This window comes from Bubalus bubalis, chromosome 5 (assembly GCF_019923935.1).
Source record: "Bubalus bubalis isolate 160015118507 breed Murrah chromosome 5, NDDB_SH_1, whole genome shotgun sequence".
In the NCBI taxonomy this organism is placed as follows: domain Eukaryota; kingdom Metazoa; phylum Chordata; class Mammalia; order Artiodactyla; family Bovidae; genus Bubalus; species Bubalus bubalis.
In genome coordinates this window covers 117,201,792-117,272,897 of record NC_059161.1, presented here as the reverse complement: position 1 = coordinate 117,272,897, position 71,106 = coordinate 117,201,792, and the positions used below count along the sequence as shown (strand labels likewise).

The 71,106-nt window shown below is 50.9% G+C and overlaps 1 protein-coding gene across 2 annotated transcripts; it reads right to left on the bottom strand.

Moving 5' to 3' along the window:
* Window positions 1-30,753: 30,753 nt before the first annotated feature.
* Window positions 30,754-55,936, bottom strand: ADAMTS15 (ADAM metallopeptidase with thrombospondin type 1 motif 15). 2 transcript variants are annotated; one of them, XR_003109622.3, is made up of 9 exons: window positions 54,364-55,936; window positions 42,235-42,367; window positions 41,863-42,030; window positions 41,382-41,665; window positions 37,927-38,104; window positions 36,266-36,447; window positions 35,984-36,159; window positions 31,277-34,197; window positions 30,754-31,167 (listed from the first exon to the last, which is right to left on the bottom strand). XR_003109622.3 is itself a non-coding variant. In XM_006061687.4 (8 exons), exons 1-8 carry the CDS (start codon window positions 55,318-55,320, stop codon window positions 33,456-33,458), a joined length of 2,820 nt encoding a protein of 939 aa, XP_006061749.1. In that variant the 5' UTR covers window positions 55,321-55,936; the 3' UTR covers window positions 30,754-33,455. The 2 variants fall into 2 exon arrangements, 1 of the variants encoding a protein (XP_006061749.1); XM_006061687.4 differs by having other exon boundaries at window positions 30,754-34,197.
* Window positions 55,937-71,106: the final 15,170 nt, after the last annotated feature.

The following is a 71,106-nucleotide window of genomic DNA, read 5'->3' as shown; positions in this document are numbered from 1 at the left end:
ATCATGGAGAGGGACTTCATGAGTTCATAAAACACTCAGGCAGGAAAAGGATGAATGGGACGCATTTCAGGAGGAAAAAGAAGCCTCAATGAGGCTAGCATGGGGATGAGGGAAAAGTGGTCAGAGGATGCTGAGATGAGTCCCAGAGCTGCCTTTGGGGGTTGCTGAGAATAAATACCAGCATCCCCAAGAGTGCTTCCAAGTGATGACTTAGTGTCAGGCAACTGTCAATTTACATAAAGGATTTATATAAAGAATGTCTTCCTATTTCTAATCATCCTGTGAGGCAGGTGGTGTCATCCTGGTTTTACAGAGGAGGAAGGTAGGTCCAGTAGTCATATATGGATGTGAGAGTTGGACCATAAAGAAGGCTGAGTGCCAAAGAACTGATGCTTTTAAACTGTGGTGCTGGAGAAGACTCTTGAGAGTCTCTTTGACAGCAAGGAGATCAAACCAGTCAATCCTAAAGGAAATCAACCCTGAATTGGAAGGACTGCTGCTGAAGCTGAAACTCCAATACTTTGGCCACCTGATGTGAAGAGCCAGGTCACTGGAAAAGACCCTGATGCTGGGAAAGGTTGAAGGCAGGAGGAGAAGATGGCAACAGAGGATGAGATGGGAGGATGGCATGCCCAATTCAGTGAACATAAACTTGGGCAAACTGTGGGAACTGATGATGAACAGGGAAGCCTGCCACGCTGCAGTCCATGGGGTGGCAGAGAGTCGGACACGACTTGGCAACTGAACACCAAGCTTAGCTCAGAGAGCTGAAGTCACCTGCCGAAGGCCCCATTCCTGCCCCCTTCCTCCCCCCAAACAAAACCTGAGCTTTCTCTTCCCAATTCCCTGTGTTATTTGGGCCCAAACATCATAGTTTCCACAGCAGCCAGAGGAATACTCTCATGAAGGCAAATTTAATGCTAAGATTCATCCTAATTGTTTTCCCACGGTCAAATTTGCCTAAGCTACTCCTTTCTCCATCCATCTCATTCACTCATTCATGTAGTAAACCCATGACCTGAAGGAAATACATGTTAAAAGTCTTGGATTTCAGCTAACTATTGACTTAAGTTACGGTCCTCAAAGAAAGTGTCAGATGGAGCCAAAACTAAATTAAGCCAATGGACTTGAGGTACGAGAAGGAGATGAAGACAGAAGTGCAGCCCCAGACCGCGGCTGGGCAATACCACGAACACAGGTGAGCCAAAGTGTGGCTGCAGCGGGCACTGAGCCACAGTGGCGGTGTTTCCCAGACCCATGGGGGTGGGGTGGGGCTGGGGGAGGGGGGAGGTGTCAGAAGAACAGGAACACCTGGCAGGAATTTTCCTGGAATTCCCGGAAGCAGTGGGGCCCTGGGATGGGGACACTTAGTCTGCTTTTCTCCTGTTTCAAAACCAGGCCTTGGTGTGCAGCCTGTTCCCTCCGTCCCTCAACCTTGGTGACTGAGAGGCAGGGCGGAGGAGGTGGGGGCCACAGGGAATCCAAGCAGCCCCCCTCCTCTGCCCTCAGCTCCACCCTCCTCACCTGCAAGAGCAATTCAAGGCTGAGCTAAAGGCCAAGAGACCTTACCATCTATCTGGCCTTCAAACCAGCGTCCTCCTGAGATGGCAAGGAGGCATCGTTAATAATTATGCAGGACGACGGCTGTAACTGGAGCTGGGGGAAGTGGCTATGTGGTCCCCCTGGTTACAGGGCTGCCGGCAAAGTCTATGCATGGCTGGCTTTGAAGAATGTACCTTTTAAGGAAAATCAGTTGATTCCGCATATAACAGAGACGTTCTCCCAGGGACATTGTGGGAGCCCCTAAATGTGTAAGGTTTACCGTCAGAGAAAGCAGGTAGACGAAGGCGGGAGTTAAGCTCGCTGCCTGCTCACTGAGAAACTCAGAAACATATCACGGCCATGGTCCTATTGACAGCTGGGTCACACTGGAGCCATCTCCCAGAACCCCCTCCCCTGGACGGTTCTGGGTTAGAATCAGCCCAAAGTGGGACTTCAGGAGCTTTGGAGGCAGAAATGGAGCAGAGACTCCATCAAGCCTGTCGCAGAGGTGCCTGAGTGCTCAACTCTTCCCCTGAATCCTGGTTCTGTCTCCATCAGGGGCCTGGCCATCAGATACTTGGCTTCCAGTGGACTTGCCCACACCTCCTGCTTCATGGGGCCATTTCAGCAACTGGGCTTCTCCAACTGGCTACACTTTCAGCTCTTCTTGGTGCCTCTCATGCCATGCAAGAAGCCACTCCTGTGCAAAATCTCTTCTCCCATAACTCCCAAAATGGTGGATCTGCTTCTCTGCTTAAACCCTGACTGACACATAGAGCAGACTTTTTAAATATCTGGACAGGTGGCAGTTTACATGCCAAGGCACACTTGCCTCTTGTTATTCCCGCAAATAGTGGTGACTCTAAGGCTAGCCTCAGAGGAGTGCTCACACGATGGGGCTTCAAGGAGAGGAAACCAGTCCAGGCTCAGGAGCACGGGTTCCTGGAACCAAAACCAGTTCTGCCAACTCATCACTACCACGGGTGAGTGGACAACCTTCCTGAGTCTCAGTTTTATCCTCTGTAGTTCCTGTTGTTCGGCAACACTCAGCTGCACAAAAGGGCCAATACATAACTGGACATCACTGCCCCCTCCTCTGAACCCACCGCCCCTGTGACTCTCCATGCCAGCCACCAACCCCACATCCAAGGGGCAGCAGCTGGGAAAGGAAGACCCACCAAAGCCAACAGGCAAGGGCGGAGCGGGTGGAGGAGGCATCAGAAGGAGCCAGAAAGGAGATGGGCAGGGGGAAGCGTGTGCAGGAGAGAGGCAGCCCCACACGGCCCTTCCCAGGCTGCCTGCCAGGAAGCATCCAAAGATGGAGTTTGGAGCAGAGGGTCACATTTTGAGATGTCCATTTCATTCGGGGCCAGCCTCAGTGCGCCACTATGGTTTCAGGGGGCTAACCCACTGCCCACCACCCCCCGTGCCTGCTCCTTCAGCCTGACAGGTGGCCTGTCTGCCCAGGTTCCTACAGATCCCTACGGGATTCCATCAGCCCCAGCCTGCACCCTGAATTTCCCTAAACATGAACCAAGACCACGTGGGTCACCTGAGAGCTGGGGCTCTGAATGGACTTGCATGCATGGAGACTCCTTAAGCCCCGAGGACGATGCTGGATCTCAGGTTCTGAGCAGGTGCCATTCATCCTGGGGGAAGGTGGGCAGGGGACGGGGACAAGGCATCCAAAGGCAGAGGCCTGCAGGAGTCAAGCTGGAGAGGCCATGTTGGGTCCCTCGGCCTCCCTAGAGGACAGTCCTTCCACTAGGTGGACTGCAACGTGGACTCTTCGCAGTACACTCTCTGGGTGGACCACGCTTCTCAACAGACACCCAGACAGGTTGGGGGAGGCCAACCCTGTGCCCACAGATCAAACTCATCAGGCTCTCTACTCCGATTCTGACTCTGGGTTCTGAGACGCATCTGCGGCTGATTAAATCAACAACTGCGATTTGCCTCGGGACCCTTGAGAGATCTCCACTCCAGAACAACACGGTGTTTGGCAGACTGAGTCCCTATACTCTCTGCTTTGAACTCAACACCTCAAAGTTTTCCCACCCAAATTTATCTTCCGTCAACATGGAGTCAAGCAAATCAAGACTCCACTCAGCCCTGGTTCCCTTGTAACCCTCCCAGAGAGGTAACTGGTTAAGACCAGTGGTTCATGGGGCTCCCAGACCAACAGCATCACATCACCCGGGAACTTGTGTGAAAGGCAAGTTATTGGCTCCCACCCCAGACCTGCTGTTTCAGAAATTCTGGGAGTGGGCCCACCACTCTGTAGTTTAAGAATCACTGGTCTATTTGATAGTTCACCTTCTCTGTTTGACTTACTTCACTCACTATGACATTCTCTAAATCCATCCATGTTGCTGCAAATATGACATCCCTTATATCTAATCTAAAAGAATCTAAAAAGAAATTATACAAATGAATTTACATACAAAACAGAGAGACTCACAGACTTTGAGAACAAGCTTATGGTGACCCAGGGGAAGACTAAGGGGGAAGGATAGTTAGAGAGTTTGGGATGACATGCACACACTGCCACATTTAAAAAGGATGACCAACAAGAACTGACTGTAGAGCGCAGGGAACTGCTCGATGTTATGTTGCATGGATGAGAGGGCGGTTTTGGGGAGAATGGGTACATGTGTATATACGGCTGAGTCCCTTTGCTGTCCACCTGAAACTATCATGACATTGTTCATTGGCTATTCCCCAACACAAAATTGAAAGTTTTTTTTTAAAAAAAGAACCACTTGCCTAGACATGATTTTGTCTCCTCTAATCAGAGGGAGAATAGAAGGGCGGGTACTGGAGGCAAGAGGGCTGGGCAGAGCCCTGGGACCCTGCTGCAGTCTGGGGCACTGGATGAAGGAAAGGAGAAGCCCAGCTTGCTTTCTGATGAGCGAGGAGGGAGCATGGCTTTCCCCCAGCAGCAGAAGCTCGGGCATCGGTCCCTCTGTGAGCCTAATCCATCCCCAGAAGAGCCTGACCATATGTCCCTGCAAACACAGCTTGCTCTACTGTGGAGCAGATGTTCCCACGAGCTGAACTGCTTGACTAGAGTTAATGGGCAGCCATAAATCATCAGCTGGAGCCACGCGGAGGCTGCAGGGGAGATGAGGCCACTTGGCCTGAGCTCCAGCATGAGAACTAGGTGTGGCCAGTGTGCAGGACAGCAGCCAAGCAGGGGAAGGATGGCAGAGCTGGTCCCTGTGCCTGCTCAGAGCTCAGGCTGCAGTCACTCACATTACTGGGGAGACCCTGAGTGGGGAGCACAGAACCCAACTGGCCAGGGTCCTACTCAGCTGGTCACCCAGCTGCCTACCCCAGGGATCAGGAAGGGCACTTTACACCCCCACTTCCCTCCTCTCCTTGCCAAGATTCTTACGGAGGTTTTTCCCCAGGAGGTCATGAGCCCAGGAGTAGGAGAGGTGGGCAAGGAAGGGAGTCCAGACAGGAAAAGGTCCTAGGAAACTCTGGGACACCAGCAGCCTGGAGGGCAGCTTTCTCCATCACCTCCCCTTTGTCCTCCGAACTGCAGCCTCCCCCAGCTCTGAGCTGAACCTGACGCTGGATACACCACTGACTTCCAGCCTGAGGCTCCCCCTGCCCAAGCCTGGGGCAGCAGGGCCAGTGCAGAGCCCCGGCCACAGTCCACTCATCAGTTCAGCACTGAAGACCAGTGCCATCAGCTGGGACTGGTTCTCCAAAACTACGGGGAGGAGGGTAAACTTGATGGGGTAACCATGCCCAGCCATTTGTCAGGAGGGCACAGAGGGAAGAAATCAGCCAGGACTTAGCAGATAGGGAATGTAACTCAAATTAAAAAGATTTAAATTCTGGGCCAATTAAATGTATGAAAGGGTCCTGAAATTAAAGTTTCAGCAGAAGAATCCATATAATAAAGATTGGTACCACCAGGAGTGTGAGACAACTCCTCTGTGTGCAATTTCCAGGACAAACTGCACCCCTGTGGGCTGCTTGGGCAGATCAGTGATTTGGAAGGAGGACCGAGAGTTGTGGGAAAGATGCCGGAAGAGACTTCTGCTGGGAGGGGTGTGGCTGAGCTACAAGTCTCACCCTTTCGTTACTTGGGTGAACTTATAACCCCAAAGCTAGTGAGAAGTGGCTGCTAGGAGATTCCTCAGAAAACCTACACTGTGTTTCCTGCCAGCACTGTAAAGGTAAGGGCTTCCCAGGTGGTGCTAGGGGGAAAGAACCTGCCGGCCAATGCAGGAGGTGGAAGAGATGCAGGTTTGATCCCTGGGTTGGGAAGATCCCCTGGAGGAAGGCACGGCAACCCACTCCAGTATCCTTGCCTAGAGAATCCCATGGACAGAGGTGGGATCACCTGGCAAGAATACTGAAGCCGGTTGCCGTGCCTTCCTCCAGGGGATCTCCCCAACCCAGAAATTGAACCCCAGACTCACACATCACAAGCAGATTCTTTACTGTCTGAGCCACCAGGGAAGCCCACTTGGAGAACATAAAGAGACATGGTGCGGGGTCACTTCTGAGAAAGTGAAAATTGGGGTGTACCCACATGTCTGTTTACATGTGGCTATATTTCCCTGAAACCTACAACTTCTATCTCTTTGATGCCCAACCTTCCCCTTCCCCTGTGGCTGCTTCCTCAGAAGAAGCAGGTCCCATGCAGGAAAGAGGGTTAAAATGGGCGTTCAGCTCCGGCCAGAGACAGAGATGTGATGCGTGAAGGGTGTTCGTTTTTTTTATTCACCACATACTTTGCAGTCATGACTGCACTTTAAAGAGAATATCAGGTTGGTGGAGTTGGTTAAGATCCAAGAGAAATGTTAGCTGTTTGTTTTTAAACCAGGCCTCCTGAGCGACAACCCCAGCAAGGTTTTGACAGGGAAAACCTCCTCTTACAGACATGGGGACAAGCCAGAGGCTTCCTTAGGCTGAGAAAGACTTTCTTTTTTAGTTTAGAGACTCAGGGGTACAAACAAAGCTAGGTACTAGTTAAATAACTGGTCGAACTTTTAAAACAAATGCAAGTTCCTACGAGGAAGTCGACTCTTTATAAAGTTTAGAGACTGTAAAAGAAAAGGGAGAAACATCCCTGAGATCCTGGGCCCAACCCTTGAGTCTCTAAGAATTGTCCCCAGTACCCTCCTGGGTCAGTGGGAGTCCTAAAAGGCACCAATGACCACAGCAGTAAGATTCTGGCCAAACAGACATATAACTCCTTTGGTCAACAGCCATCAACAGCCAGCAGCCTGCCAGGAGACCTCACCAACAGCACAGAGGTCAGCATCTCAGGAGAAGCTTTGAAATCAGGTGCTGCAGATTCAGAGCCCAGCCCTAAACTCACCACCTGAGCAACTTTTGGTAAACGACTTACCAGGCCCAGCTTCCTGATCTGTGTGTGTGTGTGTGTGTGTGAATGTCACTCAGTCATGTCTGGCTCTGCGACATCGAATATAGTCCATGGAATTCTCCAGGACAGAACACTGGAGTGGATAGCCTTTCCCTTCTCCAGGGGATCTTCCTAACCCAGGGATCGAACTCAGATCTCCTGCATTGCAGGCGGATTCCTTACCAGCTAAGCCACAATGTAAAGCCAGTGTCCAAATGAAGGGTGATCATAAGGGTTAAATGAGATATATGTAAAGCAGCTTGCACGTTTCCCAGCTGTTAAATCTTAATACATGTGTGTGTGTGTGTGCCTGCATACTCAGTTGAGTCTGACTCTTTGTGACCCCACAGACTGTAGCCCACCAGGCTCCTCTGTCTATAGAATTTTCCAGGTAAGAGTACTGGAGTGGGTTGCCATTTCCTACTCCAGGGGATCTTCCTAACCTAGGGATCAAACCTGTGTCTCTTTCATCTCCTGCATTGGCAGGCAGACTCTTGTGTTAAATACATTTTTAGTATACATTTTAAATACATTCAGAGTATTAAAAAGTTAAATTTAAAAATTGTAAAAGCTGCTCTTCCCCAGAATCCCAGCCCCCAATTTAGACTATTTGTGATAACTTTTGTGAGGTTCAAAGAAAGAGCTGAACCTCCATTTCTGGGAAGATGGAGTAGACATATTTTCCCTATTCTATCCACTATATACAACTAAAAGCCCTTGATAGAATACACAAAACAAACACAAGAAGACTCTGAAAGGTGGGAAGGAAAAGGCAGAATGGTGAGGGACCTCAGGACCTGACGACAACACAGCAGTCGGTTCTCTGGGCTTATTTTTTGCCTCATATGCAGCAGACATGGAGCTGCTGCTGCTAAGTCGCTTCAGTCGTGTCCAACTCTGCAACTCCATAGACGGCAGCCCACCAGGCTCCCCCGTCCCTGGGATTCTCCAGGCAAGAACACCAGAGTGGGTTGCCATTTCCTTCTCCAGTGCATGAAAGTGAAAAGTGAAAGTGAAGTCGCTCAGTTGTGTCCAACTCTTAGCGACCCCATGGACTGCAGCCTACCAGGCTCCTCCGCTCATGGGATTTTCCAGGCAAGAGTACTGGAGTGGGTTAGACATGGAGCAGAAGATGGCAAATAAGCCAAAAGACCAACTCCCAGCAAAACTCTTCTCTCTTTGGCTGAAGAACAAGGAAAAGGGAGCCTAGCAAGACAGAAAACTTGTAGACAATGAGCACTCTGCTCCAGCCATCTGCAAAAGGGCTGTGATACAGAGGGCTGGGTGGGAGGCTACCCTGCATCTTCTCCTTCATGCTGCAACAAGACTCCCCCAGTGTCACTGCCTGGTACTGTTACAGGAGGTCAGGCAGGAAGCTGGGAGCTTCATGCCTGCTAGGCTATGAGATCACCTTCCCTCGGGGTACAGGTGGAAACCAATGGAGACCTGGACTTCAGGTTCATGGGGAAATAACAAGATGACCCCCACCTTGCAGAATCTGTGTCAGGAGACAGGTCTCACTGTCACTCAGCAGTAATGAACTCGACACACGACCCCTTTCCTGACGTCAGTGAAGCCACGTGGGGAGCAGAACAAGGCACTCCTCCCCTTGCCGGTCAGGACATTTTAGTGAAGGCCTAGCAAGGAGCCAGAAACATATCCCCCCACCTGCTGCCCAGCAGTAATGAGGAGCCCCCTCAGGTGTCACTGGATGTCCAGTGAGGGATTCAGAATTCTACTGTCACCTGGCAGCAGCAGGTGGCCTTCCCCTGCAATCCTAAATGTACGTGTACCAAACAACAAAGCTGCAAAATATTGAAGCAAAAACTGATGGAACTGAGAGGAAAAAACAAACAGACCCACAGCTATGGTTGAGGACGTCAGTGCTCCATGTGCTCAGTCACCCAGTCGTGTCTGACTCTTTGTGACGCCACAGAATGTAGCCTGCCAGCCTCCTCTGTCCATGGGATTTCCCAGGCAAGAATACTGGAGTGGGTTTACCCCCATTCAACAATTAAAAGAAAAATTAGACAGAAAATTAGCAAGGGTATCAGTTCAGTTCAGTCGCTCAGTTGTGTCCAGCTCTTTGCGACCCCATGAATCGCAGCACGCCAGGCCGCCCTGTCCATCACCAACTCCTGGAGTTCACCCAAACTCATGTCCATCGAGTCAGTGATGCCATCCAGCCATCTCATCCTCTGTCGTCCCCTTCTCCTCCTGCCCCCAATCCCTCCCAGCATCAGAGTCTTTTCCAATGAGTCAACTCTTTGCATGAGGTGGCCAAAGTATTGGAGTTTCAGCTTTAGCATCAGTCCTTCCAAAGAACACCGAGGACTGATCTCCTTTAGAATGGACTGGTTGGATCTCCTTGCAAGGTATACGGTGAAGATCGCTCAGTCATGTCCGACTCTTTGCGACCCCATGGACTGTAGCCTACCAGGCTCCTCTGTCCATGGGATTTTCCAGGCAACGGTACTGGAGTGGATTGCCATTTCCTTCTCCAGGGAACTTCCCGACCCAGGGATTGAACCCAGGTCTCCCATATTGTAGACAGACGCTTAGCTATCTGAGCCACCAGGGTAGCCACCTATACCTTGCAAGGTATAGAAACACTCAAAACCATCACCATTGTCAACCAGCAGAATCTCTTTGGTATTTACGGAACACTCCACCCAATGACAGCAGAATACATAGTCTTTTCAAGTTCCCTCAGAACATATACCAAAATAAGCCATATCCTGGGCCATAAAACAAGCCTCAACAAATTTAAAAGAACTGAAATCATATAGTGTGTTCTCCAACCACAATGGAGTCAAAGTAGAAATCAGTAACAGAAAGATAACAAGGAAATAGACAACAGACTTCTAAATAATCCATCGATCAAAGAAGAAGTCTCAAGAGAAATCAGAAAAGACGTTGAACTGGATGAAAATGATAATACAACATATAAAAATTTGTAGAACACAAATAAAGCTGTACTTCAGCAGAAATTCAGAGAATGAAATGATACATTAGAAACCCGTGTGAGTCAAATCTATCATCTGGGCTCCCACTGCAATAACCTAGAGGGGAAAAGAACAAAATAAACCCAAAGAAAGTGGAGGGGAGGAAACAAAGCCTGTACACACATGTTTATAGCAGGGTTTCCACTTCAGTGCAGTTGCTGAAACACACTGCAGCACAGCCATACCGTGGAATGTAACTCATAACAAGGAGGAACAAACCACTGATGAGCGGTTCCAGCAGCTAAGGAGGGGGTGGACCTTCCCTGGTGGCTCAGCAGTAAAGAATCTGCTTCCCAACACAGGAGATGCAGGTTTGATCCCTGAGTTGGGAAGATCCCCTGAATACTGAAGAAAATGGCAACCTCCAGTATTCTTTCCTGGGAAATCCCATGGACAGAGGAGCCTGGCAGCCGACAGTTCAGTTTAGTTCAGTTAAGTCACTCAGTCATGTCTGACTCTTTGAGACCCCATGGACTGCAGCAAGCCAGGCTTCCTTGTCCATCACCAACTCCCGGAGTTTACTCAGACTCATGTCCACTGAGTCGGTGATGCCATCCAACCATCTCATCCTCTGTCTATCCCTTCTCCTCCCGCCTTCAAAAGACCAGCCTCAGGGTCTTTTCAAATGAGTCAGCTCTACACATCAAGTGGCCAAAGTATTGGAACTTCAGCATCAACATCAGTCCTTCCAATGAATATTCAGGACTGATTTCATTTAGGATGGACTGGTTGGATCTCCTTGCTGTCCAAAGAACTCTCAAGAGTCCTCTCCAACACCACAGTTCAAAAGCATCAATTCTTCTGCGCTCAGCTTTCTTTATAGTCCAACTCTCACATCCATACATGACTCCTGGAAAAACCATAGCCTTGACTAGATGGACCTTTGCTGGCAAAGTAATGTCTCTGCTTTTTAATATGCTGTCTAGGTTGGTCATAACTTTTCTTCCAAGGTGTAAGAGTCTTTTAATTTACAGTATGAAAAGGCAAAAAGACGCCTACAGTTCATGGGGTCGCAAAGAGTTGGACACGATTTTTTGACTATACAACAACAAAAGAGGGGGTGAGAGTGAGATGAAACCACATAAAAGGCCAGCATGAAGATGCTCAGTGATGCTGGACACGCTCTGTATCATGGTCAGTATCCTGGCTGTGATATTAGAGTTTTGCGGGATGTTGTCATTGGGGAAACTAGATAAAGGGCACATGAGCTTTCTCTGTATGATTTCTTATAACTACCTGAAATCTACATCTATCTCAAAATAAAAATATAGTGAAAGGAGAGCTGGAGAGATCCAGAAATGGCTTCTAGAGGATCCTAAAGTCATGGTGGCAGGGGATGCTAAACCCCAGCTGTCCAAGCCACCTTGTCTTGCCTTGTCCAAAGAACCGAGTGAAGCCAGTTCTACCTCAGGACTGCAAGGGGCATTGAGGGTCAGGCTGAAGGAAGGGTGTACATACAATTTTTGCTTTCAAAGGAACCAGACAAAGAATAAGTTCTATATCAGACTACAGCAAGGGCAGACATCCAAGGGGAAAAGACACCCATGCTCAAAAGTTCCTAATTCAAGTTCAGCCCTGAAGGATGAGTACAGGTTGGAGACATAGGCTGACACTCTGATAGCCATGGATACAAAGAGCAGCTCCTTGTGACATGTCCTGCCTTGTACCAGCTGTCCCTGAGCCCTAGCTGGTTCCTCAGCACCTCCTTAAATGATCTGAGATGCTTGGTGGCCTCCATGCATTGCCACTTTTTATCCTAAGTTAGCTCAAGATAAAAAAAAAATCACTGCCCCCAAATACTGAGGCTTGGAGTCTGGCAATTTAAATACCATGAATTAAATAGCTGGTACCTAAGGACAAATTCAATCCCTCCTTCAGTTGCCATAAAGCCACAGGACCTGCTTCAACAGAGAGACAGAAGGGTGGATTACAACAGTAATAATGACTTCCACCTGGGTGGCATGGGGACCCTGCCTTCCCCTCTCTGCACAGATTTCATCCTCTGTTACGTGGAGGGCATAGAGAGATAGGAGGGTCTATGTCTATGCCTCCCCTTCCCTTCGAGAATCAACTGAAATGCCAACCACCCACACAAAGTCTCCCCTCGATCATCTTCAAATACCTTCTCCCTCCTCCCAACCCTTAAAAACTTTATCTAAAATACTCCCTTTTAAATTAATTTTTATTGGAGTACAACTGCTTTACAATGTTGTGTTAATTTCTACAGTACAGCAAAGTGAACCAGGCATGCATGTCCATACATCCACTCCCTTTTGGATTTCCTTTCCATGTAGGTCACCACAGAGCACTGAGCAGAGTTCCTGAGCTGTACAGTGTGTTCTCATTGATTATCTATTTTATACATAGTCTCAATAGTGTATATGGGTCAATCCCAATCTCCCAATTCCTCCCACCCTCCCTCCCCACTTGGTGTCCATATATTTGTTCTCTACCTCTGTGTCACTATTCCAGCTTTGCAAATAAGATCACCTCTACCATTTTTGCACACTTCTTATCTTGTGTTAGAAGAACATGTCTGATATTCCCTACTAAAGTGGAAATTCCCTGAGGACATGTGTTTGTTTTGCCTTTATTTATAGAGTGCCCAGTATGACACAGATTAAGTGGGCAGTGAGTATTTGCTGAAAGAAAAAACCAAGGACAAATTGAGATCATTTGTTCCAGATGAGGAAGTTCTTCTAAAAGTATAAAATTAAAAAAAATTATAAAGTGTAAAGGCATGGCATGTATCTAAGGTCTGGTCGTTCTCCCCTCCTACTTCCCATGGGATCCAAGCCTATTACTTTAACCTCTTTGGCATCTCACAGACAAGGCTCTGTGGACAGGGATCATAGGGAAGGTGAGGTTGCTTCGTTTGCTTTTGTTTTTAATTTCTACCACTCCTAATTTCAAAGGAATGAAATTGAAGGTTGGGTACAATAAAACCCTAAGCCCCGGGTATATAAAGATAAAATTGGGACATTCGAAATGTATTGAGGAAATGAGGGAGATAAACTGACTGCTACCTTGGGTGAAATCACTAAGATTGGGCTGTAAATTGAGTGCTAAGCTTCCTGGTAGCCAAGGCAAAAAGGCAAAGTGGTAGTGTTCTTAGTTCTCATTGTCATAAAAAAGGATCCTACCAGATATCGGGCAAGATAAACCCTTTCCGGGAGCTGCCTTTGGCAGGAATGATGGTGTCCTTCCCTTTAAGAGGCTGAAGAAAAACGTTGCAGGCAACATCCTCAACCGCCCCCTCCCCAAGTCAGCAATGCCAAGGACCAGCCTCTCACCCTGGGAGGCCCTGCTTCTGGGTGAGCATCAGAAAGGGCCGCAGTAAAGAGTAGGCCCCCAGCCAACCCACCAGCCCCAAGCAGCTGCAAGATTGGCCAGTCACGTCATTATTTAATGCTGTCTGACGGGGTGTAGGAAAATGCCTGCCTGAAACAACTATTTTGCATTTGGCATGAGGTTCGGCTGTCCTCTCTGACAATAAATTGCCATTGGATTAAGTTCTCTACTAAAATATATCGTGTCTCCTGAGTGTAAAAAATAAGCTATGATAATAAACCATGATAATCACTGTGTCAGGAGAGCATGTGCCAAGTTCATTTTAAAAGTCATCAATTGCTTGCAAGTTAAAGAGAAGAGGTTGCAAAGAGACAGGTGAGAACTGGGGCGGCGGCTAGGGGTTGGAGGTGGTGGGAGCAGACAGAGCTCAGGAAACAACAGCAGCCAAAAGTCAGGGCTCTTTGAATCTTGGTGACAGGTCACCTGGCCTTTCATTGTTCTATTCGCTCTGCTTTTGTGTGTTTGAAAATACCCACATTTAAAAAGAAAACAACTTTAAACCTAAAAGCATTGCAATTTATACTGCAAGATTCTGGCCATGAAAAGTGGTTTGAACCCTGTAAAGCCCTCCCTGGGTTATCCACTATTCACTCCCTGCCACTGCTGCGACTCAGCTCCAGGACACCCCAAGTGGCTTTCCCAAGTTCACACGCCGGCCTGGCCCCAGTCCTGGCTGAGGACACCCGGGGACCCACTGGACTCTGAGTGCTCCAAAAGGCATCTCAAACAATGAACTGTCTGTTCCCAGTCCAGTGGTGGCCTGGGAGAGCTGGTCTCTGCTCCTTCGATGGCTGCAGTAAGAAACTTTAACCATCAGTGGAGGCGGAGGAACACGGGGAACCCTGAGCCTCCCTGGAGTGGGAGAGGGAAAACGTGGCCTTGGCCCCCGAACTGGCAGCCCTGGGATGGGAAGAAGGAAAGAGAAGGAGCAGGAATCAGAGGAGGGCAGGGATAACTCTTCTGTCCCGCCAAGGCCTCTCTGTCTGCAAGCTCCTGACCTAGAAACTAGAGTCAAGAGGGGTGATCCAGCAAAGAGGAGCCCAGAGCAGAGGAGGGGTCCCCGCAGAGGGATGGGACGGGCTGATACCTGGAAACCAGGAGGTCCTCAGAGGTGGGTGAACTCCGTGCAGCCTCGCCTCCCAGAGCCGGATGCAGAGAGACTGGGGGTGCGCGGCCGGCCCGAGCCTGGGGCCTCTGACACAATCTGATGCCATCAGTGCGGGGAAGAGGCACATGGGCAAGCAGCGGGGAACAAAGAGAGGAGCTCCGGGCTGACCCCTCTGTACTCCCTAGCAGCCCCCCTGCTCCGGCAGCAGCCAGCTCGCTCCTGCTCTGTTTGAAGAGAGCAGAAGGGGACCGTGCTTTGATTTTTCCTAAAACAAACATTGGGCTGAGGAAGGAGATAAGCTGCGCCCAGGCTGGCTCGGGCTCCAGGGTGTGCGGGAAGTCACACTTCATATTTCCACCACGCAGGCCCCGGGGAGCCCCCCACCCGTCCCTTCTCCTTCATGAAGGGTAGGAGGGAGGCTCTGCTGTGATCCGGGGACAGTGTCGGCTGAGGCATATTTCACTGCCAGCTGGACCCACGGGATCCAACAAGGACAGAGGGACCTTGGTGCCTGCCCCCTCCCGACCCCGGGGGTTTGGAAAAGTGACCTTGTGGGGAGGGGGATGTTTCCCTAGGAATCTGCCTGAGTCACACCTCCTGTGAGAGGCAGGGACCCGACCCCGCCTCCCCTCCCCACAGGCCTCGAGGCCCCATCTGCACCCCTTGAGCTCAGGGCGGCAAGAAGTCCTCCAGCCAGGCACTCAGGGTTCCAAGTGCTTCTCACAGGTCATCTCACCTGGTCCCCTCTGCCAACCTCCCAGGCAGGTACTGCTGTCACCTCCAGGTACAGATAAGGAGCCAGGTCACCCATAGTTCAGGGACGACCCACCTTGAACCTGACCCTTGGCTCTGGGACCCAAGGGAAAGCTGGTTTCCCTAAGGTCCCGCACTCCAGGGCGGCTCAGCTGAGCTTCCCTGTTGCCCAGAGACTGGGGTTCCACCAGCACTTGGCACTGCCTTCAGCCCTTCTTCCTCCGCTGGCTCCCCGGGCTTCTTCCTGCAGCCCCTTGTCCAGCCTCTCCCAGCTCCCCTTATGCATGAATGCCCAAATACTCAGAGCCCCAAAGCCTATGTGTATATACGCATATACACAATCGTACCTATACACACACACCACACACACATATACATACTGTCTCTCCCACTGAAAAGCCAATTCCACACAACTTCTCTCAAAAGAAAGGAAGACATGAACTGCTCCCCTTTTCTAGGCAAATAAAAATTCTTTTTATTTTTCAGTCACATGGGCCTTGATAAGCCAGTCCCTTAGGGTTACATGGAGGATTCGAAAGGAGCCGACGTGGGTGGGCACACGGGGAGCCCAGGGGGCAGGATGGATGCCTAACCCCGCTCGCTGGGAGATGAAGAGCCCGGGCCTGTTAATGAGCCCAAGAGGGCGAAGCCCCGGTGCCAGATGTCACTCCTGAGCAGCGATCAGATCAGGCAGTGCAACTGACCAAGGGCCAGCAGACAGGAGACCACTAACAGAACCGTGCTCCAAGGTTCAGGGTGAGCGAGGAACAAGAGTCTGCAGGAAGCTCTCAGAATGCCTCCATGCCTTGTGGAGGAAGTGCCAGGAAAAGGCCAGGCTCTATCTTGTCTCTGCCATGCAGCTATAGAAAGACACTCCTGGTGACCAGAAAGGAGCCTTGGGAGTTTGGGACTGACATGCACACAGTGCTAGGTTTAAAATAGTTAACCAACAAGGACCTACTGTTTAAAAAAAAAAATAAATTAAGTGTATAAAAATAAAGTTTAAAGAATAAAGAGAAAAAAAGAAATATTGAAAAGGAAATTGGTCAGCACCCCCCAGCCCTGCCCCCACATAGGGGAGACCACAGGCTGACCAGCCATCGCAGGTGTTTCTGTCTGCTTCTAAACGTGCCTGGGATGGGCTGGAACGTCCATGGCTCGGTGTCACCTCTCTTGAGTAATTTCCCTGAGTCTGTCCTTCATGGGCTGCCTCCTAAATTTAATTTTCCAAGTAGACTTTACTACAAGAGAGGACGATAATAACAATAAGGATGGCTACCTTATACTGAATTCTGACCAAACAGCTTATAGGTGTATCCCCCTTACACAGTCGCAAGACTCGCATGCATTGGGGTTGTTTTGTCGACAAGGCCTTTCTGCCTGTCGTGAACCACTCACCCACAGGCAGTGACCTGACCAACGCTGCTGCTCTGCATGTTTTATCCCAGGGCCTCGTTTTCAGTTATGTGTTCCACTGAACCAGATTCAATGAGCAACCCTCTAGGGGGAGGACACGCCTCTTTATCCCAAGTTGCAACTGAGAGCTTTTCTTCTTTATTAACACAGTAATAAAGATAGCTAACGTTCATTGCTCCTAGTAGGTGCCAAGCACTCTGCCTCATGTGTCATATTCATCATCTAATGTGACTGTCTGAAAAAACCTGTTATTATTTTCCCCATTACAAAGAGAGCCCCAGAGGTTTAGACAAGCAGTGACAAAGAGGCAAAGCCAGGATCTGAGCCTGTACTCAAACCATGAGGCAAACAACCCCAGTTCTAGGGATTTGGGTTCTTTATCACTAACCTAATCTCCAAAATCAAACATATTAAAAATGAAACTCATACAATAAATAAGTGGGGGGAAAGTCCCTATAATCCACTGTTACACAGCCATATCCCCTTCACCATGAGCCCCTCTCTTTCCCACAAATTTCCACTGCTAAAGGTTTGACACACAGCCTTCCAAATGCTTTTTGGTATACATATGTACTGTGCTGTGCTTAGCTGCTTCAGTCATGTCCGATTCTGCAACTCCGACTGTAGGCCACCAGGCTCCTCTGTCCATGGGCTTCTCCAGCCAAGACTACTGGAGTGGGTTGACACTTTCTCCTCCGGGTGATCTTCCAGACCCAGGGATCGAAGCAGTGTCTCCTGCGTCTCCTGCATTGCAGGAAGATTCTTTACCACTGAGCCACAGGGGAAGCCCAGAATTCCCTGTAGTTGGTTTCAAAAAGTTCAACACATTAACACAGAGACTCACTTCTGGCACAAAGCATATGAGTCCATATTCTCCTCTCCTCTCCTCATTTTTCTTTCTTAAAAAAAAGACAATACCATGTGATTTCAGAATGCCAGTCCCTGTTTAGAAACCAACGTGCCACGTCACTCAGCATGAAGCCCCAGCTTTCTGGGCTGGGGCTCAGGGCCTGGGTCGCGTTCACCTGCACCTACCAGCCCTCTCCCCAGCGCTCCTCTGCACCAGGCCAGCTCCCTTGTCACGTCGCACAGAAGCCTCACTACCCCTCCCGCTGCCCCTGCTCAGGCTGATTACACAGTCTCTCCCTTAGACTGTGAGCCCCTTGGGTGCAGAAACCATGTCTCCTAGTCCACATTCCTGGATTCTAGTGAGAAAATGATAACTATGGAAAAGGGGGGAAAGGGAGAACAATCACAAGGAAGGACGCAGTGCCTGCCTCCAGAGACGAACTTCCCCTCCATCCACACTCTGCCCTCGCCCATCCATCCTCTCCAGCTTTCAGATTCAGCTGTGCCGTCCACGCCCACCTCAACTCCTCCTCCTCCAGAAGCTTTCTGGACTGCTCTGCTCTATTCATTTATTTCCTAAGAATATGCACAAAAAACCCTCCGAACTACACTCTTCAGTCTCTTGAGGGCAAGGACCATTTCTTGGGCTTCCTTCTTAGAAAGCTCTAGGCGCATGCTGCAATCGAAAGTTATCGGACTGAACGGAAGATACTGTCCACAAATAAATACATTCTCTTTTGATGTCATTGAGACAGAAACTCAGCTGTTGAGAATTTCTGTGAGATCAGAGGCCCAGGAGGAACCATTCGAACCATTCTCACCATTTCTAGCCCTAAATTCTATCAACCTGGTTGTCACTTAATCAACGTCAGTTTCCTAATCTGCAAAATGGGATTAATAATAGAACTCTATTGTTCTATTATTAACCATCAAGCTTCTGTGAGGACAGACGACATGTAACATATAAATAATTATAACCTATAAATACATACAACATACAGAGACTTAACAGTGCCCCGATGGGATGTAGAAAATCTCCCATTATTAGCAGCAGCCGTTGTATTATTATAACACCTTCCAAAATGTGTCCAGCTTTATTTCCCCAAGGCCCAGTGTAAAGAGAATGCAGTGATGAGAGCTACCCACTGGGCGGCAGCGCAGAGTTCAAAACAGATTTTGGTGTCTAAGTACGGGCTTGGTAAGCAGAGGGAAGAAATGGAAATATTTAATATCACTTTTCTGGTCCATGACATCCAAAACTACTTTAACAGTCAAGAAGGGCTACTTCCCAGAGTCAGTAGCAAACCTATGTTTGCAGTGAGATTTTTTAGGTATTCTCCTTCCAGGGCTACCTGCAGAAGAAGGGATGGGCATGCTTTGGGTAGGAAACCTCTCCCCAAAATAGAGAAGTAAGGGCATTTCCAATGTATAAAGCCCAAAAGATACATCTTCTTTTGTTTCAGAAAAAGTAACAGGCAAAATCTTTTGAAAATCCACTTGGAGTTGTAATTTCCAATTTATGGAATTGGTGAGTCTTAAGGGCTTCCTTGGTGGCTCAGAGGATAAAGCATCTGCCTGGAATGCAGGAGACCTGGGTTCAATCCCTGGGTCGGGAAGATCCCCTGAAGAAGGAAATGGCAAACCACTCCAGTACTCTTGCCTGGAGAATCCCATGGAGGGAGGAGCCTGGTAGGCTACAGTCCATTGGGTGGCAAAGAGTCAGACACGACTGAGCGACTTCACTTCACTTTAAAGTTTAAAAGGGACCATGAAACTAATGGTCAAGTCTAATGCATCATCTAAAAAGGAAATGGACTCTGAGAAAAAACGAGTCCCCTGCAGAAGGTCACCTGGCGGTAGCAGAGCCTAAAAATTTAGCTCTTCTGACCCCCAGGCCATGACTGTCCAGGCCACTGGTATGTCTGAGTTGCTCAGTCATGTCCAACTCTTTGTAACCTCTGGACCATAGCCCACCAGGCTCCTCTGTCCATGGGATTCTCCAGGCAAGAATACTGGAGTGGGTTGCCATTCCCTTATCCAGGGGATCTTCCCAACCTGAGGATAGAACCGGGGTCTCCTGCATTACAGCCAGATTCTTCACCATTTGAGCCAACACCCATGCATGTGTAAATAGGTGACGTTTGAAGGAACAAGAGCAAAGTGACTCAGACATAGTGCCCTGGACTCATAAGAACTAGGAGAGACTGACCCATTATGCAGTTAGGCATTTATCTAATTGTCTCAAAGGCAATATGTGTCAGCCTTTGCCAGGATGGTGGGGACAGAATATAGCCCAACCATTGGAATCTTCATTTAGATAGAGATTGGGCAACAAGGAAATTTACCCAGTGTGCTTTTAAGAAGGTTTTCTTGCCCAGAACAGTACATAAACCTTCTTGTCCGGAAGATCCTCATTTTTTCTCAGCCTGACTCCAATCCATTTGCCAATCCAAAACAGAGTGTGTTACACATTAAAGCCACAGGAGTCTTTATGGGTAACATATGGAGCCATAATATCTTGTAACCCAGTAGTATTGTCCCTAGAGTTAATATAACTCTGTTAACATATGTTTCTGCTATTCCCATCCTGAGAGATGTGTATTGAAATATGCTATGCACAATGTATGGTTAATTGAAAGATACAGGGGGTATATTAAAAAATAAACCTGTTTATATGACCTATGCTGGAATACATCTGAAATACCATACAGTTGCTTTCAACTGCATATAGAAGAAAAGATAGTGAACAATCTCACTGTCTTTTCCTCTAATTGCTCTGTCCTTTTCCTTTCAACCTCCCATGTCTCCTTATATGTTTTGCTGGTGCCAAGCTAACCACAGAATTTAAGATTAGAGGGAGTGGGTTGTGATTCCAGGAACTAAGGCAGCGAGTAAGAAGGTGTGGTAGGCAGTAAGGAGTGACCGGAGGAAAGAAAGCTACCAGCCATCCCATCCCTCTGAATTCTGGCAGGCCTATATTTCAGAAACTTAATCCAGAGAGGCAATCAAGCATATCCACTTTCACAGACACAGAGCACAAACTGGCGGTTGCCAGTGGGAAAGGGGGAAGGAGAGGGCTGGACTGGGAGTCTGAGGCTGGTAGATGCGAACTATCACATTAAGAATGAATGAACAACAAGGTCTTACTGTAGAGCACAGGGAAGTACACTCAATATCCTCTGATAAACCAGAATGGAAAAGAATATGAAAAAGAATGTATATGAATATAAGAATGTGTATCAATGTATAACTGAGTCACATTGCTATACAGCAGAGTTTTGATACAACATTGTAAATCAACTATACTTCGGTTTTTTAAAAGATAAAAAAATAAAGAAGAATATCCACTTTCCTCTCCCTTTGTTCCATGGTCATATCCATGTGTCTAAGAATGACCTAATCCTACACTTCCTTTATAAGCATGGACGTCACTGATGGGGAAAAACCTCCATCTACACTTTCCTCTGACACTTCTTTCATTGCAAAGTTCTGTACATGGTTATCAAGACTGGCTCTATAAACGCTTAACTCTACACATTTCTAGAATTTGTCATCTCATTACCACTGCCCTTGTCTATGTTTCATGGCCTTGAATCTAGATTATTGCAGGAACCTCTTACTTACAGAACTGTCTTCCTGCCAACAGTCTTGTCCCAGTCAATCTAGGCTTGCTCAAGCTCACCACACTTGTGAGCTGATTAAAATCGAATCTGAGTTAAATATCTGATTTTAAATCCTTCCATGGCTGTCTATTACTTACCAGACAAAACACAAAGTCCTTAATGTACATGGAAGGCCCTTCACGATAAAGACCCCCCACCCAACCCTCCAGCCTCATCTTCCACCCAAAACTGAAAGTCACTCAGTTGTGTCGACTCCTTGAGACCCCATGGACTATATCCCACCAGGCTCCTCTGTCCGTAGGATTTCCCAGGCAAGGGTACTGGAGTGGGGGTGCCATTTCCTTCTCCAGGGGATCTTCCTGACCCAGCACACTTGTAATTCAGCCGCAGCAAGTATTTCGTTTCTAATTCTCTTGTGCCATTGTCCACGCTGGCCCCACAGTGAAGAATGCCTTCCCTCCTTATCTACTGACAAATTCTAGTCATTCTTCAAGACCCAGCTTCCGCAACATTTCCTCTGTGAGGTCACCCCACATCCTCTGAAGGTTACCACCACAGCTGCTAATTCTATCGTCCCGTAGCCATAACACATGCCTGGAGCCCAGCACGTCCCCCACCACATCACAGCCATCTGCCTGTCCCCTAGTAGAAGGTGAGCCTCCTGAGAACCTGGACAAGAGATTTCAGTCTATAACTCATTTAATAACTATGGAGTTTGGAGACCACACTCTGCAACTTAGTAGCTGGGAGATCACATAATGTAAAACAGGCCCTTTACATCTCTGGCCCCTGGCTTCTTGACATCCAAGAGGAGACAATAATTTAATACCATCCATAATGTTGGGATGTGTATGTCCATAGAGTTGGACCATAAGGAAGGTTGAGTGCCAAAGAATTGATGTTTTCACACTGTGGTGCTGGAGAAGACTCTTAAGAGTACTTTGGACAGCAAGAAGATCAAACCAATCTCACTCTCTGCCTACTCTCTCGGTCCTCAGAGTACAACCAAAGAGACAGACAAACCATTAGTGCAGTGTCAGAAGGACATGGAGGCTGCACACGAAATGGGCTGGAAGTCATTCCTGGAGGAAGGACTGAAAGGGGATGAATCTGAAACCAGAGCGAACAGGAGTGGGCTACTGACATTCCCCACGTGACGCCAGGCTGCACTGAGGCAGCAGCCGTGCGCAGGAACAGAGGGGACAACTTTAAAGACATTTGGGAGGTGGAATGAAGTCGTGTGACTAGTGAATGATGAGACGTGGGGTCCCTGCCAGGGAGAGTCTGGCCTGCTCAGGCCTGGGGGAAGTTGAGAATGCAGATGCAGGAGCCATCCCCATGCTGGTTTTAACTGAAGTAACAGGAGAGCACGTGATGGGGTGCCGGGGGAAGGAGGCGTGAGAAATGAGCTGCGCAAAGAGCTGCATGGAGAAGCATGGAAGGGCCAGAGGAGGAAGGGGAGCTCATGAGGGCAACTGAGCGGTAACAGCCAGGCAGAGCTGAGAAGCAGCACAGAAGCAGCAAGGAAGCAGTGAAAGGAACATTGTGGATATTCTTAGTGCCTGACACCTGGCAGGTGGATAGATTTATTTGTAGAATAAACTAGTGAATCATTGATTTTAAATGACCCCCTTAAAGCTGGAAGTTCTTTCATAGAAGTAGGAGCACACCTATTCTTTTACCCTAATAGAGTCTTCGGGTGTTGACAATCAAGGAGAGAGGGACCTTGGACTTCAGAGGAAGAGCAGGGAACCCAAGGAGTGACGGCGGGCTGAAGTCCACTCGAGGATGAAAGCGCGTGCATGTCCTCAAGGTATTTACAACAGAGTCAGGGAGAACAAGTAACCCCACAGTTTCACCAATAGTGGAACACCCAGTGCTATGAACCTCCAGATGTGAGACAACGTGAGAGCCACACGGGAAATACAGGAGGAGAAGGGAAAAGTCAAGGGAATCATGAGGAAACAACCAGAGAAAGGAATTTAAGGCAAGAGGCTTGACTGAATCCTATAAATTACAATCTTGGGACAATTGGGGAATTATGAATATGGACTGGATATCTGATGCTGTCACAGAACTGTCCATTTTCTTAGGTATGAGCCTGTTACCATGTTCATGTAGAAGACGTTCTTTATTCTTAGGAAATGCAGCCGAAGTACTTAGGAGTGAGGTGCCAGGGTGCAACTCCCAAATGCGTTGACAGAAATGGTCTCTCTATGAAAGAGACAAAGAAAATACAGTGAAGTAGTAATTACACTTTCTAAGCGGATTGGCTTCCCTGGTGGCTCAGTGGTAAAGAATCTACCTGCCAATGTAGGAGATGCAAGTTCGATCCCTGGGGCAGGAAGATTCCCCGGAGAAGGAAATGGTGACCCACTCCATTTTTGCCTGGGAAATCCCATGGACAGAGGAGCCTGGAGGGCTGCAGTCCTTGGGGTTTCAAACAGTTGGACACAACTTAGTAACTAAACAGCAACAAGAAAAAGCAGAGGATTACTCTATTCTTTCCAATTCTGTATGTCTGATATATTTCAGAATAAAAAATTGGGGAAAGATTAAGAAACATATTCTTCAGAACCTTGGAGATTCATCTTGCAAAAACAGTTCTGCTGTATACAGGGGGCAGGAACCACACTGACTCCGAAACAGTCAGAGAAAAGAGAGTAGGCAGAGTCCCAGCAAAGTGCAGAAAATGGAGATAGCATATTTCCTATTTTTTAAAAAAGGTCAGATGCACAACTATGAAAGGAGTAACCTTAACCCACTTCTCTTTCAACACAGATTGGGAAATAACAACTATGAAAATTCTTTGAGAATTCTTGAGGCTGTGTGACTTACTCCCAGTTTGGGGTAATAATTAACTGGCATTTGTGGAGTGTTTGCACATCTCCAGCACTGCACACATCAGTCCACTGAGTCAAGCAGAAGCTGCAGGAGGTGAATGCTGTTATTTCCTCTTTCAGAGTTAAAGCAGTGGAAGCTGTGTCCCCCATCAAAAGTCTCAACGCCTGTCTGGCTCCCTGGCCACCTAGACCTTCCTAACTCAGGCCTTCACCACCTTTTTCAGCTCACCTTTTAGGGGGTGTGGAAACTAAACCCCACAGTTACCTCCTGGGGTGCTGCACCAGCCCTTGGGGCTTCCTTCTCCAGCCCACTCTTTTGTAATATGTTCTTTATTTAACTCTGCTCAAACCATCCGAAGTTGAGTGGGCCCATTTCCTGCTGGAATCCTGGGAGCGAGAGGGTGAGAACAAGAGAAAGAAGCTAGAGACAGGTGAACCCTACCCAGCGGGTAAGCGGGTCAGAAAACAACCCCAATTGGTGGATAAGGTAGCCCCTTAAAGAAAGTAAAACAGATTGGGAAAACTCTAGGCGTAGTAGAATCACTCTGGAGAACAATTTGGAAATAGCTCGTCATGAAGTTGAATGTGCAAATTCTCTATGTCCAGAAATTCCACCCGTAACATCTCTCACGCTCTGGAGAGTATGCACAGGAATCTTCCCAGCAGAACTGTTTGTATCAGGGAAATTCTGGAAACAATATAAATGTCCATCATTCCTATCTAAGTAATGAAACAATACACCAGACTGCAAAGTGAGCGAACTAGAATTACGTGTACCCACGTGAATGACTCCTACCGACAGAACGTTCAGCAAGGAATGTAAGAAGTCAAAGAATACCTGCTGGCAAATGCAGGTGCTACCCTGCGTGTGTGATTGAAAAGTAGGCCAAGCAAACTAGGCATCGTTTAGGAATACAGACATATGTAGTGAGAGAGGAAGGAATGGCTGGGGATGCTAAACACCAAATTCAAGGTCATGGTTACCCCTCCCCAACCCCGAGCGGAGGAGGAGGGGCACCAAGGAGGAAGCATCCACAGGGGGCCTCAACTCTGTTGGTGATGTGTTATTTCTTACACTGGGTGATTAGCATCTAGGCTTTATTTTATTAATCCTTGTTCCGTATATGTGACAAATATTTAATAAATATTTTAAGGAAACAACAAAACAACTTATGGAAGTTTCCAGGGAAAAGGAAGAGTCATGGGGGTTGCTGGACTCCCTTGGCACACGAGGATGGTTTGCTCACATCTCCTCATTCTTTTCTGCTTCTTCGACTCAAAGCAGCGCAAACCGTCTAAGATTTCTGGGGCGTCTCTGAACTTGAGGTTCATTTGGCTGCAGAGTGGTTCCGAGAGCCAAATGCCAGCCCTAAAAACCTCAGAAGAAGCTTCCCTGGGAAACATACCAAGAGAGCACTCAAGTGCATCAGCTTCCTATCAGGAGAGGTTATAGGAGGATCTCTTTTCATTGTACTTCAATGTACGTTGCTTCACAGATACTGCGTTTTTTGCAGAGTGATGGTTTGCAGTGACCCTGTGTTGAACAAGTCTATGGGCACAACTTTTCCAATGGCATTTGCTCATTCACGTCTCTGTGTCCCATTTCAGGAACTCTCTCAGTGCTCCAGATTGTTTTCCTATGATGACAATATTTGCTGCAGTCATCTGTGATCAGTGCTCTTTGATGTTAGTACTACAAAGAGATTATGATTCACTGGAGGATCAAATATGGTTAGCATTTTTTAGCAGTAAAGTATTTTTGAATCAAGGTATGAATATTTTTTAGACATATTACTGTTGTACCTTTAATAGACTACAGAATCGTGTAAATATAAGTTTTATAGGCACTGAGACAGAGAAGGCAAGGGCAACCCACTCCAGGGTTCTTGTTTGGAGAATCCCACGGACGGTGGAGCCTGGTGGGCTGCAGTCTATGGGGTCACACAGAGTCGGACACGACTGAAGTGACTTAGCAGCAGCAGCAGCAGGCACTGAGACTGAAGAACTCACGCAACTCGACTTATTACAATATTCACTTTACTGCAGTGATCTGGAACAGAGTCTGCAGGGTCCTCCAGGCCTGCTGTATAGGGCTCAGGGCATGTCTGGGTTGTGTTAAGAAGTCCTTTAGAAACCACATAACACTGCCTCAAGAAATGCTCTCAGTCATTCCAAGAAATCTTTCAGGGAAGAAAGGAACATTGGTCACTGAAGAAAGGACATTTTCTTCCCTGCCATAGCAAGAGGCTGACGAGGCCTCCTAGAGCCCAGCAGAGCAGGGAGGAGCCTAGTTCTGGAACGGAGCAAACTTGGGCTTAAATCTTGGCTCCACCACTTGCCAGGGTGACCACACAATTCACTTCACATTCTGAAAGCTCGGTTTCAGCATCTGGAAGGCTGTGAAGGTCAACTGCGATCATGTTTGTCGATTAATCAGCGCCTGCACAGAGCAGGGTCTTCATAGACCCGGAGGGGATCAGCTCCCTCACCCTCTTGGTCTGACGCTTGTTCCCAGGGAAGCCTCTGCCTGGAGTCACTCTCTGATGGTCACATGGCCCCAGGCCCTGGGCTCCGTGTGTGTGTGTGTGTGTGTGTGTGTGCATGTGTGTACAGGCTGGCTGGGCCATATTCCTTTGCTCTGCAGACCCAGGCCCACGAAGGTGTGTGACAGGGTCATGGCAGAAGAAAGGAGCATTGGTCATTGAAGAAAGGTCATTGTCTCCCTGAATACACTTCCTTAGGCCTCCCAAAGGCTCTTTCCTCAACATCCCCCAACACCACCGCATCTGGTGGGGGAACCTCTGACTGAAACTTGGCCTGGCAGCACAGTAACCATTTGTATGAGTTACTTTTTCCCCAGAAGATTAAGGAGATAAGTTTCCTCAGAACTTATAAGCCACCACCAACTGGACAAATTTGGTAAAGGTCATAAGGAAAGAGGAGACTCCAGTCCATGTGTCCTCCCAGAGTCCTCCTCGCTGGAATCTGTCTTGGCTGAGCAATATACACACCACCAGGAAGGACCCTGAGTCGGCGTGATTGGCCAGAGACAAGCGGGAAACTAATTCCATCACCATAAAACCCAGGACTGCGAGCCTCATGGCAGAGCAGTCCTCCTGGGCTCCCTCACCCTGCTGCTCTGCACCGGGCGCCCCTTCCCAATAAAGTCTCTTGCCTTGTCAGCACTTTTGTCTCCTCGGACAATTCATTTCCAAATGTTGGACAAGAGCCCCCTTGTTAGGAAGTGTGTCCTTTCCTGCAACACCAGAAGTCTCTGCCAGATGAGCCATGGTGAAAGGGAGAGGTCCTCTCTGCCGAGTCTAGAAGTCCAGTCCATGGGGTCAGAAGTCCCAGACAGCGGGGGCCTAAACCCCTGCATATACCAGCTAGGACTGTGGCCTGTGGAGCAGGGGAGGGCATAGGCAAAGGGGACTGTGTGTGACAATTGTCAGCTACATATGGGCACTTGCCATCTACCTCTGCAAGGATTAGATCACGTACTGCTGCAGCTGCTGACCGTTGGCACCTGCTGAAGGAGTTCAGGGTTGAGAGCAGAAATGAGACGCTCTGTGCTTGGGAGAAATTGGCAGAACAGGTCTTCAGATAGTTAGATATTTTGATGTGCCGATTTTATGAGCCCAATTCTTCTATCTCCTCAAATCAAGAAAAGAAAACTCTTTGTGGTGACGGCTATTTCTCATGACTAGCAGAAAGCTTCACGAGACCAGCAGAAACCTTCTGGAAAAACATATGTGCTCGATTGCATGTACTCTCGCTTCACCAGAATCACATATACACTGTCCTTCCCCGAGACCTCTTCAGAGCAGTTTCTCAGAGCTATCTGAGGTGCTGTGTCCTGGGCTGCAGTTCTCATCCTGCCCCAATAAAACTTGACTCGCAACTCTCAGGTTGTGCTTTTCTTTTTTAAATCAACACAATTCAGGGATGCAGCAGCGGCCTCATCAGCCTCCAAGCCTTCACCGTCACAGCATCTGCACCGTTGCCCCAAACCCCGCTGTCCTCGGGCAGACTCCCTGCCTCTCGCTCTGTCCTGCCCTTTCTGCCAAGATCACTCTTCCTTGAAAGGAATTAGCTCTGCCTCTTCCTCGGAATGCCTCTAGAAGCCAGGAACCGTTACCTCCCTCAGCAACTTTCTGGCCTATGTTTGGAATGTGATTTACGTTACTGACCGCACGTGCAAGAGAAGAAGGCAAGGCCAGGCCCTCCCAGCGGAGCGCAGGGCTGGGTGGTTCCAGGTCCCCTGCAGGCAGGGAGGGCCCCCTTTCGGGGAGCAGTGAGGGGTCTCTGCCTCTAGGACCCCACAGTGTGGCAGTGGAGGGGGGTGTCTCTTGCCACAATGGTCCAGTGTGGATACCACTGCAATGCCCTCCCAGCCCAAAGGGCTGGCGGGTGAGGGTCTGTCTGGGGAGCTTGAAGGAGAAACTAGGTTTGCTGGGACTTGCTGCTGGGACTGCGGGCTTCAGGCCTGACTCAGCCAGCAGGACTGGGTGCAGGCCAAGGGCCATGGAAAAACTTGGGGTCACACACGCGGCCACGGGCTGCGCTAGCTCAACCGCTGGGGCAGCCAGGGCTCACTGGGCAGGGCAGCGCGGCCCAGGGAGTCAAGACCTTTATGCAATTATAAAGGCTTTTTCTCCAGTTTGGCAAGAAGACATTCCTCTCCCGAGGAGGAATTACGAAGCAAATTGTTCCTGACTCTCTTCAAAGGCCAGGGAGGTTAGGACACTCCTTCCTTCTCCAGGAAGCCTAAGAACACAGGCAAGTTTGTCTACTCTCCATGCTTCAGTGTAAGTCGCTGCCTCTGGTACCTTGACAGAGGCGCTCTGAGCCCCTAGTCTGGCTGCCGGTGGGACGCAGACTTCTCCTCTCCCTCTTTTCTAAGACTTTTTTTCCCCTGTGGACCATTTTTAATGACTTTACTGAGTTTGTTGCAATATTGCTTCTGTTGTCGTTTATGTTTTTGTTTTGTTGGCCTCCAAGGCACCTGGGGTCTTAGTTCCCTAACCAAGGATCAAACCCGCAGCCCCTGCATTGGAAGGCAAAGTCCTAACCACTGGACCACCAGGGAAGTCCCTCTGCTTCCTCGTTTATTTGCTGCGATATAATAAGAAATACATGTGCTGGTCCTTGTCGCCTGGTTCCTGATACAGAATTCCTGAAACACTTGTGATTTCCTGGCTGACAGAGATGCTAGAGGCATCCTTCTGTTCTATCATTTGGTCTTTGATGCTAATTTCTGGTACAGAGCTCCTAAATCCTTGGAGTTTCCCACATGAGGAAACCTCCATAAAAATCCCTCAGCTATGCAGATGGGAACACACTATATGGTTGGGAAACTATTCTGGATTGGTCAACACACCCACATGCTGAGAACAACACGCCCCAAGCCCACACGTGTGGGGATCCTCCTGGACCTTGCCCCGGGTACCCCCTCGCCTGTTTGCCTGTGTCCTTCATCATGTCCTCTATGATAAACCAGGAAACATAAGCTAACATTTCCCTCAATTCCATGAGCTGTTCCAGCTCAGAACTGAGAGGGAATCATGGGAACCCTCAGCTTTGTAGCCAAGTAAGTCACAAGTATGGGGGCCCTGGGGGCCCATTACTTGTGACTGGTTCTGTAGTGTGGGCAGTCTTGTGAGACAGAGCTCTTAACCTGTGGAAACTGATGCTAATTCCCAAAATGACTTTAACTAGAGGACACCCTGTTGGTGTCCAGAGAGCTGGAAATTGGTTGGCAAGGAGGGGGGGGGATAAAAAAAAAAACATAAATTTGGTGTCAAAAGTGTTGCAGATAGAGAAACTGCTTTTCCTTTACCCTCCAACCCATGGGAACTTTTCCTCTCAGAGCTTTTACTGGCAATTGCTGCAATGGAAAACAGGAGGGACAACAAAAATAACAACCCCCAAAATGTGACAACATTTTGGGTAATTTTACAAAGATCTTACAGTTGCTGACTGCCAGCTGAGACATCAACCCCAACAACCCCTTCCGGATCCTGTCCAGGCTCCCAGTAGCTTGGAGAGCCAGGCAGGCTCTTCTGCCCCGCTGCTCCTTCCACCAGAAATTTCTGTCAAGTGCTGAAGCTTTGTCGAAGCCCCCTTCCTGGCCCCTCACCCTGGACCCCTCTCCAGAAGAAGCCCACCCATCTCTGAATCCCAAATTAAAACCAAATAGTCACCCACCAAAGTTGACTGCTTAACTGTGCCTGGAAACCCAGACTATAAACCTGAACACACCCTGAAGAAACAGGAAATCTACCTTCCTCCTAAATCTCATGGACCCCCTCCCTCACTGGGCAGATTAGGAAATGGGGCTCCAGAGACCGTCTCGGATCTGAGATCACAGCAAGTTTCTCAACTCTTAGTTGGATGTTCTTTAAAATATGTCATGCCTCTGCCCCATCTGGAAATCTAGCATCGCCCAACCAAACCGGAACTAGGAAGAAGGAAATATTCTCCAGACGGAATGAAGCCTTCTCTCTGGAAATCTGGGATCCCTCCTAAGGAAGGTAGCGTACTGGGCCCCCTAACCTCGGTCTAGCCCCAGAGGCCGCCCCTCAGGCTGCCTGCATAGCTATTCCTTCTGGTGCCTACCCCCAGCCCCTGCTGAGCAGGGTATGCCCCTCCCCATCAGCCCTCCTCCCTTGATTCCTCCCCCACGCCCCACTCCCCCAGACCCAGTGCTCCTGCTCAGCCCAGGCCGATCCCCCTTCGCACTCACTGCACCTGTCACCACCTGGATCTTTTCCAGCCTGGGCGCTCACTGCACGGGGCAGGGACCCAAGGTCTGGCCCTCAGCGGATGCTGAGAGAAGGTATGTAGAGAGAAGATGAAGGCATGGAGGCAGGACACGGGTCTTAAATACAACTTTATTGGGAGCAGGCTGTCGTCCCTGCAGCAGCCAGCTCCCACGTATACACAGTATACACAGCCCCGCCAGCACCCAGGTCCTTCCATCCTTCTACAGCACCCGGAATGCAAAAGAACCAAACACAAGAGGGGCTCTGTCAGTGACAGTGTCTAGCGCCTTTGAGAGCCAGCACCCAGGCCGAGGACATTCAGGACCTTCCACCGGTCCTCAGCTCCCCACCCCTGCCCCAACGTGGCAAGACCCGCGAGGCTGGGTTCCTCCAGTCAGTGCACGTGATGGGCAGATCCTTACTGGTGCACGCCCCACCCAAGAGGTGGCTGCAGCCCCCAGCATGTTCCTCTTCTTCCACAGACACAAGAGATCAAAGTAACTTTTTGCTCCGTCACCAGAAACCTGCGTCTTGAGGCTTCTCTCTGCTCAAAGAGAAGAGTATGTTCTTGGAGAGTACGGTTGGATTAGTGATATGGTCCCAGACAAGACATACCTCCCAACTTCCAGAAACCTGTGCCTTGAGGCTTCTCTCTGCTCAAAGAGAAGAGTATGTTCTTGGAGAGTACGGTTGATTAGTGATGTGGTCCCAGACAAGACATACCTCCCAACTTGTCTCGCTCGTGCTTCTTTTCAAAGGGGGAAAAAAAAAAGGTAAAAGAAAAACATCACGACAGAAAAGAGCATTGAGACCCAGCTTGTGTCAGGAACAAGATTGGTTGTCCCTCCTTAAAATGATTCCTCAGGCCGCTCTGCTAGGGGCCAGACGCCCCCATGGACGGCTTCTCCCTTCCCACCCACCCTTCTGCACGCCCCCGCGCCACCTCACCTCTCCTCACCAGGGAGGGGTGCATCGAGCGTGGGGTGCAGTGCTTTCGTCAGCTAGCGGGGGTCCACCTCTGCCCTGCAGCCCCCCAGCATTCACTCAGGCGGGAAGGGGGTTCATCCTCTCTGCCTTCTTCAAGGGTGACAGCAGCCCGGCCTAAGACACCCGCCTGCCCTCTGCCCACAGCGGGAGCTTGTTCAAGGGCTCAGCCAGGGTTAGACCAGGATTAGAACACGGTCCCAGGCTCACCGGCTGGCCCGCTGGTCTGCAGACTCTGACTTGCAGGGAACCCCGATAAAAGTGCTGACTGCCTGTCACCTCACTGGGGTCCAGGACTCACCACCTGTACTCAGAACCAGAATCTCTGGTGTCCATGCTAGCGCAGCCGCACCCTCAAGAAATACCCTGCTCAGCCAAAGCTCTAAGCCCAAAGCATCTTCCCACTCGGAGCTATAGGAAATATCCCGGTTTCCATTCCCCTACCATATCTCTGAGACAGACAAGTCTCCAGCAGCACCAAGGGCCCCTGGGTCAGTTAACTGATTGCTGCTGCCTCCTGAAACCTGTCCCCAAGGCACCTGAAGAGAGAGACCCTGTCGCATTTGGGGGCCTGGGGGATGGCTGGGCTGTGGGAGGCAGGAAGCAGGCACCCTAGTTCATCTCTGCGTCTGGGCAGCTCAGTCTATGGAGGACGACAGCCGGGGCTGCTGGAAGCACCAGGGTCACCACTGCCCTGGGCAGGGAAGGGTGTGTACCCAGAGAGCAGACCTGAGGTAGCAAACAGTGAACCCCGTTATCCAACTGCAGAAACTGTGGCCTGCGATGCAGTGGGACGGTTCTCAGGCCAGACCACGTGCGGCTCTTCAGACGACGTCCACCTGGACATTCGGCACCTGGCCTTTCTGGGCGCGTCCCACGTCCCCCCAGTGGGGTCAGCACCATGGAAATGCTGGTTTAAGATAACGGCCTTATTTACACCTGCCTCCCTGGAGGAAGAAGCCGTCAGAACTGGGGCCTTCTCCTCCCTCCCTAGGGTGACATGCCCTCAAAGCTTAGCCCCCGAGACAGCAGACCCTTCCAGATCACCCTTCAAAGTCACTGCTTCAGCAACAGAACCTGTCACCCCTCGAAAGTTTCAGAATCTCTTTTGGATGGTCGGATCCTTCGTGAAGAAGACAACAATCTCCACGCTGACTGCCTGCCTCCATCTGCAAAGCCTCAGAGGACACCAGCACACAAGCCCTCCCACTAGTGTGGTGGCCAGACGACGCCGGGAGGAGGGACGGCCGAGAGAGGAAGGAAGATGCAGCCAGGCCGCTCCCCACCCCTGCACACACCTCATTCCACATGGAGTGGCCCAGGCTCCAGTTACACCTGCCCTGGCCCCGCCCCTCAACTCTGCCCACCCCCAGCCAGTTTTCACTGTTGAGTCCAGGTCGGGCAGGAAAGAAAGTGGCTGAAAGCACCAAAAAGACCTGCCTTGTTCAGAGATGGCTCAGAGCCCTGGGGCCCCCTGAGGGTGCCAAGCTGCCGGGCCGTGGCTCTTCCAGCAGCCTGTGACCTCCCTGCAGGGGGCGTGGTCCCTGAAGTTCTGCTGGGAGGCGCCCGTCCATCCTCCTGTCCCTGGGAGGCTGGGCCCGCGCCTCCTGCCCAGCTTTGCACCCTTCTGAGCTTCACCGTGAGGCTGGCCCTGGAGGAGCCGGGCATGAGGTAGACTGTGCCTTCGTGACTTCGCTTCCCCGCCCAGGTCCTTGTCCCTGGATGTGGATGACCTCATGGCCTGGGCCGCGGGCCGCTGCCTTGTATGGGCAGCTGGCAGGGAGGCGGCAGCATGATGGGCCCAACAGTGGGCAGGAGGGCCGCCGGCTCAGCACGGCCTCAGGATGCAGAAGTCCAGCTCCTGGGGCTTCCGGCGCAGGTCGCACTGGTCGCGTGCCAGCAGCCGCCCTCCGTGGCCCAAGCACTTGAGCGGACGCCTCTTAAACCCCCGGCCACAGCTCTTGGAGCAGGGCGACCAGGCGCCCAGCTCCCAAGTCGGACAGGGCTCCCCGCAGCTGCGCGTCTCCGCAGGGCGGTGTGCAGCATCGCAAGTGGATGCCCCTCGCTGCCCTGGGGACCCGCGACAGTCCACCGGCCGCCGCTGCAGGCCGCCCCCGCAGCTGGCCGAGCACGGCCCCCAGCTGCCCGCCACCCAGCGCGCGGGGGCCCGGGCATCCGGCTGCTCCACCTGGTTGGAGAAGCTGAGGACGCTGTTGTGGTGCACTGAGGGCACCCGGGGCTCCTTGGGCAGGTAGAAGGAGTAGCGGACCCGCGGCGGCGTCATCTTGCCCACGGAGAGCACCTCCACTGTCAGGGGCTCCAGGATGGGCCGCGAGGCCTGCAGGCTCTCCACCGCAGTCCCCGTGCCGCTGTAGCGTAGCAAGCTGCCCTTCACCACCAGGTCCCGCTCCACGGCCGACACCACGAAGTGCCCATTGAGCAGGTATTTGCCTTGGCTGTTCTTCAGGGCCAGGTAGTTGTCATCTCCGATCAGCCCCTTGTAGCCGCGCTGGCGGATGTCAATGCTGGAGGCTCCCGCTGGGATGGCCACCACGAAATTGTAGCCGTGCCTGCGGTGGAAGGATGCGTGTTAGAGGGCTTCAGGCCTCATGACCCCGCTGCCCTCCGCCCCCAGATCGGTTCCTCTTCCCCAAACCCCCCAGAGGCTCACGCAAGCGGCAGAGTCCATAGCCTGGCCCCGTCCAGGGTCACACAAACCAAGTGGTGGTGAGGCTGCCTCACCCACAACCAGATCCTCCAGAGGCAGTGAAGAGGAAGGAGGAGGAGCAGGTTGGGGGGAGGCTGGGGCTCTGTGCTCAGAGGTGTGTGTGCGTGCTCAGTTACTTCAGTTGTGTCCCGACTCTGCAAGTCCATGGACTGCAGCCTGCCAGGCTCCTCTGTCCATGAGATTCTCCAGGCAAGAATAATGGAGTGGGTTGCCATGCCCTCCTCCAGAGGATCTTCAACCCAGGGACTGAACCCAGGTCTCCTACATCTCCTGCATTGACAGGCCGTTTCTTTACCACTAGCACCACCTGAGTACGGGAGGTATGTGGCCCCAGAGTCAGGGACCCAGACCAAGCCTTGGCTGGGGTGTCAGCTCTCTGATGAGTTCAAGTGAATCAGACTCTCTGGGCTCCACAGCTCATCTACGCAATGAGCAGGTTAAAAGAATGGATGTCTTAGGCTCCTTCTGGCTCCACTAATCTATGAAAGGGACACCTGCCATTTAGCTAGTGAAGCAAGTCAGGGGATCTACCTTTAATTCCCTCCCCCGGGTCTCCCCTGCAGGTCTCCGAGACTACAACGCCATCTGCTCTCAGTGTCTGAGCACCCAGGTTGCACCCAGGGCTCGACAGAGGGAACTGTGTCTGGGGAGACAGTGGAGGCTCCTGGACAGCCATCAAGGCCTTCCCACCGGCAGCATGTGGACCCCCAAGCTCTCAGAGCCAACCATACCCCTCGACTGAGGCAGCAGGGGCTCTGCTCACCTCCTTTTCCAGAGAGTGGATCTGGACTTTCCAAGGAGCACAATCCCCTGAAAGAGAGGGGCTGTGCTGGACCTTGGAAAGCCAGGAGCCCAGGCTCTGCTGGGACAATTCTCCAGATGATCAGGGAGGGGGCTCCCTCACACCAGCTGCTCACTCCCCTGTCTCCCTGAAGTTTATTGCTGTTCTTGCCTTCATCCCATTCCCAAGGCCAGGGCCTCATGCTCAGGAATCAGGGAAACTGTCACATCTATCCCCAGGTAAGTTTTGTTTTTTATCAACATCAAGAACATTTAGTGAGCATTTATTATGCACCAGGTACTATGCTAAGCATGTTACTCGAATTAATTCCCTTAACCTTCACAATAGTAGGACTGGAAATACACTAGCACCGTGCTCACTTTACAAGTGGGGAAATCTGAAAGCCTAGAGATTGTGTCACTGGACCAGGGTCATCAAGAAAGTGGGAAATGGGATCTGAACATAGGTCAGTCTCACTCTAGGACCCGAGACGGGCCCTGATGACTTTACTGTCTCCCTAAATATCATCTCCCGCTAAGCAGGGTCCTACTCAAGACTCCATCTTTGTTGGATGAATGAATGAATGAACATCACTCTCATGGGCGAGCATGAGTGGCCTCCACAGCAAGGGTGCTGGCCAGGATCTGACATTTACCCCATCTAACCCGGGAGCTGGTGATGGACAGGGAGGCCTGGCATGCTGCAATTCACAAGGAGTCGGACACAACTGAGCGACTGAACCGAACTGCACTGAACCTAAGGTTAGGGCCTGGGGGGTAACTCCTCCCCCCCCGCCCCCATCCCTCCTCTCCCTGTCCTGGACACACCCCCAGGGCCCAGAACTCACATGGGCTTGGTGAAGAGTCCTGACACCTTCTTGCAGCTCTTATTGTCTCCTCCACACACCCCACACTTGTCGAACTTCTTTTTGGAGCCCAGGTTCCCATCGCAGCCTGCCTTGATGCACTTGCCCTGGACGCAGACTGAGGTGGAGTCTGGGGTACAAGGCGTGCCATCCACCACCTGCAGGGCCCCCCGGACAGGGAGAAGAGGAACAGGGGCAGCTCAGCCTGACACTCCCTAAGACTGTGTCCCCCCGTCCCCCGGCCTCCTGCCCGAGCTCACCCACCTTGGGAGCCAGCACGTAGAAGTAGCCAGTGCCGTTGGCTCGGCAGATGAGCTTGCACTTGTCCCGTGGGGAGACGCCCGAGTACTTGGGCACCCAGGCCACGGCCAGGGTGAGCCGGTTGGTGCTGTGGTTGTAGCCGTTGAAAGCCTCGCACTGCTCCTCCCGGAAACTCTTGCCAGAGGCTGGGGAGGGAGGAAGCACATGTAGGAAGCTCAAGGGAGGGGCAGTGGGGGGGAGGGCAAAGAATAGGACCCCGCCCCGTGTGCTTGCTCAGCCTCCCTCAGCTCCAAACAGCTCCTCTCCACCCTTGGCTGAGAGGTCCTCATCACCGAAGCCACCCCATCTCAAAGGACCAATGCAGGCTGGGACCAAAGGATGCAGGATACAGATGATAAGGCATCCCCCAGACAATGTGCCACCTTCCCCAGTGGTCCAGCCTTAAATTCCCTCTACAACAGGAATCCTAAATAGAAGCCTTCAGTGACCTATTGAGACTGTTTACAGAATGTTCCTAAATGCATAAAATACATACACAGATTACAAAGAATACCAATTATATTAACACACAACAATCAATATATTTTGAAACATATTTGTGATGCATGTGCTTCCTTGTTAACTCATTATATAACAAAATTCAATGATGAGTCTAAAAAACAACCAGAAGGTCTTCCCTGGAGGTCCAGGGGTTAAGACTCCAGCTTCCACTGCAAGGAGCGAGGGTTATTTGCCTGATCGGGCAGCTAAAGGTCCTACATGCTGTGCCACACAGTCAAAAAATAAAATTAAGTAAAATATTTTTTAAAAGCTTAAAAAAAAACTAAGTGTGAAGTGGTGATGAGCACAAATGGCATTTTGAGGAATCTGCCACAACTGAAAATACACAACATATGAAAATACCTGGGATTTCTAGCAGGGGCAGAGCCACAGACCAGCATTACAGTTTATTGCCTAACTAAGAGAAATACTAAATTTTAGGTGGAAAGGTTAGCAAAAAACAAACAAACAAAAAAATACTAAATTTCTAACTTAAAAAACTATTAAATTTTAGATTAAAAAGTTAATAAATATAGAGATGTCATCTTCCCCCCACCCAAGTTCAAGAGGCTTGGAGGAAGAATTCCTGCTCATATGTAAGTAAGAACCACCTCTGAGTTCTAAGCTGGGCTGTATCTATTCCAGTCTCATAAAAATAGCAAGAAACTGAGAATGTGGAAAAGATGTAATTTACTTTTATCCCAGCAAATTACAGAGAGCTGATCATGGTCTATAGGAAAGTCAAACAAGGGATATGTAACAGTTTTTGTTTTTTTTTCCCTAAACCATTTTATTTTCATTCTGCTATTGTTACTGCAAAGGATTATTCTTAGAAAATACATAAATTAAAAGCTAACCTGTTGAAAAGAATTCCTGCCTATGAAGATGGGCTTGTCAGTGCTTAACTAAGAGGGTTCTAGTGTCCTGTCCCCCTTGGACCATTTAGCCTTCCAGCCTCAGCCTCAGAGGATAACAGCCCTGGCAGAGGTTAGTGGGCAGAGAAATGATACCACGAGGTACCTCTGCGCCTGCAGACTCTGCCCCAGGGGCGAGGACCTCGGTTGAAGCAGCTCTGTGGCCTCCAGCCCACCTCCCCGGCTGCGCCACGGGCACCCCCTCCTCACCCGAGCTGGGGCAGGACTCCAGGTTGCAAGAGCGGTATTTCACCCTCACGCCCTCACAGTACTTGCCGCCGTCGGCAGGGGTGGGGTTGCTGCACTGCCTCCGGGCCAGCTGCACGCCCCCTCCACAGGTGCGCGAGCAGGGGCCGTAGGGCTCCCACTTGGCCCAGGAGCCGTCCACCTGCGAGGAAGGCACTGTTACACTCCTGCGGGGTCCAGGCGCCACACGTGCACCGGGATCCTCCAGGAGAGCTACCCGGGGGCAGCCTCCACCATCCCACCCCACCAGGACAAAACCCGCTTTGTTTCCAGACCCGGGACGCACACCACACTGTAGCCTGGAGATGAGCAAATGGCCACTGCTCCCAGTTAGAAGCCAGGCCGCACGGGAGGACGGGGCTCCTGGCTGTCGAGTCGGTCAGGGACGCTCCAACCTGTGCCCTCACCGCATGAGTGGTCTTGAGCAAAGCAGAAAAGCTTCCTCAAGTTTCAGGTGTTTCACATGCAAAAATGGAGCCAGCACATCTGACCTCAGGCGTGAGGTCAGGTGGAAGATTGAAATGATGCAACGTGTGTGATATTTCCCAGGTCAATGCTGGCCACCTCCCAGGAGCTCAAGGTTCCTCTTTACGTATTGTTAGTGTCCTTACAAGAGTCTCTGGATCTAAAGTGGCCAGTAAACCATGTCACGATAGATACCTGAATAGTCTCATCTGTGAGGTTTCTACAATTCAGACTTTTCACCAAACCAGATTGGCTGTCACCTCAGTCTGGGGTTGCATTTGTGAAAGTTTTGCTACAAGCAGATGTAATGTTTGTGTTCAGAGGAGATAAAGAGAGGAGACTATTAAGCAATCCTCAAAGTCTATTTGGCTTTGGGGTGAATTATGCAGTGTTGTTTTACTTTTCAAGAGGGTGGAGAGAGGATAGAGAATTTATAGTCTTCATTATGTTTTTCTTGGGATGACAGTAAAGTTAAGTTCTCGGCATTGAAAACACATGGGGTGGGCGACAGGGGATGAGGCCCCGTTGTACATGCTGGGGTGGAAACATGGTCACAGATCATCCAAAGCCACCAACCCACAAGGAGACAGACACTGTGACTGATGTAGGTACTCAGAACATTTCTCCCATCTGTTCTCTGTCAGAAAGTTTCTGTTTCATTGTTGCCAGTGTCTCTGTTTCATCCTGCAGAAGACCACTTTCCCTTAACCCCACTTTCTCCTCAAATCAGAGCCCACCCCAACTCAGCCCTTCCCCTCCTCAGCGAGTCAGCTACACCTGCTGTTTCTACCTGCTGCCTCTGCTGTGCCTTGCATCACAGGAGCCCCCTGGCCAAGGCAGCAGTGACCCCCTAAAGACCGAAAGAGTCCGTGCCCAGGCCTGTGGTCCCCAGTCTTCAATATTTAACTTTGCTCCTGTGGCTTCTGAGATGATGCTACATTGTTTTACCTGGCATCACTTCTTCCTGCACGCTCCTACAGGAAACACTTCTGCCATGCGCCATCCAATCACTCATTTGCCCAGTATTTGTTGAATTGTTACTACAAGCAAATATCTGCCTTCAAAGCAAACGCATCCCAGCAGGGAAGACAAACAATAAAAAGAAGCCTGCGCACCTGCTGTCAGATGGGATTAAAGCAGGTGGGGGAGAGGGAGGTGGGGCTGGTCCTGGCAAGGTGGGCCGGCACCACTGGGGATGGGAGAGAGTTAGATGCCATTGGGGGGGTGGCTGAGCCCAGTGAATACATTGAATAGGGACGGGGCAGGGGAGTGTCTGTGAAGGAGTGATTCCAACCCTGGACCACCAAGTCTCCACTCAGTAACAGGCTGGTGAGGATCTGAGTTGCGTGAGGGACGATGGAAAGATGGTCAGATCAATGGATGGGACTGTACATAAAATGGACTTGAAGAATTGCTGGAGTTCAGAAACTAGAGGCAGTTAAACTGGGGAAAATGGGGCTTCAGTGGACAGAGTGGGATTCCTGAACTGAGGTCACTGGGGTGATTAATAAGCTTTGATCTTGACTGCTGAGGGCAGTAACTCCCTGAAGGGCCAAGGTAAAGAAGCGACAGTCTGCTCAGAAATGAGGCTGAGGACAGAGTGGATTTGGCTGCTGAGGGACTGAGAGGTCCAGAGTGCCTCTCACATCACATTTCCTATACCCAACATCCTCTTAACCTATCTCTTAACCCTCCAGATTCTTCTTCCCAAGAGAAGGAGCTGGCCATGACTGGCCTGTCCTCAAGAGCTCCTGGCCTCTGTGCAACGGACTAGGGGTCCAGGCAGCCTCTGGCTGGTTCCAAACCACCCTCTCAAAGATGTCCCCAATGGAGCACTGATCCCCACAAGCCTCCAGCTCAGCCCACCTCCCGGACTCTGCCCCATCTCTGCCCGTTGAGACCCCACTTATCCCTCACGGCTCTCTTCCAGCCCACCCTCCTCATCGGTGCTTTTTCAGGCCCCTCCAATCATCACTGGGCTCTCATTCTTGTTCTCCACAACACGCGTCCTGCTCTGTCTCAACGCACAGCGCACGCTCTTCCACCCCCTGCATGACAGTCACATTTCTAATTTCCCCACTACACGGTGTGCTTTCTGACATGGCCCATGTTTTCTTTGCTTTTCTGACCACCCAGAACCCTGAATACAGTGGGTTGTTGCCTAATGAATGAAGTTTTAATTAAATGTATATTCCCAAAACAGAAGATTTTACAGAATTCTGTACCACATCCATCTCAAGGAGATTGATAAAGTATTTGATGAATGCTTTTTTATCATGTTGCCTCTGAGTACATAAAAACCCCACGGCAAGCTCTCCTGTGGCCAGGGCTGAGACAGAAGATGGACGGACAGTCCCCACCAGGATCTAGGGAGAGGGTGGACCTCCTGCCTGGAAAAGTGCCAATCCCTTTGCTATCCCAACCCAAGATCGGAAGAATATAAAACTCTTACTATATTCAGAGAATATCTGGGTTTTGAATTTGTTCTGGTTTGGTGGATATTCCTATTTATCAGGAAAAAAATAACTTTCATTTATGTTTCAACTTCAAAAACAACAAATCACAACAGAAACTGAAGCTAAGTTCAGGATGTAACAGATGAGCCTGGTGCACCTCAGGCTCCCTGGCCATAAACTACCCAAAGAAGGTAGACATGAAGAGCAGGTCATGAGCCAGTCGGAGCTTCAGGGGCTGGAGTCCAGGTCCTGAGCCCCTCCCAAGGAGATGGGGTGCAGCTCAGGACTGGGAGGTGGGAGGCTTGCCAGCTTCCCTGACTGGCCACATCATTTTTCTCCAGCCTCAGAATCAAGAAGGGGACAGGACCACCGCCAGTCATGGAGACACACGCAGGACTGACACAGTTACAGCCACGCAGCAATCTGTGCCGGGCTGGCCCCCTGGGGAGGCTCCTGAGCACCCCGCCCCCGCCCCTCCAAGCCGCCGCCCCCACTCACCCGGTACTTGTTGGGGTTGTGTCTCTCCACGCAGGCCCCCTTGAGGCAGAAGCGGCCCTCGCCGCAGCCCGTGCCGTCTGCCCAGGGGAAGTGGCGCGTCTGGCACACCATCTGGCCCCTGGCCTTGCCCGTGCACCACAGCTTGGTGCAGGACTGCATGTAGGGGCAGGGCTTGGAGCCCACGCCGAAGGCCAGCTCACACTGCTGGCTCAACGGGTAGCTGGCGCCCGGCAGGTCCTCAGGCAGGGAGACGGGCTTGCTGGGCTGGTCCAGGAGGCAGTCTCCTGCGGGAGCCGAGGATGTTCATCAGGGACGGGCCCAGAGAGGCGGCCATGGCCAGCGCGGGGTCTCGAAGGCAGGGAGAGGACGAAGCCAGGGACACGGAACGGGCCCCGCCAGAGCCTGGCTCCTCGGGTTGCCAGTGAGATGGGTAACAGAAGACAGATGGGCCGGGTGGCCCGCCTCCCCAGGCCCCGCTCACCGTGCCCGCTGTCCAGGAAGTCGGTGACGATGGCCGCGCTGCAGGCCGACCAGGGGTTGGCACGGTCAATTTGGATGAGCGTTGGGGACATCATATGATTGCCCCGGAGCTTCCCGAACACCTCCTCGCACACCTTCACGTTGTCGTGGGGCATGTTGAACACGTGGCCTGCAGGGGAGACAAGGGGCCTCGGAGGGGGGCCATGGCATGGGGGCCCATGGGGCAGGCCCACCCAGCAGAGGGAGTCACTGCTACAGGGCCTCAAGGGGAAAAAGACAAATGTCCAGCCCTGCTCAGAGCAGCCAGCTCACACCCAGAGGGAGCAGAAGGGAGCCCTGGCCTCTCGACCCCCACCCCGAGAGCCCTGCATACCCAGCTCGTGGGCAGTGGTGAAGGCCGAGGGCAGCCCATCGTCCTCAATCACCGAGCAGCTCCTCTTGGGGTCGCACATGGTGCCCACGTCGGCCATGCCCAGGGTGTCACAGGTGGTGGCTCCACACAGGTCCTGCCGGGAGGGGAGAAGCAGAGGCCGGCACGAATTAGAGATGTAATGTGGGGACCCGTTGAGAAGGAAGGACACTCAACCCACTCCCAGACCACGGGGACCCATCACCTCCCAGCCAGGCCATTTGCCCAGGGGGTTACGGGCTGCTATTTCTGGAATGAGCCCAGGCCTCGGGAGGAGGCCTCGGGAGGAAAGCTTGCTGGCTTGCGAGCTGAGAAGATGCTGCCCAAATCCTACCCAGGAAAGCCCCAGGGAGGAAATCAGGAGGCCATAATTACATGAGAAGGACCACTGCTTCCTAGAGAGACCGCCTTCCAGCCCAGGAAGTGGGTACTCCCCAGCTGGGTGAGGTTCTGGTCGTGGCTAACTGGGCAGGAGGGGGTGGAAAGCCAGCGCTCTCCCAGCAGAGTCGGCTCTGGGAGCCTGGGTCCTCAATGGGGGATGGCCTTCAGACAACCATGAATTAAGCTCAGACTCTCAGCCAGCGGGTCACTGGCCAAGGGCCCGCCCTGCCCGAGGCCCAGCTGCTACGGCTGGGAGGGGCAGAGCGAGGCAGATGCAGGCCCAGATCCAAACCCCACTCCACTGGCCACAGAGCTCTGGGGACCACAGGCTTGACAGCCGCTACGAAGACTATACATAACAGGGAACAGGACCTGAGCAGAAAGGGCCGTCCCTCTTTTTGGCCTGAAACAAGCTGCTGTGGGCCAGGGCCTCCAGCAGCCCTCGGGGAGCGCATCCCACAGGGCTTGGGCGCACCGTGGGCCAGCGACACGCCAGGGACCTTGGCGCCCTGAGCAGGACGAGAACGGGACCCCTGTGCACATTCTGCTCCTCCTGAAAAGTCGCTTTGAACAGGTGGCACTGATGCCGTCTGCATCCTACCCCCGCCTGCACTGTGGAAGCCATTGGGCTGTTTACAAGAAGTATACGGGCAGCATCTCACGTGCCCCAGCAGAGGCTGAGGAAGCAGAGGTGTTATCACACACATCTGTTGAGGGTGGAGCCTGCGACTCTTGATCGCATCTCATCATGGGGGTGACCTTGGGTCTGCACCTGACACGCAGAGTCCTGGGAATCCTCCAACCCAGCCCGGAGTAGGGCTTTCAGCACCACCCTCCCCACAGACGCCCCCTTTAGACTACCCTGAAGCTCGGAGACGCTCAAGCCCCAGCCAGGATCTGGGGTCTGGACGCTCAGGCTCCTTCGGCCTCGTCACTGCTGTTCACCCCACGCCTCTGGAGCCCCCCTGGGGAGAAAGTACTGCTGGTGTTTCCCTGGGGAGCCCAGCGGCTCACACAGCACACACATGGCTGTGCTCAGCTGTATGTCTCTAGGGGTGGGTGTGCGTGTGTGAGCATGCACACCCATGCCGACGTGGGGAAAATGTAGGCAGCCAGGAGGCACAAGTGGGGCCAGGGGGCATGGAGGAAATGCGGTCATAGTACAGAAAATCAGCAAAATTTAATCTCAAGCACTCAGAGGTTTACCACCTGAGCAGTCAGGCTTGGCTTCCCACGGTCAGGTGACAGTCACAGTTCCTCACAAGTTCACAGGGCTTCTGGCCAGAGAACCCCCAGGGGATCAGACCAAACTGGAGGACACCCGAGTCACCGGCGGGTGAAATGCCGTCTGACCCTCGCTCACAGCACCTCTGCCCCTTCTTCAAGCCCCCCAGGCACACCTCAAATTCCATTTCTTTCAAATACCCTTTCCTCATCTAAGGCTCAGAAAGCTCTCCTTTCCGTCCCACCCCCGGCCCCTGAGTTCTGAAACCCAGAAAACACCTGCTGTCAGGACACGGCAGGAAGTAGGGAAGAAGCAGCTTATCAGTGGTTCAAGGACCTTGGCCACCAAGGAGCAGGCTGGGTGGACAGAGTGACCTGGGGACAGAGGACGGAAGGGAGGCAGGAAGGCTCCTGCGGGGGCAGAGTGAGGGGGACAGGGGAGCACAGGACCCCACAGAGGTGGTCACCCCTGGAAGTTCCAGCCTGGCAATCACAGCCTGCAGGGACAGCCTCTGCCAGACAAGCATGTCACACTGTCCCCAGGCTGCCATGGGTGCCCTGCACTGGCCTTGAGTGGGAGAGGGCAGGACCAAGAAGCCTAGAGGCTGGTCCTGGCCCATCACAACACAGACATGTCACACCGTCCCCAGGTCACCATGGGCACCCAGCACTGGCCTCATGTGGGAGAGGGCAAGACCAAGAAGCTTAGAGGCTGGCCCTGACCCATCACGACACAGACGTGTCCCTTCAGGCAAGTCAGCCTATTCCCTGGGCCTTGTTCCCCTCCTGGAGGGGCCAGCTCCCACTGAGAACCAAGACAGTCCAAGTGCCATGAGCCTCTGCCCCTCGGCAGCTCAGGGGAAGGAAACCTAAGGCCGATCTTGTCTGCTGACACGCCCTGTGCAACTGATAAAAGCAACTCACAGAAGCGTGAAGTTACCCACAAGGAGACTCAGAGGACCAGCCCCTGCCTTGCTCAGCCGAAGAGGCTGAGCAGAGCGAGAGCTCAGGCCAGGGTCCGGCGGCTGCTGTGAAACCCACCTCTGCAGCCCAGAGGCCCTGGAAGCCGAGAGCTTTCTCCATGCCCTCTCTTCTCTCTTGTCCTCCTTTCTCTCGGGAAGGCGGGTTTTCTCTGCAGCAGATGTGCCACTGAAGGCCCCTCCTGGCCAGGAGCAACCTGTTCTTGCCATCAAGAAACCCCAGTTTCTCTGGATCAAATGAGAGGAACAAGGCAAGACCCAGCAACCTTCCTGAGGGTCGGGGTGCAGCCAAGAGCAGCCTGTCGCTGGAGGAAGACCAGCTGCTGGGCATCTGGAGCTCTGCCTGGCCCTCAGCCCCATGTCAGGGGAACTCTCGCTGGGCCTCCTGCTTTCAACTCCCACAGGTGACTGTGTAGGGCCCGCCGTGCCTCCCTTGTGGCACTGAGTCTCCACCCTTCTGGAGGGATCTCACACATACTCCAGCTGCCTTAACCGCTTTACACGAAGTGCTTGTCTCCAGAACCAGAGCCGCTTCTGGGTCCTTCCACCTGCAGGGTGCAGGCACCTCCCAGTCCAGCTGCCATCTGCTTCACTATTTCTGGGGACTTGCTGATTCTTCTTGTAGCCACAGCCACTTTTCCAAAGGACCCAAGAATCCTCTTGGCCAAGAACCTAATCCTCCTGGATCATTCTTTTATCTTTTTATAACAATAATTTAGGATTGGAGCCACAGTTGGGAAACAAATAAGGATAGCACCTCACTCAATTAGGTAAGGAATCTACCTGTCATGCAGGAGACTGTCTACAGTGCAAGAGATCCAGGTTTGATCCTTGGATTGGGAAGATCACCTAGAAAAACAAATGACTACCCACTGCAGTATTCTTGCCTGGGAAGTCCCATGGACAGAGGAGCTCGGCAGGCTGAGTCCATGGGGTTGCAAAGAGTTGGACGTGACTTAGTGACTGAGCCACGACCACCCCTGCCACCCCACAGGGTTCACCATGTTTACCAAGACTGTGAGCTACACACACACCACCCCTCCCGACCAGCTGTCCTCCTACAGTCCTCCTTCCACTTCGTCTCACTTTCCCCACCATCTACTGAGGTGCTTGATGTTTTCCAGCAGTATGAAGAGAGGAGACGACAGAGGATGAGATGGTTGGATGGCATCACTGACTCAATGGACATGGGTTTGGGTGGACTCCGGGAGTTGGTGATGGACAGGGAGGCCTGGCGTGCTGCGGTTCATGGGGTCGCAAAGAGTCGGACACGACTGAGCGACTGAACTGAACTGAAATGTATGGCTCAGGAACTCTACTCAGTGACTTGTGGTGACTTACATGGGAAGGAAATCCCAAACTAAAAGGGTACATGTATACCTGTGGCTGACTCACTTCGCTGTACAGCAGAAACTAACACAACTTTCTAAAGCAACTATCCTTCAGTAAAAGTTAATTTAAAACATCAAGCACAGTAAATTTTTTTATGTGGCACAAGACACATATTCTGATGGAGACAGGTTTCCTGCTCACATTGAATTTCTGGGCATGAGAGGCCACGCTCATGGTCACAAGCCACATCACAGCTTCCAAGAATTCTACTCACAGTTCTTCATAACCTCTCTCTCATTCTACAGGTGAGGAAACTGGGGCTCTGAGGGCTATGATGACTCCCCACCAAAGCCAGGCCACTTTGAAGTAAAGAATGGAGTCAGAATCCACACCCTTGGACACCCAGGGCAGCATGGCCTTTAGTCTGAAGAGTATCACATGAGCGAGGGCTCAGTTCACCACTGGTGAGACCACCTGCACTGGTATTAACATGGCCCCTGTAGTCAGTTGCCCACCTGAATCTCTCTCATGCGTCACTGGAGTTCCTCGTCAAACTCAAAATCCACTTCTGTTTGCAATCCCCAAGGACAAGAGGGCCTTGCTTTGCTAGAAGGAAAAGAATCTATCAGCTCAGGGTCTGGGCAGCGTGACTCAGGAAGCCTAGTGAGAAGAGGCTGGCGTGTCCTAGCAGTGTGTATCTGCAGGTTCTGTTCCCCCAGGTCTACTGCACGGCAGATGGATTATTTACCGCCTGAGCCACCAGGGAAGCCTAATTCTGTTCCACCAGAATACAAATCCCTCGAGATGCACAGAACGGTGTCACAGCAAGAGATGGAGGGAATCAGACAGGAATGCCCTCAGCGAGGAAGCAGAGGAACCCAAAGTTTGCAGGGGACCAGACTCTCTCCAGAAACCATCACTTCAAGGAGTACCATGTCCAATGGTCGCTGGCATTCACGTGGCAGATGCTGTTCTAAGTGCCTCACCTGCTTGTTGTCGGACTCCTCACTGCACCTTTGTGAAGGAGGTGCCACAACCAGGCCCCGTCTACAGATGAGCCCCAGGAGACCATGCATAACCAGCCCGGGGTCAGCAGTGAGCTCAAGGCGAGATGGGGAAGGAGGGGCCGAGTGAGGGCTGAACCCAGGCCGTGAAGCCAGGGAGCCTGATCCTCCCCAGGCCTCTGTGCTGCCTCTGGAGCATGAGCACTCCAAGAATGAAGGGGCTGGGGAGGGGCTCAAGAGGACAAGGTCGTCCACTCTGGACCCCTGCCCCCAGAGCTCAGGCTGGTCACCAGTAGGGAGAGGCAGGGAGAGACGCAGGCAGAGGGGAAGGCAGGCTCAGGGGCCAAGAGTGCTCTGGGAAAGGGGTCTGTGCCTGGCTCCGGACCCCATACTGACACGCCAAGCCCGTCCCTGTGGTGCACCAGGGCAAAGCCAGAGCAAGGAGCCTCGATGCGATGCCAAAGAACCTAAGGCTCCCTCTCCCGACTCTGCAGGCAACAACCTCAAGCAATGGAGGAACGATCCTCTGGAAGGAAGGTGAAACCACCTGAGCACTCAGGGTTCTGTGGTCCTCCCACCCCATGAATGACAGCAACGTGCAAGGCCCCATCAGAGGGGCTACACAGATACAGGGAGGCCCTGCCTGAAGGCATTTTACACATCACCGGGACTGGCCACTTCAGAGTCCAGAGTTTCCACACATAGAGGAAGCGTCAAGGCATACCTGCAGGGGGATGGAGCAGAAGGCTTTGCAGCAGGGCCATCTTAAACCTAAGCTCCAGCCAGGGGCCCACCTGCAATAACTGGACAACAGCAAACACACAGTCAGACTAAGCCAGTGATGGTAACAGGGCACCGATTCTGGAACGCTCAGTAACTCATCCCCTCTGCAGCCCTGCACAGCATCGTTATCCCTGTTTTATGGATGAGGATAGAGAACTTCAAACAGCTGATACATTCAGTGTCATGACTAAATGTGCAATCACCAAGATCCCAAGTCAGCTCCGCCCGCCTCCATGCCTGTGTTCTTTCCATCACTCCATGCGACCCAGGCGTGTCACAGCGAACAGCTGTGAGACGTTCAGAGGCAGGGGAGGGGCAGGACCCACAGGGGACAGACCTCGCTGGCTCTCCTGACTCGCCAGTGTCTAAAAATGCAAAGAAAAGTTTCCAGTGCACATTCCTCCCTCCAAACTTCCTCCCCACCCTGGCCCATCACTCTTGGCTTCCTTATGTGCTGTAAGAAACCGGGCAGAAGAAGCATCTCCCTACAGACGGGGAGAACCGTCTCCCCTCCGTGCTGTCTGCCTCCTCCCTCCCAGAAGGAGTGCAGTTGAATTTCCATTTAGTGATCAAGATTTACAAACTGTTAAATAGCAAATCTACAGCTGTCTCTCTCTCTCTCTGCTAACATCTTCCTCCAAGGCTGACTTCAAAAAAGATCCTGACAAAAGACAAAAATTCTAATGCCAAAAGATACACGCTCCCCAGTACTCACAGCAGCACTATTTACAACAGCAAAGACATGAATGCAACCTAAAATTCCACTGTCAGATGACTGGATAAAGAAGATACAGTCTCTATATACAATGGAATATTACTCAGCTATAAAAAAAGAATGAAATAATGCCAGTTGCAGCAACATGGATGAATCTAGAGACTGCCATACTGAGAGAAGTAAGCCAAACAGAGAAAGACAAATATCATATGATATCACTTACATGTGGAATCTAAAATATGATACAAATAAACTTACTTACAAAACAGAAATAGAGCAAGAGACATAGAAAAAAACTTATAGTAACCAAAGGGGGACAGGGTTAAGAAAAGGATAAATTAGAAGTTTGGGATTAACATATATACACTAAGATATATAAAATAGGTAATTTTACACTAAGGTTTTACTGTATAGCCTAGGGAACGATACTCAATATTTTGTAATAATCTATAAGGGAAAAGAGGAGAAGGCAATGGCACCCCACTCCAGTACTCTTGCCTGGAAAATCCCATGGACAGAGGAGCCTGGTGGGCTGCAATCCATGGGGTCGCTAAGAGTCAGACATGACTTCACTTTCACTTTTCACTTTCATGCATTGGAGAAGGAAATGGCAACCCACTCCAGTGTTCTTGCCTGGAGAATCCCAGGGGTGGGGGAGCCTGGTGGGCTGCCGTCTATGGGGTCGCACAGAGTCAGACATGACTGAAGCAACTTAGCAGCAGCAGCAGCATAAGGGAAAAGAATCTGAAAAAGTATACACACACACACACACACACACACACACACACACATATGTATGGCTTCCCTGGTGGCTTGGCAATAAAGAATCCACTTGCCAATTCAGGAGCCACAAGTTCTTCCTGGGTCAGGAAGATCCATCCTCTGGAGAAGGAAATGGCAGCCCACTCCAGTATTCTTGTCTGAGAAATCCCATGGACAGAGGAGCCTGGCAGGCTACAGTCAGTCCATGAGGTCGCAGAAGAGTTGGACTTGACTTAGCAACTAAACAATGACAATAACAATATATGTACATATATAACTGATTTACTTTACTGTACAGCTGAAACTAACACAAGGTAAATCAAAAACAAATAAGCAAAAAAAGATCTTGACAAAATTATGATTCTTTTTATTATATTGATGGATATGTATAAAAGACATTTATCATTTTACCATTAGCATTTTTTGTCTGAACACTAAATTTTACTGTCATGTTGCATCTAGTTAATTACGGAAAGAACTGGCCTCTATTCCAAATGAGACTCCAGAATGCTGATCGATCCTATGCGGTGCAGGTTACGGATTTGTTGTTCAGTCGCTAAGTCATGTCTGACTCTTTGCAGCCCCAGAGAATGCAGCCCGCCAGGCTCCCCTGTCCTTCACTAACTCCTGGAGTTTGCTCAAACTAATGTCCATCGAGTCAGTGATGCTATATATACACATCTATGCTGTACATGTACACATGGTATACATACACATCCCCACAAAACCCAAGGCCAGAATGGGAAGACGAGTGCCAAGCTTGAGATGTGAAAGGAAGAAAGGTAAGAGCAGGAGTGAGGAGAGGAAGAGGATGACAGAAACCCTGCCTCAAAGACCTTACAAGAGGAAGAAGAAAGCTTGGAGGAAATCGGGGAAGGGAGCGGCTAAGGGAGCAGCATGCGCGGTACTCAGCACACTCAGGAAAAACAGGTACCTGAAGAAGTAAGCGGGCAAACCCCACAAACTACACACCCTAAAACCTGTCAGTCCCATGGAGGAGACATCACAGGGAGCAAACCAGAGCAGGGACTGGAGGAGCGGGCCTCCCACAAGAAAGAAGCAAGCTTCCTGTCCCATCGACACTACCTGCTTCCTTCTCGCCAGTCCTTCCATCCAGCATCTGTTTGTCCCTTATCCTCGGCTTCTGCACACCAGTGTTAAAGAGAATGATTTGGCCTCCAGCAAAGAGGGATCTTGGTCTTCAACAAGGCAGTCACACCACATTGTATTGGTTGTTTCCTTGTTGGAGTTCCCTGACACACGGTGAATTCCTGGGGGCCAGAGGCCACATCTTACGAGTATCTGTATCTCCACGCCCGGGAAAGCACTGCAAGTAACAGATGCCCAGCAAGCGTTAAGAGAATGTATGGATAAATGAATGGAAGTCACCCAACTACAGAGCTACCCAAACTGCAGAGGCATCCAACCTAAAGAAGAGAGAAGACCCAGGGAAGTGTGGTCCCACTGGGCCTCTGCCCAGCAGAGCGGAAGCCATAGAAACTTCTCCTCATAGAAATAAAAGTCCACGCAGAACAACTGGCTCTCATTCTCCACAGATCCTGGTTCCAATTCCGTGTGACCTCACCCGGCTGTTATGAGCTGGAAGCTGATCGCTTTCCACAATCCAACATGCACTCTTCCTCCAGGAACTTAGACTCATTCTGAATCTTTAAGGAAACTCCTCAAATTGTCAAAATCCTTGCTGTGTGATCCATGGTTCCTCCTTTGTGGACAGTAAAGGATCCTCCCTGAGTCTCGTCTTCCCAGTGTTTTAATTTCAACACCTCGCATCCCCTCCTCTGCCTGCCAAGAGGACAGCAGGCTCCCACAGCCTGGCCCAGGCTTGTTGCCACTGCCACAGCACTGAGGGATTGGAAGGGAGCTCCACCTCCGCCCGTCCAGCCCTTCTCCTGCTCTTCGCCGGGCACCCCAGAGCACCTGGAGCTCCCCAGAGCTGCTTGCCCCTTGTCATCACAGGAGGAAATATGACCCGGCCAAACCTGACCTCTTCCTAACTGCTTCCATCCCATGAAAAACACAATTGTGTGATCAGAGACAATCACACCATTTTTCCAATATCTCCAGGAGATCCAAGAAATAGGTAACTCTAAATGTACCTGTCAGTTCAAGGTCCTTTAGAGACAAAGGTAATTTACAAAATAAGTGCATTTCTAAAAACATTTAATCCAAACAAATTATATATGGCTTACCAGATGGCATTAGTGATAACGAACCTGCCTGCCAGTGCAGGAAATTTAAGAGACTCAGCTTTGACCCTGGATCGGGAAGATCTCCTGGAGGAGGACATGGCAATCCACTCCAGTATTCTTGCCTGGAGAATCCCACAGACAGAGGAGCCTGGCGGGCTACAGTCCATGGGGTCGCAAAGAGTCAGACATGACTAAAGCAACTTAGCATGCATATATAATTCTTTTCAAATTTTAGTTTGAAAAAGCATTAATTACACCAATATTCTGATAAATATAAGCAGAGAAGCTCACACATCTGATTTAAAGGATTGCTCCTGACCCTTACAAAGGTAAAGAATCTCCCTGCAATGCAGGAGACCTGTGTTCAATCCCTGCATTGGGAAGAACCCCTGGAGAAGGAAATGGCAACCCATTACAGTATTCTTGCCTGGAGAATCCCAGGGACAGAGGAACCTGGTGAGCTGCAGTCCATGGGGTTGCAAAGAGTCAGACACGACTGAGCGACTAACACAATAACTTACAAAGTAAGACAAAAGTCCCTCTTGTGTTGGCGCAGAGAGGTGGCTCCAGACTCCTGGAGCCCATGCCGGCCTCTGTCTAGAAAGCGCAGCTGTATGCTGGCGTTCTCATCTCATACTGTTTCTTCCCCCGGGAGCTCAGGAATGAGCCATTCCTAAGACTCTGAGAACGCGGCAGGCCCCGGAGTCTGTGCTGATGAGGAGGTGGGGGAGAGACGTTTGCTCTAAAGCATAAAGCACATATCTGCTTGACGGGCCTGTTAACACAGCCTCCCCACTCTCTGGCTTTGCCCTCGCGACGACTGAGCAAAAGACAGCTTCTAAGGGGTCACATCGCACACACCCCTGCTTCTGACCCAAGTGGCCACACATCTTGTGCCTAATATGCATGGCCAACAAGGCCCCCTGGGAGGGGGGAATCTAGCCCACACCAGCAACAGACAGAAGCTGTCACACTGTTTGATTGCTGCTGCTTCACAAGGCCGATCCTTCCAACAGCGTGACCTATACTCCTGCAGGAGTCCTGTTCCGAAAGTGAGCCACCCCACGAGGCGGCAGAGACACAGGTCTGTTACATTAGACCAGTGAGCAACCTTCACAGGGCATCCCGGGTAGCAGGTAGGCCAACAGCTGCTTTGCCCATTAAGAGAACTGTTCACAGCCTCTGCTCTCTCCCCAGCCATCTGACTGCCGAGCTGTGTGCAGAGGTCGAGACCCCCTTCCTTGCAGCTTCCCTGTAACTCAGGCAGAACCTGGAGGAGTGGGGCAGTGACAGCTCCCCGGACCTCAGTTGGAAGAATGAGCACAAGGAAACACTCAGGCCAAAGACCTCCCTAGAGGAACCCGGTGGTGGGAGGAGAAGGCTGGGAAAGGAGGAAGTTCAGCCCCAGGAAGGGCCCAGCTGTGCCAGCTGGGTCAGTGTGGAAGGCTCCTGCCCCAGCCCTGTGCGCACCAGTTCACCTGCATACAGCAGAGACTCAGGACCCCACAGGTACCCCGAGGGCTCCATGCCATCCCCAGAAGGCTGTGGTTATGACATGAACAAAGCGAGAGCCTGGCACTGATTCAAGCCCCAGCTCCCAGAGTCAGAGGAAGCAGGTCACAGGGACGCCCTCTTCTCTCTCAGTCTCTCACACCTGAGAAATTTCAAGACTCCGACAACACAGCACCCAATCTATGAATCTAAAATGTCAATAGATCCATAGCACCAAAGGCTTCTCTGATCTGCTATTCTGACCTTTCTAATCCCAAGACTCAGTGTCTTTCCAGCCCTGCAGCTGGGATCTGCGCTCTGTCACTGAGCTGACTCCTTCCGCGCGGCCGGGGGCGGGAGCTGGAGCCCTCACAGGACGTGTCAGTGAGCCTGCTCGGCGGAGCTACCTCAGGGCGCCCACGTCCCCCATCCCCCGACCTGCCAACAGGGATACGGGACAATTCAGCTCAGCTCCGAGCAAAGCTCCACTCAGAGCTCCAGGCTCCGAACTCTCAGACTACTCCACCTGCTCTGAATGGGCCAGAAGCCCCCTCAGAGAGGAGCCAGACCCCGCGCTGCCCGGGGGAGGGAGAAGCAGCAAGGAAGAAGGGAATGCTCCCTGTACTTGAGTCTGTCCTGTCGCTGCAACCCACGAAAAAATCCAAACGAGCCCTCCACCCCAATCCAGACTTCCCAGGCCCAAGACGGACAGAGGACTGCAACGTGCTGCCCTCGAGAAGAACAGCGGGCGCTCAGCTCCCAGGTCCCCGAGCACAAGAAGGAAGCCTGGGAAGGAGGGCCCGGAAGGACTCGGACGCCCCCTTGAAGAAGGGCTGGACTCTCCAACACCATCCTCGGGGCGCCCCCTATCGGCCGTGCAGACCAACCGCGGCTCCGGGGCGGCAACTTCCTGGGTCCCGGCCCCTCGGCGTCATTGGCCGCGCCGGGCCAACACCTTCCGAAGGAGCGGACGTTCCTCCCACCGCCCACGTGCGTCCGCATGCACGCGAGTCAGAGCTCCGCCGTGCCTAGCGGCAGTCTTTCCCCCCAAGAGCCCAAGTGGCAGTCGGAAGAGATCAACGAAATTCAAACTCGGGGGTGAGGCGGTGACTGCGCGGCATAAAGGACATTCGGAGAGTTAAGGGCGGAGACTCCCGCCCCCTCAAAAAATGCGGGCTACCTGGATCCAAAGAGATGACGGGTCGACTCACCTGCCGGGTGAAGAGGATGGCCGTGTCCCAGTACTCCGGGTGCTTGTCACTCACTTTGTTCAGTTTCTTCTGCCACGCGCAGAAGTTGCGCAGCGTCAAGGCCGCATTGCCCGTGACCTTGGGCCCCGTGTCGCGGTCTCCGAGAAGCAGCACCTTGACCACGACGATGTTGATGGGGTTGAGGATGCTGGGGTGGCGGTAGAGCCGCGCCGCCGTGGCCAGCAGCGTCAGCAGATAGTGCTCCAGGTCCGCGCCGTGGAACTTGACCATCGACTCGTCCGCCACCACCAGCGTCTCCACGTATCGCGGAATAGACACGAAGCGCTTGGCGCGCCCGGACCTGCGTCGGCTGCGAGCCTCCCCTAAGCCGATCCGCCGAGGAGTGTAAGGGTCCAGGGCCCGCAGGATGGCGGGGTTCCAGCCTGAGCCCACCCCGCAGCGAGACGTGGAATCTCCGGGAGGCCCGCCGGGGGCGCCCCGGCGCTGGAGGAGGTGTGCGCCCTGGCTGTTGCGCTGCGTCGCCGGCGCGCTGGTGTTGGGCAGCGGGCTAATGACATACTCGGCGCCCCGGTAGCCGAAGGCTCCGCGTAGCCCCCCGCACAGGCTCAGGGCGGCGAACGAGTCTGGCTCGGCATTCACGTCCCCAGAATAGAAGCAACTTCTCAAGTCCGGAGAGCTGCGGATGAGTCCCTGGAGGGGGACGCCCAGGTGCTCAGTGGCGAAGGCGGGTGCCAAGAACTGAGCATCTGGCGTCAGGTGTAGGTAAAAGTCCTCCTGAAACGCTGTGATCTGAAAAATGAGTCCCTGATCCCCGGAGTCCTCGGGACCCTGCCAATAGTAGTGGCGGCCGTTGATGTCCGGGTCTAGTCGGATGGGGACCACCACCTCCCGCTCTGGCTCTGAGCCGCCAGCGGGTGCCCCGGCGAGAACCAGCATTAAGATGCCCAGCAGAAGCATGGCGCCGGGCAGCGCACAGCCGCGCTCTTGGAAGGGCCCGGCCCGGTTCCCCGACCGCCGGCACGGTCTCCTTGCAGCCCGCACACCGGAACCACCGACGCCCCGGGCCGCCCGCAGCTCCCAGAAAGGAGAACCCCAGAGAGGGAGACTCCTCCCAGAGCTGTGAGCGTGCACCGGGCAGCTCGCGCCTCCTACCTGTGCCTTTCCAAGCAGAGCGCGCCCTGGGAGCTTAAGTACAATCGCTGTCAAGTGCAAGGACGAAGATTTGCAGCGGAGAGCTAGAGGGAGGTGCCGGCCGCTTCTCCGAACCCCAGCGGTTCGCAGCGCAGCAAACCAGGCGCTGGGCGAGCCTATTAAAGGCCCCCTCCTCTTTGGACTGCCCAGTCAGCGCTCTCCCTCCCTCCTCTCCCAGCCTCCCAAAGCTTGCAGCCTCCTGGGGCCACCGAAGAACTCGATCCCGCCTCCCGAGCGCAGAGCCACTTGGCGGGGAGGGAGTGGCGTTGCGCTGAAGCAGGAGGCGTGGGCTGGCCAGAGCAACCAGCGGCGGAGTCTGCATTTGCGTCCGGCCCCAGTGCCCAGAGCATCAGTCCGGACCTTCGGCTGGCTGCGCCCTGGGTCTTAGCCTTTATCTCAAGGCAGTTGGGGTCAGGAATGCAATATGAAGACTGGAGGCTAACCACTTCTCCCAGACCCACCTCAGCCCTCCCGTTGCAATTTCCTCATCACTGCTGGTGCTGCTGCTAAGTCGCTTCAGTCGTGTCCGACTCTGTGCGACCCCATAGACGGCAGCCCACCAGGCCCCGCCGTCCCTGGGATTCTCCAGGCAAGAACACTGGAGTGGGTTGCCATTTCCTTCTCCAATGCATGAAAGTGAAAAGTGAAAGTGAAGTCGATCAGTTGTGTCCGACTCTTAGCGACCCCATGGACTGCAGCCTACCAGGCTCCTCCGTCCATGGGATTTTCCAGGCAAGAGTACTGGAGTGGGGTGCCATTGCCTACTCCCTTCCTCATCACAGTGTCCCCTAAAAAATCCAGAACCAAGAATTGCCCCTGTACATGTGCTACTGCTGCCAGAAGGGCACATTCTGGGGCCCATGGAGAGCTTGTTTGGAACCTATGGCTGCCCAGGCCCACCATCTGCCACGAGGGCAGACGGTGGGCAGGATGGGCTGGTACCGATGGTTAGTTTTCAATAACTTTGCTATTACACAGTCATCACTAACATTTTAGTTATGTGAACTTATAAATCATGTGTAATAAGAAGCCCCATCACATCCTAATGATTTGAGCACAATTATCTGTGCTCTGGAGCCTGGGGGATCAACAGTCCTTCAGGACAGACCCCAGCCCGCTGGGGCGGGGAGGTGTAGGGAGGAGAGCAGATTGTGAGGGTAGGAGGGCAGGACTGAGTGGTGCCCATCCCACATCCCACATGATGCAGGGGCATCATGACAGAAGCTCAGACCAGGTCCTGTGGGAGTGTTCACACCGCTCAAGGGGGCAAATGCTCAGGACTGGAGAGGGGTTGGGTGATGGAGAGCCATATTTAGCACTGACCAGCACACCAGTGCCCAGGGATGTGGAGAAAAGGGTGGTCTTCCTGCCAAAGAGGGGCTGAGGCACTGGTGGACAGTGGAAGAAACATCAAGAAAAGGTACTTTCTGGGACTTCACTGGTGGTCCAGTGGCTAAGACTCCAGGCTCCCAATGCAGGGGGCCCGGGTTCAATCCCTGGCCAGGGAATGAGATTCCACATGCCACAATGAAGACCCAGAGCAGCCAAATAAATAAATGAAAATAAACATTTTTAAAGGGAGCATCCTCAAAGTATTTCTTAGAAAAGAAAGAAAGAGTACTTCCTCCCTGCCTTTCTCTCCTGTGATCCTTGACCAAGTACAGGAAGGACTCTGGAGTGAGAAGCTGAGGGTGTGCAGTGGTGAGGCCATCAAGTCACGAGATCCCACTGACTTTGAGGGGAGTCTGGGAGCCCTGTTTCTGGCTCTGGGCCCCAAGGTCCTTCCTAGCTCTCAGTAAAATCTACGTCTTTCTTCTGAGAAGGAAGGAGGGCAAGTAGAGCAAGGAAGGCTCTCCTGTCTCTCCTGAGACCTAGAAAATCTTTCCAGAACCAAAGGGCTCTGGGTTGAGCTTGTAAGAGGAGGAACATGTAAGAGTGGGACAGTGCGTGAAGATCTGAAGCATGAGAAGGGGGTGTGCGGAAGAAGTTTGGAATTTTCTTAGGAGAGTGGCTGCTGGAGTCAACAACTCAGCTGTGGAAGGGAAGAGAATGCTGGGACTGGTCCCAGAAAGAGCACTTTCTGCCCATTATTCTCTCCCCATAAAGGATCTGGGCGCAAGAGCCCCCTGGGGCTTTGGAACAGGAAGAGTGCTCCGGTGCCCACTATTCTCCTGGGGCCCCACTTCAGCTGAGATGTGTGGGGCTGAAATTCATTATGTGAATGAGTAAGAGATGGTGTTTACGCTCTGGAAATGAAAGGGAGAGTGTGCATGTGGAGATCTGTGGGAGAGAGAGTTCACATTGACAAAGGCCTTCTGTGTCCAAGTGTTTAAAGAGGGGCTGTAATTAAAGAGAAACACAGACAAACAAGGGCGATCATAAGTCACTTCTTTAGGGCAGGCAATTGTTTTCCTACACGCAGCAGTTTTAATGGTGAGTTAGAAGATTTCCAATGACATTTTACGTTCACTGTGATCCATGGGGTTTGGTAGGGACTGTGATGTGTCACTAGTGATGATGGGCACAGGAGAAGAAACCCTTCCCCACCTGTTGGCCTCACTTCCCCTTCCCCAGTCACACCTCAAGCACAGAAGTGGGCCATGTGGACATCGCCAAAGGCATTCGCGTACACTGAGCCCTTACTCTGCACTCAGCACTACGCTGATTTCCATGTGCATTGTTTTCTGTGACCCTGGTCTCTCCGCTATTGGGAAGCTGCACTTCTGTCCAGTTGCTCTTTCCAGGGGTTCCTAAACAGGGTTGAGGCTCTAGGAGAATGCGGGTTGAGCACACAGAACACTCAAGTCGAAGTCAGAACTCCACATGGACCCTCCGTTTCCATCACTTATCTGATTCTCTGACTCTGTATACTCTCATCTGTCAAAAGAAGAGGGACCACCCCCCATCAGAGGTCTTCAGTCAGAAGACTGCATTGGAAATCTCAGGTCTAGATCATCTAAGATCACTTCTGGATCAAATACTGAATGACCGCTGGAGGCCTGTGGAAGGCAACAGAGCGCGATGACTGAGAGCCAAAGCTCAGAGGACCCCGTGTGCATCCTGGCTGCACCCCATCTTAGCTGTGCCTGCTTGGGTAAGTTACTGTACCTCCTGAAGCCTCAGTTTCTTCATTATTACAATTAGCATACTGATACAAACCATGTCCTATATTCATTTTGAGGATTGCTGCTGCTACTGCTGCTAAGTCGCTTCAGTCGTGTCCGACTCTGTGTGACCCCATAGATGGCAGCCCACTAGGCTCCTCTGTCCCTGAGATTCTCCAGGCAAGAACACTGGAGTGGGTTGCCATTTCCTTCTCCAATGCATGAAAGTGAAAAGTGAAAGTGAAGTCCCTCAGTCGTGTCCGGCTCTTAGCCACCCCATGGACTGCAGCCTACCAGGCTCCTCCATCCATGGCATGTTCTAGGCAAGAGTACTGGAGTGGGTTGCCATTGCCTCCTCCACATTTTGAGGATTAAATAAGTGAATTTTTAGAAAGTGCTCAGAAGTGCTTGATGCATCATAAAAAAAAGAATTCTTAAAGTTATCTAGCAGTGCTGTTCGTATTTTTATTGTTGCTGTGTTAGTTGCTCAGTCTTTTTGACTCTTTGTGGCCCCGTGGACTATAGCCTGCCAAGCTCCTCTGTCCATGGGATTCTCCAGGTGAGAATATTGGAATGGGTAGCCATTCCCTTCTCCAGGGGATCCTCCTGACCCAGGGATCAAAGCCAGATCTTGTGAATTTCAGGCAGATTCTTTATTATTATTATTACTACCAAGCCTTACTTGATCCTCCAAGATGCTTCCATCATCACCTTCTGGAGCTTCTGGTATTTCCAGTGGAAAAGAGGAAACCTGGCGGGGCCACCTTGTCCCAGCTCCCCCCAGGGGCCCTCAGGGTCACGCTGGTGGTGGCCCTGCTTTCACACTAGGACACAGCAAGTGTCAACCTCCAAGATCTTAAGATCCTTGGGAAATAAAAAACACCTCTTCCCCAGAGAAAGATGGGGGCCTGCCCTGCTGCCAGATCTGAAGACCTTGGCTTGGCCATCATGCCCTTCACCTGTTGAGCTGACCTATTCCTGGCCTCCTGGCCTCAGCCCAAGTGCCACTCCTTCAGAGAAGTCTTCCTAAACCACCCAACCTAGCAAGCCCAAATCATGATTATGAGCCTGTATTTTATTTTTCTCCACAGCATGTACTTCTATCTAAACCTATTTTGTTCACTTGGATCTTTACTCTTTAATTGACTATGTGCCCCCCAATCCCTCAACTAGGAAAAGTCAGACTTCCTCTGTCTCATGCACTGTTACCCATGCAGGGCCTGGTCCACTGCTTGGCAGTAGGAACTCTCCATAGTGGCTCAGACGGTAAAGAATCTGCCTGCAATGAGGGAGACCCGGGTTCGATCCCTGGGTCAGTCAGGAAGATCCCCTGGAGAAGGGAATGGCTGCCCACCTCCAGTATTCTTGCCTGGAGAATTTCGTGGACAGAGGAGGCTGGTGGGCTAGAGTCCATGAGGTCACAAAGAGTCGGACACGACTGAGGGACTAACACACACATATACATAAATACAGAGTGAATGAATGAATGCACCCAAATCTAACCTCAGCTCAGCCTCTCACAGCAGACAAGGAGCTCCAGATCTAAAATGGGAGTAAGGGACTTCCCTGGCAGTCCAGTGGTTAAGTCTCTGCACTTCCAATGCAGGGAGCATGGGTTTGATCTCTGGTTGGGGAATTAAGATCCCACATGCTGTGCAGTGTAGCCAAAATAAAAAGTAGGAAGAAAAATAAATAAAAATTACAAAAATACAATGGGGGTCAGGCTAGCTCCTTGGAGGATTGGGAAATTGGGATTGCCTGAAATACTCCTCCCATAATTATCTGTGTCCCCTCTGTGAGGGGACCTCAGCCCAGCACCCTAGTCTCCCAGCCCAGGACCCTCATATCATAGTGGAGGCCACTGAGGTCCAGAGAAAATTCCTTGTCTAAGGCTGCCTAGAGAGATGCTTTGCTCATCTCATAACTCATTATCTTTACCCTTTTCATGAGAACCTGGCTCTGGCTAAATTAATCAATTTGGCTTCTTCTGCTCCAAAGCTGTTGCTTCAGCTTGCCCCCTCCCCAGCGTGGGGGTGCCCTCTCAACCTCACTTCTGCTCGCCTCTACCTCTGGCCTCCTGTAGGAAACCACTTCATTTAACTCAGAAAGCTTTGATGGCTCCTTTTGTCTTAGCTCCTTCAGCATTTGTGTATTCCATTTCTAGCAAATGAGTGTTTGATTTGAACTTGCTTGTCTTTCATCCAACTCAATGGACATGAGTTTAAGCAAGCTCCGAGAGTTGGTGGTGGACAGGGAAGCCTGGCATGCTGCAGTCCATGGGGTCACAAAGAGTCAGACACGACTGAGTAACTGAACTGAACTGGACTGCTTGCCTTTTGCTAATTAAATGCTACACCTTTTCCTGGGACTGGGCTACAGGCACCCTTGACTGGAAACTCATCAAAACCGGGGCTTCCTTTCCTTTCACATGAGTCTCCATGACAGTCCCCCGAGCAGGTGTGGATGGTATGGCTGAGCCAGGTGGGTGCAGAAGGTTTCAGGTAGAAGATCAGCCCCAGAGGGTGATGCCCTGAGGCTGGAGAGGGGTTCTCTTAGGAGATTCAGAATTCACCCCTTTCAGATTCTATTCACCAACATCAGGACCAAGGGTGACTTCTGCCTCTTGAAAAAATCAAGCATCCTGGCATATCTTCTCAAACAGGAAATAAGAATTAAGGAGAAAAGAGTGGAGGAGAAAGGTGGAAGAAGTTCTATGGTCCAGGCAAGATTTCAGTGGGCAGGGATATCTCTCAACTCCTCAGATCAGGTATTATTAATTCATTGTGGCTCAGATGGTAAAGAATCTGCCTGCAGTGCAGGAGACCTGGGTTCCATTCCTGGATCAGGAAGAGTCCCTGGAGAAGGAAATGGCTACCCACTCCAGTATTCTTGCCTGGAGAATCCCATGGACAGAGGAGCCTGGCGGGCTACAGTCCATGGTATTGCAAAGATTAGGACATGAGTGAGCAAATAATACTTACCATGTTCACATTTAGATCAGAAAATACATTTAAGAAGGTGCCATTTTTGTGCTGTATATCTGTAGCATTCTCTGGCAAAGATCCCTGAAAGTCCCAAGTATGTTTAATCTGCTTTTCATGGACACCATGCCCCAGAGTTAGGCAAAGCAGACAACATCCACTGAGGCATTTGGGAACTTCTTGGAAGGCTCGGGAAGTGTTAAACTGTGGAGACATCGGCCACGGGCTCCCAGCAGTGCCGGAGCTCTTGGCCTGTCTTCCCCCAGATGTGGAGACAGCTGAAGCAGCTGGAGATTCATCTAAGGCTCCATGAATTATAGCCCTGGGCCTGGGTCCATTCTTCTCTGCTCAGAGGAAATATTTAACTCTATTTTTTCCCTCTCTGCCACCCACTCTGTTTTCTCTCTGGGGCTCAGTATTTAACAGATGTCCCTTTGGTACTTAAGTCCTGTATCTGTTCTCTTGGATGCTAGGGGGCTAGAATAAAGGGTCCTGACTTGGCCTGGGGACACTCACCGGGCAGTTCCAGGCTGCCTGCTTCTTGTACCCTGAATACCTCTCCTACCATCTTGAATAGCAGCCACCACCCTCATATCTCAGGCCCAGCAATTTAGTGATGTATTCCATAGATTTACACACACATATACACATCAGTGTGAATGACTGGGACTCTTAGCTGTTTAGGATCTCACTGGTGTTCGAACTGGTACAGGAGGAATACCTAGACGGAGACAAAACGTGTGCTAAATCCTCAACTCCTGCTTGGGGATTTAGAAAGCAACTTGTTCTTTCTGCCAAGCAAGCTTCTCTCTGCTCTGCTCCTCTCAGTGTACAGTGTTCTCTTTCCCACCACCATCAGCATCCAGAATAGTAGCTTCAAGATCGAGCCTGGACCGGAGCCTTGGGCCCCCTGTGCAGTGGGAAGCACCACCTTTACACAGGATGTCAGGATGTCAGGTGAGGCCCCAAATAAAATTCATCCTTTCTCCCAAGTGCCATGTTTTCTTTCAACAACCCGTTCTCCTTCTTAATAAAAATAGTTTGCATACACAAAAACAGCATACGGTTTGTAAATGAGTTCATATATATTATCTGACTTCATCCTCACAAAACACTGGGGGCAGTGGGGAGACAGGAATTATTAACATCTCCACTTTGGGTAAGAAAAACAATCAACCTGATGGCCCTAATGTATTTGGAGTTTTTACAGAAAGTCACAGAGGACTCCCTAACATAGTAGAGGTGTGTTATTTGATTTGTATTCAAAGGGCATTTTTTTCTGTTGTATTTAAATATTTTCACTTCCTTCCAAGCTACAGCACTAAGGGAACTCAGCTCAGTGGAACTCAGTTAGATTGCAGTTTGCTCTGATGCAGCGATCCTGAGTCACTTCAGGCCCCCAGAGGATGCTGTAAACACTGAGAAACCCGATCCTTGGAAACACCCAGACACAGACACACACTCAGAGCTTTGCCCGTAACTTTGGGAGATTTGTAGACCCCCCCCGATGCGAGTCCTGCCTGTGCCCAAGCAGAAGGAAAAGCCTCCTCTCACACCTGTTGTTGGCCAGTCCAGGTTCGATGCACGATACTGGATGCTTGGGGCTGGTGCACTGGGACGACCCAGAGGGATGGAATGGGGAGGGAGGGAGGAGGGTTCAGGATGGGGAACACATGTATACCTGTGGTGGATTCATTTTGATATTTGGCAAAACTAATACAATTATGTAAAGTTTAAAAATAAAATAAAATTAAAAATAAATAAATAAAAATCAAAGGCCACGGGATTAAAAAAAAAAAAAACTACATGGAAAAAAAAAAAAATGCAGAACAGCAGGGAACCTCCCTGGTGGTCAGGTGGCTAAGTCTCTGCACTCCCAATGCAGAAGCCTGGGTTTGATCCCTGATCAGGGAACTAGATCCCACATGCCACAACTAAAAGCTTGCAAGCCGCAGCTAAAGATCCCACATGCCTCAGAGAAGATCGAAGATCCTGCATGCTGCAACTAAGACCTGGTCAGCCAAATAAATAAATGTTTTAAATACTTGAACATCAAACATGGGACCTGGGCAGAAAACAGCAGCCCTTATGTGACTGAGAGTAGCTCGCTGCTCCAAACTGCAGATCTGCAAGCTGGAGCCCAGCCCCAGCCCTGCTTGGCTGTGGGTTGTTCGGGGTGCCAGCTAAGTGGCCCCATCTCCTACAGCTTAGAATTCCTTCTGTATGAAAGAGGAGGGCTATTTGTACCGTCATTAGTAAGGACACGCAGAACCTACGAGTGAAGAGCATCATTTAGAACTCTTGCAGTTAGAAAATACAATATGGTTCTCACTTGAGGAGTTTGCAAGAAAAACTGGGGTGAACTGCAGGCTCTGGCTGCCTTCCTATGGATAAAGCCAGGTGGGACATGTGGCCTGTGGAAGCCAGGGCCGTCAGCACCTCATCTTGGTGCCGGGCCCCTCCCTCTTCCCTCTGCTTCCCCATTTGCCTTACCCTCTCTCCAGCTCTTCTCCTGCACCCTCTCCCCATTCTCAAAGTGTGCCGCTGCCAGCGGCTTCATTTCCACTAAGGCCAAAACAACTCATAACCGCATTATAATGTTTCCATTCACGTATATTTACACCTTAAAAGAATCCAAGCCTTTTCCAAAACAAAGTAGACAGTAGACTCTCAGACAGCAGCTACCAAGGCAGGTGCTTATACCAGGAGAAAACCATCATTCAGAAAGACACACACACCCCAGTGCTCACTGCGGCACTATTTACAGTAGCCAGGACATGGAAGCAACCTAGATGTCCATCAACAGAGGAATGGATAAAGAAGCTATGGTACATATATACAATAGAATATTACTTAGCCAGAAAAAAGAATGGAATTGTGCCATTTGCAGAGATGTGAATGGACCTAAAGAGTGTCAGGCAGAGTGAAGTAATCAGAAAGAGAAAAACAAATATCGTACATTAACACACTTATGTGGAATCTAGAAATATGGTCTAGATGATCTTATTTGTAAAACAGAAGTAGAGACACAGACATAGAGAACAAATGCATGGATATCAAGGTGGGAGGGGTGTGGGATGAATTGGGAGATTGGGTTTGACACATATATACACTATGTATAAAACAGATAACTAATGGGAACCTACTGCATAGCTCAGGGATCTCCACTCAATGAGGAAATGCAAAAATGAGGGGATATGTGTATAAGTATGGCTGATTTGGGCTTCCCTCATAGCTCAGCTGATATAGAATCTGCCTGCAATGTGGGGGACCTGGGTTCAGTCCCTGGGTGGGGAAGATCCCCGGAGGAGGGCATGGCAACACACTCCAGTACTCTTGCCTGAGGAATCCCACGGACAGGGGAGCCTGGGGGACGACAGTCCATGCGGTTGCACAGAGTCGGACACGACTGCATGACAAAGCCCAGCACGGCACGTGACATTCGTTTTGCTGTAGAGCAGAAACTAACACAACGCTGTGAAGCGACTGTACTCTAACAAAAATTGTTTTAAAAGAGGGCAGGAAGGTGAAGGGGTGGCACGAAGACCTTCCCAGGCAGGGCCACAGACCCGCTCTGAGGGCATGGTCCTCACGAACCAGAAATAAACCGCCTGTGCAGCATCTGAACCCGCGTCCCCACACTGCTGTCGCTCATCTCACTGCTCTCCGGGCCCAGCACTGGAAAGCTACCTGCCTCGAGTTTTTTTCTCTGGCACCTCATATAGAAATGCTTTGTGAACTGCTTCTCTGGTCTGTCCGGATTGCTGAGTAACCGAGTCCATGCCCTCTGCCTCAGCCCAGGCTTCAGGAACTCTCTGCCTTACGCTGGAAGTGGAGAAGTGAGGGGAAAGGGGCCAGGTCTGTGGATGGCCAAGCGCAGAGCAGAAGCCAGAGCAGCAGAAACAATGCCCACCTGAGACCTCCATGCTTACAGGACATCAGAAATTGAAGGGCTGACTGGGAATTTCCTGGCAGTCCAGTGGTTAGGACTCTGTGCTTCCAGGGGTCCAGTCCTTGCTTGGGGAACTAAGATCCACGGTGTTGTGAAGCTTGGCAGAAAGAAAGAAATTAAAAGGCAGAAAACCCTGGTGTTTAACCAGAGAAGAATATAGAATGAGCCCCTGACCAGGCCATCAGGAGAAGAAAAGTGACTCTGGCTCCCCTGGTCCAGGCCCCTTCCCACCAGAGTGAGGGTCCCAGAGCAGAGCCTGCTTGCTCCCACTCTGGGTGCCCCAAAGCTCTTCCGGAGCCAGACGTTCTCTCCTTCATCAGAGCCCTGCATACTCTGCCTGCCCTTGCCTCCTCCCTGCACCTCTGCATGGCCTCCCTTGTCACCACTGAGAGCCAAGAGGTGATGGGATACAGCAATGTCACTGCTTAGCCAACCCGGCAGGAGCAATCCAGCAATGCATCCAGTATTTTCCAGCTGGGGTTGGTAAGACTCCAGAAATCGAGTCACTCCAAGTAGACATCCGCCTTCCTTTCCTGCTCTCTCCAGGCCAGCCAGGAATCCCTTCCCTCACCAGGACATCCCACCCTGATGTCTGAATCAGGAAAGGACCAACCAGGAGACACCTGCAGACTACAGAGCCCAGGTGGGTGCAAATCACCGCATTTCATAAAAGAAGACAGAGGGTTCTGGCTCTTGGGGAAAGACCCCAGACCGGCAGGCTGGCCTTGCCTGTGCTCTGGAGGAGGCGGGGGTTGAGAAGAGAGGACAGTGAAAGAATGGGAGATGCTGAAAAGATGAGTAGAAACTCAGGAGGAAGCGAAGAGAATCCTGGACTGCACATGTACTTGTAGAGCAGGGCACGCACACCATTTCAGCCACTGTCCCCGCAGCCGGCTCCGCAGCCACATACTGGTGCCATCCCTGCCTGAGCCGCGAGGGTGTGCATCCATCCACACCAGCCATCCCAGAAGGTGCTCCACAAGCCTGGACATAAACGTGCTTCTCCCTCCATGCACGTGCCCAAAGCATCCTGCTTGTACATGTACACCTTCGTCCTTGTACACGGCATCTCCATCCACCTCTCCTCTCCGCAGGCACCTCAGCCCCATCTCCTCTTTCCCCATGGCCCCAGAAGCCCCAGTTCATTCCTGCCCGTCTCCACCGCCCCTTCCCTCAGGCTCATGCCGCCTCTGGAAAGCGTGCACTAACAGGTCCCCGTCACTCCAATCCCTCCCTTAACGCCACCCCGGTTCCACGTAACAGCTGAAAAAGTCATCCTTCTAAAAGAAAAATGCAGCCATGTCGCTTCCCTGCATACAAGTCTTTAATGAGTCTGCACGGCCTGCTGGAAGAAAAGTCAAGTGCCCAGGTCACAAATACAGCCTCACACCTGTGCCCAGCACCTGCTTCACTGCCCACTCTCCGGCACACCCACCTGCAAGGCACACCCAACTCCATTTCTTCTCAAGTGCAAAAGCTTCCTTAATGTCCTGTGTGTGTGTGTATATATGCTAGAGAGATAGAGTGGGTATATGGGTATGAGTGGGTATGCGCGTGCGCGCGCGCACACACACACACACACACACACACAAGATGTGGAAAAAAGCCTTTGACGTTTCCAAGCTTCAAAGCTAATCAGAAAGTTTTCCCTCACCAGGGCACCAGCTCTTCGTCCCTGTCCTCTTCCCCTTCCTCCCTGGCCATGCAGCTGCTCTAAGTCCCACTTTCTTCCTAAGTCCCCAGGCCTTTCCTATTTCCCCATCTCCTTTTGAAGCATTCGGAAGACACCTCCACATTCTTAGTATCACTCGGGGTGAAGCCCTCCTTTGCAAATCATTAAATATGGCTAAAGTCTAAATACTTGGAATTCTTCCACAATGGAAGGCTCTTTCACTGAAGAAAAAGCAAACACCCGTGGAAGATTCCATGTGGAAGGTGGCACGTGGGGTGATGCAGCACATTGAAACCCTCCAGCTGGCCCTGCTGCAGCCCAGGGACCAGGGCTCTGGGGCCACATCCATCTTCCAGAGGGGCTGGGCCTGGCTGGAGTCACGGGAACCGTCCAAGTTCAGGTCTGGCTCTGCAAGACCTGATGGACACACGGCCTCAGATGGACACAGAACACCGGGCTGAGAATGCACCTTCATACCCTGAATTGCCTCTCTGTCAACCAGCAGTGTGACTCGAGGAGAAGGATGGCCTTGCAGGTCTCAACCTCCCCATCTGTCAAGTGGGAGAATGGAGGAAAGACCTCCTGCCATCCTCGTCCAATGTCTACACGCCTCTTTAAATTCTCCAAGGCAATGAGCTCAATGAGACGGTGAACAGAGAGGACTGCATGGAAGAATATTCTGAAAAAGAGAAATAAGTCCTGTAGCCTGAGGAAATGGGATCGGTGGACAGTTTGCACTAGGCCCAGATGTCTAAGAGAGAAGAATCTGGATTCTTTAATCCAGAATCAAGAGAATGCTTGTTTCCTCCACTTATCTGAGGACACCCAGAAAGTAGAACAAATGGGGCTCTAACATTCTCATAACATCATTTCTCACCCAATTCAAAAGTCCTCTTTTACCTTGAAAAAGAATGGAACATGTATATGTATAACTGAATCAGTTTGCTGTACACCTGAAACGAGCATCATGTTAATCAACTATGCTCTAATATAAAAGTTTTAAAAATCTTCTTTTAACACCCTTGCAGGTGCCTCCATCTGTCACTTAGGAGCCCTGACGCGTGTCCTTGGCCCCCAGATTTCTCGCTCAGTCTAAGGCAACCACTTCTGAAATTCCACCATTGGTTGTTTATTTCTTTTTGTTTCCCTTAGTCGAGACTCTTAAAAGTCAAACACTCCCAGGAGTACTTGCTATCAAACCAAAGTGTTAACGACTTGGATTCCCTTCCGTGAATGACAGCAAGTCAGGGAAGCACCCCGATGACTCTAAAGAAGAGATACTGAGGATAAGGGGAATGAGGCGAGGTGAACTCCAGAGACTTTATGACTAGTCCACCAGGGTGCAGGTTGCGGGGTAGACGACTATGATGCCGTTGTGAGGGAAAACAGTGACCACTTACGCATGCCTACTGTGAGTCAAACACTCTTCTTGGCACTTCCCATCCTAACTCACTGGGAAGATATTTATAAAAGGTAGATCATTTCTATATGAAGTCCCTTGATGACCTAGAACAAGCACTTCACATGCCCTGAAATCACCCTCCATCCTGAAATCTCCTGCATCCCTCTTTTCTTCCCTCGACACAAGGAGAAATGGTATACAGCTCTGCAAGTTAGTACATTAAAGTATATACTTATACATATGTGTGTGCCTGTGAGTGTATAATTAGAAGTGATTAATTAGGAGCATCCTTTAGAGCGATTTCAGACCCCACATAATCAGCTGTAAAAAGTAAATGTGACAAGACTCCCACCTGGTGGTTCGAGTCAACCATGAAGATATGAAGGAAATGTTCTGTTTTCACTAAAAATTAAAGGATGCACCAGAGCCAAATCATTCTCACGATTAAGGTGGTCCCGGGCCTGAAGACACCTCAGCTTGGCCAACTCTCCAAGACTGCCAGATAATTTGAGTTGAGAGACACTCATCTGATGAAGACACTCATCTAATTCTTTACTAATTACAGTAAAGAAAAGTAAAAATGTTAGTTACTCAGTCATGTCCGACTCTTTGTGACCTCATAGATTGTAGCCCACCAGACTCCTCTGTCCATGGGATTCTCCAGGCAAGAATACTGGAGTGGTGATCCCTGAGACCCCTCAGGGATCGAACCTGGGTCTCCCGCATTGCAGGCAGATTCTTTGGATCACCAGGGAAGCCCCAGTAAAAACTGGACAGTGGAAAAGGGGAAAACACGGGTCATGCCAAGCACAATGACCACAGGACACCTCCTTCAACATTCTCCAGGGACTGGGTGTAAGAAACAGAGTGAACACTCGGATTTATATGTATAATTTTGAAAGATTGCTATCTCAGACTTGCATGCTGTGATAGAAATGTCTAACTTTTGAAGAAGTTGCTCTGTAAGAAAAAAAAAAAGAAAAAAAAAACTAAGCAGATACATACCAAGCTGAACATTGCCACCTGCTGGCCATTTGGTGGTACAGCAAGCATGACCCAAGTCAGCGTTGACTTTTTGTGGACTTTGTTAAGACTCAAAATGCGCAAGAGACTGAACGGCCAGTTACAGTACTGACCACAGATGTTCATCACAGATATATCCCAGTTGGGGTCAACCTTATATGGGGGTGCCCAACAGTGAGCCCAAGACTTGGCAGTTAGTCGTTGAAAATACAAAGTAGGAACAAAAAATTTTGTTTGCTGCAGCTCCGGGTACTAAAATCAATCAACATCTGGCCAGCAAGAAAGGCTACGTCAATATCAGACTTAAGTTTGTGCTAGAGCCGGTTCTCAGTGATATAAATAACAGAACTGGGAGTGTGCCCACTGAGACTGTAAACACCAGACAGCCAGATGAAGATAGGGAAAATAATCAGAGTAGCTAGTGCTCCACAGGAACTGGGACATTGAACTTAAAACAGCCTCAAGAATATGAATTAATGATTTTCCGTATACTGTGTGAAGTTCCAAAGGCTCCAAAAGATGGAATATTTAGGACTAAGGGAGAATTAAACAGATAAAAATACAGAGGAATGCTTGTGTACAAGTGGTGATCACAAAACTCTGCACACCAAAGGGAGTACAAAGGCACGTCAGCACAAAAGTGATATCAAAACCACACCTTGACAGCTGGGATTCTGAGCTCACTAGTGAGAGACAGAACCAGGAAATCCTTCCTCTGTTATAGGCAATGTGGGGGCCACAGCAATTAGCCAAAGTTATAAAAATGAGCATGAATTGCAGCAAAAAAAAAAAAAGATATTACTTTGTTTAGAAAAAAGAACTCTGTTTATATTTAAATGCCTTCACAGGCTTTTGAGAAAAGCTGTTTATTCCCTTCTTTGAGATCTTTAAAAATGAAAACCTAGAGGTCCTTCCAGCTCAGTAATACCATGATTTAATCATTGGTTCTAAACAAAGAAACACTAAATCAGTGTAGGATGATGTCACTAGAAAAATATTATATTTAATTGGTAGTTTATGAATACGACCTTTAGTTAAGAATGCTGTTTCCAACGCTTATTAACTGAGTGACCGTAAGCAACTTATCTAACCTCCCTAAACCTATTTCTTTATCTATGGGACGTCTTTTCAGAGGATTGTCATGATGATAAAGTGAAATCATGTTTGGGGGCTGTTCAGCACAGTGCCAAGCCGTAGCAAGCAGTCAAAAGGTGGATGCTATAGACTTAAGGAAAATTAAATCTAAATAAGCCTTTAGAACAATGCCTGGCCCAGAGTAAGCACTCACTTTTAACAAAAAGGTATGGATTACAAATGAAATTTGAAAGCAATAAACAGGCTCTTTCTTTCCTTAATCGTCATACAGGGGGTACCATAGTATTTTAAGAAATTTTGTTACCACTAATTATGTGCCTTTG

Bases quoted from the DNA above. Each gene is read 5' to 3' on its own strand.
- ADAMTS15 (XM_006061687.4), bottom strand. From the start codon at position 55,320: ATGCTTCTGCTGGGCATCTTAATGCTGGTTCTCGCCGGGGCACCCGCT. The intron at 41,666-41,862 runs GTGAGCGGGGCC...CGGCTCCCGCAG, and splicing joins CTTCCTGGACAGCGGGCACG to GAGACTGCCTCCTGGACCAG. The intron at 36,448-37,926 runs GTGAGGAGGGGG...CTCCCTCCCCAG, and splicing joins GGAGTCCTGCCCCAGCTCGG to CCTCTGGCAAGAGTTTCCGG.